This window comes from Polypterus senegalus, chromosome 10, assembly GCF_016835505.1.
Source record: "Polypterus senegalus isolate Bchr_013 chromosome 10, ASM1683550v1, whole genome shotgun sequence".
Taxonomy (NCBI): domain Eukaryota; kingdom Metazoa; phylum Chordata; class Cladistia; order Polypteriformes; family Polypteridae; genus Polypterus; species Polypterus senegalus.
In genome coordinates, this window is record NC_053163.1 from 58,826,785 (window position 1) to 58,898,873 (window position 72,089).

Sequence of the window (72,089 nt, forward strand, 5' to 3'; positions counted from 1 at the left end):
ATCTTGATAACAATGAAAATAATAACCTGGTTAAGTTTGCAGATGACACCAAGATAGGTAGGATATACAATAAAATAATCTATAATCAGTTGAGTCATTACAGTGAGAAGATGACATGGGACAGAATACAGAGTTAGCAGATATGTGGCAGATTAAATTTAATGCAAGTTAATGCAAAGTATTATACATAGAAAACAGAAATGCTAGTTTTGAATACGGCATGGGAAATCAAACTTGAAAGTACCCTTTATGAGAAGCACCCAAAAGTTGTGTCAGACTTGTCACTGTCTACAATCATCCAATGTTCAGAAGCCATTAAGAGGTCTAACAGAATGTTAGGCTATATAGCATGATGTGTAGAGCACAAGTCCAATGAGGTTATGCTCAAGCTTTAAAATGCACTGGTGAGGCCTAATCTGGAGTACGTTGTGCATTTTTGGTTTCTGAAACTACATAAAAGACACAGCAGCACTAGAAAAAGTCCAAAGCTGGACTAGGTTGATTTCAAGACTGTTATGAAGGAGAAAGTAAAAGAAATTAAGTTAAAATTAAATTAAGGAGCTACACATTTTCAGTTTAAGCAAATATAGATTAAGTGGTAACCTGATTTATATTTTTTAAATTATGGAAGTAATTAGTACAGTGAATCCAGGCTGTTACTTTAAAATGTGTTTGACATGAACACAAGGACAAAATTGGAAACCTTAAGGGTAAATTTCTCAAAGTTAAAATGCTTTTCTTCACAAAGAGGACCACAGACACACAAAATAAGTTATCAATTAGTGTGTCTGAGAGCAGGACTTTAGAGACCTTCAAATCTCAACTTGATATTATTTTGGAAAAATGAGGTAGATCGGATTGGCAAGCTTTGTTGAACTGAATGGCCTGTTCTCATCTAAATTTTTATGATGTTCTAATAGGAAATTGATGACCAATAAATTGACATTACGCATATACGCAAGTAGGAGATCACTTTACTCACTGGTTCCATCATGGAAAACAATTTCCAAGTAGTAAAACATGTACGGGTTATAGAAACACCTACATTTTTTGAGAGTTACCGTCAATTTCCTTATCAGGTCATGCTGATGTCTGGGAGGAGTGGGCAGGATTTCTTAATTGTTACGTGTGGCATTTTAGAAATGTATTTTTCTGAAGACACATTTTTTTCCAGCTGCTAAAGGTTATTTGGGGAGTTTTCAGCTATGGACATTTCAATCTTATGTTGTTCATTAATTGTTTTTAATTTTGTTTTGTTGGATATTTCTGGTCACCATTTGGTTTTCTTGTTGGACAGTTTATTCCATTATCAAGACATGCTAAGGGTATAGCTCTGAAATTTACAGTGTTATGTCACATACACAATGATGTAAAACCCATTTTCAAATACTTAATGACATCCGAGTGTCACATAAATTTTGGCATAGTCGGCAGGATTGGGCTTGTGAGTAACATACTTTGAAGTACTAGGCATCTTTTTAAATCATTTTTATTTTGTTATTGATTTTGTGGGGTAGTTTTACTGTGTTTTATTATTATCATCATCATGATGATGCCTATTTTGCCAATGCACCTTGGATTGCCAAGTTTAGTGGGGAAAAAGGTGATTTTAAATATGATGAGTGGAAAGAACAGATGCAGGGTTTATTAGAAGCAGCTGAATATGGGGAATCTCAAAAGGTCAGTATTGTGATGAGAGCATTGCCTGGGGATGCCAAATGGGAAGTCAGTGTGTTGAGTGTGGAAGAAAGAGATAGGGTTACAAAGATTTTTCTTTTTCTAGATGGATTATATGGTGACCAAGTCCCGTTAGCTACTCTGATGTCTCAATTTTACAATTGTACACAAAGAACTAACAAACCTTTCAGGGCTTTTGTTCTTAGATTGAGGGAACTTCATTGCAGGTTACAACGGCGTAGCCCAGCCCAAGCCCCCTCCGATATACAGCTGCAAGATCAGCTGTTGTTGGGCCTCCAAGACAGTGGACTGCGACAAGCACTACGGACATTTGTGCGCCACAATACAGATAAAACATTTGGGGAAGTGCATCAAGAGGTCCTGCTGCTAGAAGGGGAATGTAATCATGTGGGACACAGGAAAGGAATTTGTGGAGCTCTGCTGTGTCAACGTGCTGAGGCACACTGGGAAAATGATGGATTCAGCAAATACGTACAACCAGCCTTCCGCCATAGTGTGAGGGTCCCTGCCAGAGGGGGTACCAGGGAAGAATGGGTGAAGGGACACCAGCAGAATCTAACAAATACAGGTCAAACTGCTAAGGGGAGGATGGATAAGGCAGCACGACATAAAGCTCAGCATAAAGAAGCTCAGGCTATTCCATTGCTTCCTGGAGAAAGGGTATGGCTGAGAAATAGAGGTAGACAAAGGACAAGGGAAGCGGAGAGGTTGGTGGAACCAAGAACCCTATGTGGCGCTGGGCCAGGTAGGGGATTCTGGGTTGGTAGAGAGAAAAATATGCACCGTAATGCTTTAAAGCCTTGTTTGTCTCCACAAAGTGTTTCAGCTACCCCAATGGCAGAAAAATCTCCACATGGCCTTCCCATATATGGATTTCGGACAATGAGAAACCCAGCCCCAAGAGGAAATGGTGATGTCCCAGAGAGGAGCTGTGGAGTTGCGCCGATTGAGGAGGGAAAACTTGGGGAAACCCCCAGCCCATTTCAGAGAATAAGAAGATTAAGCTGATTGCCTGGGACTGACAATGGTTAAGTATGGGGGGATGTCAGAAGGGGACCTTGTTTTTCGATTTCCTGGATAATCCAGTTACTGATTGTGTCAGGGTTGATGCAGGATGTAGGTGTTGCTGTCTGGCAAAGGAGTCACCGCTTTGAAGTCTGGCTGGTCGAGTATACAAACAATGTGATAATAGACCTACTTCTCCCTTGGAGGATGTGTTTATTTACCAGACTTGGATATTACTGTACATGTCTGATGCTATTGGTTTCTAATCAGCGTATCTGCACTTATTCATGATTGGTAACAATACATTTTGTTAACTTGTGTTTTCATTAATTGTTAAACCCAGGAAATGTAGATGTGCCATTGTTTCATCTGATTGTCCAGAACTGATAATTGCAGGGACTGAAGATTTAAGCTTCTGGGCAACAGAAGGCAAGGAGAGGGACGGTCCACTGAGAACACTGCCAAGACACTCGGACCAAGCACAGGGGCTCGTAGGCAGACGAGGGTACCTGGCTGGCACGACGTGAGGCACAAGGACGGCAACACTTACTTCCAAGGAGGAAGAGACAGCTCCACAAGGAGACACCAGTTGTGAGTCCAGCGAGAGAGGGAAGCCGCATGAAAGGACTGAGCAAAGCTGGCAGACGAGAAATAAGGCGTGCCTAGGTCACAGCAACACAAAGAGCCCAGAGTGGAAAAAAGGAACGACGAAGAGATGCTGACAGGGATTCCACAATTTTGACAAAACTTCTGTTGGGAAACGAGTGTCCAGTGAATAGAGTGCATCCGTGGACAGTTGAACAATTAAGTGTTGGGGTAACACAGAGAACAAACTGGACTCTGCATCACAAAAGATTGTACCCTCCAATTCTTGTTTTTAGTGGACTTTTATAGTGTGGACTGTGTGCTTTCCTTTCTAAAAAAGGAATTTTCTTCCTGATACTGTTAGATTTGGTTTATGTTCATTTATCTTTTTAATGCACTTATGATTGTCTGGTGTAATAGAAGTTACTGTTTCTTTTCCTGAAATTACTGTTGTGTCTTTCATTGTGTGTTTACTCACCGCCCAATTTAAAGAAACCTGTGTGCTATTATTGGTAAATTTCAGGAGTTCCCAGTCTCTTAATAAAACTGGGTGGCGTAGTCGGATATTTAAATGGTGTCTAGGTTAGATTACCTGTAAGTGTGACCAGACACCTGTCAGACAAGGTTTTGAATAACCTCTAAAAGTCTAGTATGTTTTGGCTTTCTGGTCATTTCTAAATCTCGTGTCATTGTGGCCTGACACTTTCTCCCACTGTGGCAAGACATTAATGGCTAATTAAAATTATGTAATTTCTAGCAAGAATCAAACATCTATACATTATGAGTGAGTAAAATGAGTTCGGCATTTGACTCACCTGTATATAATTTGAAATATTGCAATAAGTCTTAATATTTTGCATTGGCTTTTTGCAGAACTTTTTCAGCCATTACTTACTCTTATCACCATCTGCATATTCTTTTATTGTTGCATTTGCTTCATTTCAGAAATTAAGACAAGCTAATTAGGTATGTCCAGACCTAGCCAAGTTAGACGGAGTCGGTGACCATAAGAACTTCATTCTAGTTTTTTCCCCCCAAGATATGTGTTGTGATTTGTGAGACTTAAAAATTTATTTATCTTCAAATAAACATCTTCTTCTAGTTTTTGGAACATTGTGAATTAAGAGTTATGATTTTCCCTTGTCTTGATTTAATATTGAAAATATATACATAGTTTTGTTTTGGTGTTTACCCCAAGTCTGGCATTCTGCAGTTGCCTAAGCATGAAAAATGGTTGCAAGGCATGGGCCTTAGAATTTGTATAATGACTTATCATACCGGCAGCAGTATGTAAGCCGCCACTACAGTAACAACATCCAAGTTTATGTTTTTCTTAATAAAAGAAACCTAGAAGGCAACATTTTTGAAATCTTGGTTTACTTACAATGTGCTTCATTTTGACTTTAGTGATTTTGTTTTTGATCCTTTTTAATGATTTTGATTTTCACCAGCACTTTTGGTTCCTTTTTGACCACATTTCGATCCTGCTCCTTTTAATACAAAGGTTCTCATAGCTTGCCATTTATCATTCATAGTAGCCTACCAGTTTTATTATGGGAATTTTTTTTCACCATGTTCTACTCTTTAAATCCTTTTTTACTCATTTACAGTATATTAAGAGCTAATGTGTTGATGTTTATATACTATCTATATGTGTTTCTACAGATAAACACAAATTTCTATATAGAAGTGCTGTAAAAAATATCTGCTCATCCATTTTACAAACCCACTTTATCTATTTACAACGCTAATGTACATAGCTAATCGTCAAACTTAACCAGTTTTAAGATGACACTTGAACAAAATCCATTTACATTGACTGGGAGTAACATCCCATTCAAGGACACTGTTGTACAATTCCCGACTTAGAGCACAACTAGACGAGACAGAACGACCAAGGGATGGAGAAAGGGAGACTGACTGAAAAAAGACTATTTAAAAACAGGATTCCATTTTATTCTACTCATGTCTAAACTACATACAAAACAATTGCCTTGCAAAAGTATCTATAAAGTCCAATGCAAAGACACTTTCAAAACAAAAGAAAATTAGTGCAGGTGCTATTTATAGTATTTATAGCGGCACCAAAGCAAAAGTGAAGTAAAACGACAACAACAAAACAAATTCTTCCTCCCCCTTCATCTAGCTACAAGACAGTTTACAAAGGACAGGTTGAAAATTAAAAAATTGAAAAATTAAGCACAAGGGAAAAAAAAAAAAACATTGAGCACCCTTAAACACAGAATCCTTCCAGCCAAACTAATCTGGGAAGTGAATCTGATCTTAGTAGCAATATGTATCTTTACTACTAAACTAAGCTAATCAGTAGTTCAGGTTTATACTTGAGCCTGAAGTCCTGGGTGGTATTTTTCGTATGTGGATTACTCGTTTAGCTGGATGTAATTGTTGACAATTTGGCATGATCCTGGATCTGTCGGTTTTTTCGAAACTCTTGCTGGATGTGTTGTCATAAAAGCACGTCCAAATCCTCAAACCTGCTCAGAGCAGGTTTATTCTATGTAAACAAGGATTAGCTCACACACTTAATCAGTTTCCGTGCATGGAATTCATTCAGTCATAGCTTCACCGTTCATGAATGAGCAGCCAATTGATATCGGTGCGCAAATTATAAGAAGAGAATTTCATATAGAGAGGGTTTTGCGCGATCGGCAAGATCCTTTATTGCTCCCGGAGGAAATTCTTTTTGAAAGATACCGCTTTAGTAGAGGGGGAATATTGTACCTCAAAGATATATTAGCACCTTATATTCGAAGTCAAACTAGGCGAAGTTTGGCTCTCACAACCATACAGAGAGTATGCATTGCTTTGAGGTTTATTGCAAGCTTTTTTATATACTGTAGACGATGCGGAAAATCTATCTAAAAGTGCAGTTTGCCAGGCAATTTGTAAAGTCTGTTTGGCTCTGAAATATATCCTTTGGGTTTTCATAGTGTTTCATGGACACCTGTGTGTGCATACAATAAAAGGTGTTTTATGCCATTGCAGGTACACAGGCAAAAACACCCACCGTTCCATAAAGAATCTCACAATCAGCCTAACATTCTCATTACTCAGGATTTCCAAATGTGATTGGGGCACATGGGACTGATCAGAGTGGAGTTTGATCAAACATTATTTGCAAAATGTACCTCTCCTCCTGATGAATAATCAGACACAGTGTCTTCATCAAATATTTGACCTTCCTCAATATCTCGTTGGTCAGACAAAAGTTTTAGGGATATAACATTCCCTGCAACTGACCCCAAAAAAAAAAAAAAAAAAAAAAGGGCTATATGGAACATACCTATGGCACACATAGAGGACAAATGTATACAATGACCATCCTTTACCTGAAATGAAGTGACTACTGCATCTTGCCACTGGTTCTGAGGAGGAGCTCAGAAACAGGGTGCTGGGCATTTTGCTGGAGCGCCAACTCTTCTGCAGGGGTTAGGTCTGGACTACGTGTACCTCCACATGTTGTTTTCTTGTCTGCCTTCTTATTAGCTTTAAAATTAATGTTTTTTATATTATATATGATTCTTTATGTCAACAATTCTTTAAATAGTTATATACCAATATTTACCAGTTTGAAGTATATTCTTGTACTTCACTTTAGCCTGTTCCCATGTTCTCCTTGTGCTCACATTTGATCTGGAATTATGGCATATTAAATAATAATTAATCTGACACATAGGAAATGAAACACTGCATTCAGTAAGTACAATGCACACTACTTAGCGTTTAATTTGTCGGCCACTTTTTGCCAGACGTTTTTTCTTGTTTGGGCTGCTTTTGCAGTGTTACCCCTTGTGCATATTAAATCTTGAAATTCTTCATATCCTTCGAATAAAAGGTCCTGCTCTGCTTGTGTGAAAAAAAAATACGCCCGTTCTTTCGTCATTTTCTTACAGTCTATCAAAGACTTGCTGATCATGTTTTCTAGACTCAATATATATGGGTTTTTCAATCAGCGCAGGCGCGCGCATTCATCTCGGATGATTAGATTCAGCTAGACTAATCTACTTCATGGCTGTGTTTGAAAAACCGACTTATCCCGGATGACTTTCACCGGCATTAACTCATCCAAGTTGAGACATCTGATCTCGGATGATTTAAGCGATGTACGGAAAATACTCCCCAGGTCAAATGACGACCCTTGGCAAATAAAACAAATAATGGTTAGAAAAAATGAGATAAAAATCATACCGGTATTGTTTCAATCTAATGAATCTAATGTGTGTGTTATAATGTACAGATTTACTCTTAAAGTGTCTAAAACCATTATTTGTTTATATATTATACATACCACAAACAGAGAACTGTTTGTGCATGACTGTTTTTTTTTCTGTTTTTATACATTTTAGCCTTAGTTTTTTTTAAATATTCTGTTATTGAAATCTGACTGCTTTCATTGAGATATTTTAGTCAGTAATTGTTTTATATAATGCCATTAACCGTAATTATCCTTCTCAATGACCAAACAAAATTTAATTCAACATTGTATACAGATATTCAACATATATACTTAGAAGTGCACTAAATATATCATTATAAATATAAGAAATGCAATATGCGACCTCACAAGAACCTAAAAAATGAAAGAAACAAATATCAACATGAGATATAGAAAGTAATCGCAACAGCAGCATAAAATAGCTAGCATGATACACCCCCATAGTGTTCTACAACATAAAAATACTATAATCCTTAAATAATGGCAGTGCTTTTTAATGTCAGCAAATGAAAGTGGCATGATAAAGACAGTAGTGTTGAAATCCCTAATATATTGACATTAAAATAATCTGTTTATAGAGGGGCAAACTCACATGCCATCCATTAGCATATACCTGTATGCACATTCAAATCAGTAGTGTATTAGCTAAATCCAATTAAAAACATCAACTGCAAAAATTAGACATTTAAGAAACATTTACAGAAATGATAATGAGACTGCAGAGAAAACCAGTGCAAACCAGTTTCGAGTATGATAAACTCAAGAAGACCTATAATGTTGTAGTCACACCGTTACATTAAACATTCATGTATATTCCACAAATTACCTTGTTCAGAAACATTCCTAATAAAATAATAGTTTAATTGTTTAGCACAGCATTAAGAAGACTACAATTTGCTTATTGGTATAAAATGTGAAACCCAATGCTACTAGCTCTGTTCTACATCAATTAAACACCACATAGTAATCAGTGTATATTTTTTGCTGTGATTCTAATTGCTACTTCAAATGGTTAGAAGCGAATAATACATTATTTATGTAATTTTTACATTATCAGGGCTGTACAATGCCCATACTGTCTGTTCAATTCAACCATATACTGTTGCTATGGAAACAAACTACTCTTTTCTATCAGCACTAAATATTACTTGTACTTAGTGTGTATGTTAATGTATTTAATACTTAAAAAGAACATTAATTGAAAATGATTTATGTGAATTGGACAAATGGCAAAGCTAAGAAATACAAAATTAAACAGTCAAAATGAGTGTTATGTCTTATTAAATATTGATTTCTGAAAGTTCTGAATTGACAGTTCATCTTTATAGCATGTTTTTTCACATCAGTATGTACTTCAGCTATTCTTATCTGAAGGTACTTTTTATCTAAACAGCCATCTTTAATTGAGTCTGAAGATTTCCTGTGTTTCCTCTGTTTCTTCTTTCAGCCTGTACCTTGACATTGTATTGTTGACCAAGAATAAATACATTCTGAAAATGTCAACCTTCTCTGAAATATATACTATTTCATTTTAGAATTTTTAATTTTTGCATCACTCTAACTCATCCACCCCTTACTACTAGGCTCACAGTAGCTCAGAAAGATAATTACAAATTAGTAGAGGTCAACCCATAATGTGTATCTGCAGTAGTGACTGACCATTTGATCAATCCAAGCTTTGCTTTCTCTCAAATATTTGCCACATTATCTAATAATAACACTCTTGAAATAATCTTGGTCTCCATTAATTATATAAAAGGTTTGGGTGCAGCTGTTTGATTATTTACCTTTCTATCACACTTCTGTTGCATTATATCTTAGTTTTTACAATGGCTGTAATTATGTACTTAATTGTAAATGATTGCAATAATTCAGAGAATGCATGCCAGTCATGATATATCATGCACAGAAATAAAAAAGCACTTATTGTAGGGAACCCTGCAAGAAACATTGGTAAACATCAGTCAAATTAAAGTAATAAAAATATTATTATGCAACTGGAGGTGCTTACTTTTGAGCATGCAGTATACAAATGACCATGAGTAAAACATTCCTGCATTAGATCAGTTCCTGCTTCTCTAGGCTTGTCTCTTGTTGATGATCATTGCAAAGCATAATTTTGTAGGAAAGTGTATTCTTTAGAATTGAAACGAGTAATTAGGGTTAATGTGAAGTTTGATGTTTACGATTTTTATTTGTTTACGTTGTTCGCTTAAGTATAGTATTTCTTTTCGTGTTTTTCATCAGTTGCATGTGATCCATCTTTAAAGTCTAAATATGGGAGTGTATATGAAAAGCAGTGCTTGAAGTGGATAAACATAAGTGCAGGTACCCCATGCGTTCCACTGATTTCTTAGAGTGCAGAGCACAGAGCAGTATCTTCAGGCATTGTGACACAATTTCTGTGGCTTCCGCATTTGAAATTCAAGGGGCACAATTTAAGACCAGTGCTGAGACTGGACTATTCAAGTACTGCTAATAATGAGCAGTTATCAGAAAGTCCCCATTGAAGTTACAAGTGTCGCAGTGAAAGTTAGGTATTATTGAAAACACTGTCAGAACACATCTAAGAATGCCAGAAATCAAAGGCAAAACATTGAGAAGTATCAGCCTAATTCAAGCACTGATGTGAAGCATTCCCATTCAACGAAAGCAGATGTGCATGCAAATGTGAAAGATTTTGCAGGTCACGGAACAGGGAGCCCTTCAAAGTATGTAGATGGAAATATATATTACAATGGAGTAACTCGTGGGTTACCCATTAAGTTCAAACTGGCACTCTTTGTTCTAGTATTTTCAGGTATCATGGTCTTAGCCCCCTCTGTGATTGTTGTGTGTGGTCTTGAAGAGCTAAGAGAAGTGTGGGTTTCCCTTTGCACTTTTGCTCACGGTCATAATGATATAACATTGATCAGGGGGCTATATTGAATAAGATGGACAAAAGGATCAGGGGGATATTGCTATTGTCATGTATATAATTGAGAAACAGATCATAAACTTCTGAAGCGCCTCCCCTCCACCTCCATTCCAAGGCTACTGCATCACTCATGGTTGGTCATGGGTCCAAGGACACTACTTCTGCCATCTCTTCCTTTTTGATTCTAGTGAAGCAACACCTGCTCACAGCCACAGTGCCTGGCACTGGCAGTCAAGGTTTACAGTTCACTTACTCACCATTGACCCTCACATTTTCCGTGAGCTTTATCATATTTTCTCCTGCAATTTTATACCTGTCTATAGGTGCCAAACTTGATCACACCTTTGTTTTCCTTTCCAGGGCAACAACAACATTTATTTATATACCACATTTTCATACAAATGATGTAGCTCAAAGTTCTTTACAAGATAAACAATGAAAAGTTTATATGACATAAAAATAAGTTTAGGCAATACTAAGTAACAAAGAGTAAAGTACTATACATTTAGAGGGTTGTGCCCAATGGAATTTTAATCAAATATTTTTAATCAACAACATGATAATTTTTATAATTTAATACATACACATATATATATGGTTCCTATAAGATAAGGCAACACTCACATGTTCAAGTTTTAAGCCACATTTAATTAACCCCTTAGTTACCTTCAGTTCTTTTCCATATGCTTTTAATAATCCATTGTTATAACTTCATTTAAGTATATATATTTAATACTAGAATTACCAGAGCTAACAAAAAAACTTGTAAATCCAGCCCACCTTAAATCCCTTTGCACCTCTCCGTCAGCCTCTTTTGTTTTCTAAATGTGTCGATAAGTCCAAGCAGCAAACAGCCTACTGTACCATACAAACCTCGCCTCCTCAGAACGGGCAAGAAGTTCTCCCAGTTCCTGCCTTGATTGATTATCAGGGAGTTAGCTACCCAGAATTTGTTTTCAAATAATATTGGTTTAGTACGATGATATTTTCTGATTGGTACTATTCAGGTCATAAAATGATTTCTTGAAAATGTCACATGTATTTGTTTCTTTTTTGCCCGGTGCTGCATTGACATCGTCCACCATAAGGTGTGAGCTTATTCAGTGCGGCAGGAGAACGCAGGTGGCCGGTTGCTTGTGCTATAACATGCTTGGCTTGGTGGTGATCAACGCACATGTACTGTACAAGGCATGTACGGGGGCCACTGAGAAAAGAAGAGTGTTCATGGCTCATTTTGCAGAGGAGCTTCGTCGTCACTTCTTACAAGAAAAGGCGATGGATAAAACAAAAGCGGATGCAACATTAACTAGTTTCTGTTCCAAGACCGCCGCATCCCAAGCCCCTTCAGTATAGTAGTAGCACAGAGAGAAGTGTGTACATTCCAACATTGCCCTTGGTTGCGTGTGAACTGTTAACATTTGAATCTGATGATTGCCTATAGCACGGAACTGACCTCTCTATACTATTATTTCCTCTGCATGTAATGGAGTACAAAAGAAACAGCACTGAGCACCAAAATGAGGAGACCGCATGAGTAAGATCAAAAAAAAAAAAGTGATTACTGATTATAAGTGCAAGAAACTGTGCAAATGAATGTGAATAATATGAATAATGTTGCATCAGTGCCACAATGTTTTCCGAAATGTACTACTCAGGTCATAAAATGAGTTATTCCAAATATCATATATACCAATGTTTCTTTTCTTTTTTGTCAGTGCGGCTTTGACCTCATGGGCAATAAGGTGCATACTAATTCAGCATGAGCAGGAACACTCAATAAAACTGAATAAAAAAAAAATTCAAGTGACAGTGAGATACGAATAAGGCAGGTTCACCAGCGTTTGTGTGTCAGCTTTTATCCATCCAGATCAGAGAATTTCCAGTTCCATTGTCTCAAAACACCACTCACATCTACAGTTATTCCCAGTTTCAGATAAAAAGTAACTGCGTCAGATCTGCAGGCGCAGAGGGGATGTTGCATCGTGATCATGACTGAGAGAATAAAAGTGAAAAAAGAAAAACGCTAACTTTTACAAGTACTATAAAATTGCACCGGCTTTTACAGACACAAATCAAATGTATGTTTTTATTGTATAATATTAACAATGAGAGCAGTTCACTATTCAAAACAGTAAATTTTCCGGGGAGCCAGTTTCGAACTCATGACCTCTGGATTATAAGTCGGCAATTTTAACCACTGCACCACGGAAGCGGTCGTATCCTACTTACACCTTTTTATGAAAGTGTTTATTTGATATTTGGCCATCAGCCTTCATACATTATACATTTCATGTCTACGTTTTGTTATTTATTACTAAAACATGAAAAACGTTTCTGTTTTAATGATGTGTTTACATAGATTGTTGTAGACACAAAACACACATCAAATTATTTCCCCTTACAATTCTGGGTAGCTCAAACCCAGATAATCAATCAAGGCAGGAACTGGGAGAACTTCTTGCCCATTCTGAGGCGTTGGGGGGCGGGGAAGGGGGGATTATGGTATAGCAGGCTGCTTGGGCTTATCGACACATTTAGAAGACAAAAGAAGAAGCTGACAGAGAGGTGCGAAGGGATTTAAGGTGGGCCGGATTTACAAGTTTTTTCATTGGCTCGGGTAATTCTAGTGTTAAATATATATATTTAAATGAAGTTATAACAATGGATTATTAAAAGCATATGGAAAAGAACTGAAGGTATCTAAAAGGTTAACTAAATGTGGCTTAAAACTTGAGCATGTGAGTGTTTTCTCATCACATAGGAACCACCAAAGTAATTACTTAGGTTAAAATGAAGTAAATGAGTAATGAACACCCCCTTAAAAAGCAGGGACAAACTAGTGAGAAAGCTTAAACACACGTATTGTGAAGCAATGATAAGATCAATGGGAACACCCGTAGGACAATCTAATTAACAAGCGTTGTTTAGAATAATGGAAGAATTGACATGTATACAAAATTACTGGTGGATTTAATTGATTGGCCAAGATGATAGAACTCTGCATATTAAGATTCAGATGATGTGATGTATTAGATAAGGTAATGGTAAAAGAAAAGTGTTAAAGGGAATGAATTGTATTATTGATTGCTCACTCAATGAACATTTGTGCATATATATGTGCAAATAAAGAATTGTTCTGCATTTTCATCTGGTCTCTATGAATGACTTCTTGAAAACAGAGAAAAGTATTTTCCAGAAAAGACCCCTGGGCACCTATGGTGGCCCAGATACCGCTCAGCTTGCTATCATCGATATACAGAAATTCAGGCTGTTCTTGCAGCAAAAGAGTTCTTAAAGTATTAATGGGTAGGGTATGAATACTGTTGCAAACGCTTTTGAGTTTTGCTTCTTTAGTTAAATATCTGCAGAAAATGATTTATTTTGACTTTAGAAATATATTGTTACAATGTAAGAGTTCACATTAAAAATACTCAATAGATAAATGTGTGTGCAAATCTTTTGGCATGCACAAAATTATGACATACTGAATACTTTTGCATGCTACTGTATAATTATACAGTGCCCTACATAATGTATAATGTTTGGGACAAAGACATTTTTCCTTGATTTCCTCTACTTCACAGTTTAAAATTATAAATCAAACAATTCAGACTTGATTATAATGTCCATTGCAGACTATAATTTAAGGGTATTTTCATACATTTTGTTCACACCATGTAAAAATGACAACATATTTTCTACATGATCCCCCCATTTAATGGCACCATAATGTTTGGGCCAATTGTTGTCACAGGTGCTTGATTATTGTGATTTAAAATGTAACAGACAGCCTAATCAATGGATGAAACCTTAAGTTTGTTAATGAGAAAAGCAGAACAAAAGCAATGTATGTTGGAAATGTATATTTAGAAGTAATACTTTCATAAAGCATTTTAGCTGCCTACATTTGTATTTAAAATTTATTTTGCTTTTGTTATTGACTATAGTGACTGCAACAGAGGTACAAATGTGCCATGATACATTTATACTAAATTTTATATCCTGATATTATACTGTAGGTTGTATTTATATTCTGCTGAGTTTACCTGTATAAATAGTAGATACTAGCATTAAACTGCTTTAATTTGTTTTGCAAAATCACAACCTTGGAGTGCAATTGAAAACATTATCTTGTTTTAATATTTTTATTTTAGTTAAACAATTGTTGTTCTATATTTCTTCATTTTGTATTTCGTGTGGCTCCTGTCTCTTTAAAGTTTACCAATCTCCCATTGTTGTCATCTGTTTTGTCTGAGTGCTCCAGGTTTTCAAGACATGTTAGGTTCATTGTCAAGTCATATACCCATTGTGGAGGAATGGGAGTGCACCCTTTGACAGTTTGACATCACATCCAGAATTGACTTCTTCTTTGCACACAATGCTGCTAAGATGGTTTTGGCTCACCATGACACTGTAAACAGAAACGCAGGTTGTGAGGTTTTGTTGTTGAAAGGCTTTTTTTAGTATAGTATATCATTGAGGAAACCTGCAAGTGACCTTCTCCTTGGCATTGCAAAATTAAATTAAATATATCTTTAGATAAGAAAACACAAGTGAGTCTTGTATTGAAGTAAGTGAGCTGCCATTTAATCCGAGGCATAGTGTGTTCTGTGCAACCAAGCTTCTCAAATCAGAAGAGAGTAGATTGGCTGTGATTACTACTGAAAAGACCATTATCCAATCAAAGTTAAACTGCATTTCAGGTTGCCTCCAATACAATGATCTAGGGTTATTAACAATTTAAACATTCTTGGTTGATTTAATAATTGTTAAACCTTGGAAAAATATATTCAATGTGTACATTTAGGGAGAAATAATTAATACTGACATGAATACAGGGTTGTAATTCCCCACAACCTTTAGAGTTGTTGTTGAGCACCAGTTGCAGACCACAGCTTCATTTTAAAGCAGAGGAGATTAACTTTTAATACCTACTATTTAATTTTAGAAAAAAGACAGCTAAACACAATATATACTGCTCAAAAGAATTAAAGGAACACTTTTAACTTATGGGATATTAATCTGGTCAGTTAAGTAGCAGAGGGGTTGTTAATCAGTTTCAGCTGCTGTGGTGTTAATGAAATTAACAACAGATGCACTAGAGGGGCAACAATGAGATGACCCCCAAAACAGGAATGGTTTAACAAGTGGAGGCCACTGACATTTTTCCCTCCTCATCTTTTCTGACTGTTTCTTCACTAGTTTTGCATTTGGCTACAGTCAGTGTCACTACTGGTAGCATGAGGCGATACCTGGACCCTACAGAGGTTGCACAGGTAGTCCAACTTCTCCAGGATGGCACATCAATACGTGTCATTGCCAGAAGGTTTGCTGTGTCTCTCTGCACAGTCTCAAGGGCATGGAGGAGATTCTAGGAGACAAGCAGTTACTCTAGGAGAGCTGGAGAGGGCCATAGAAGGTCCATAACCCATCAGCACGACCAGTATCTGCTCCTTTGGGCAAGGAGGAACAGGATGAGCACTGCCAGAGCCCTACAAAATGACCTCCAGCAGGCCACTGGTGTGAATGTCTCTGACCAAACAACCAGAAAGACTTCATGAGGGTAACCCAAGGGCCCCATGTCCTCTAATGGGCCCTGAGCTCACTGCCCAGCAGCATGCAGCTCGATTGGCATTCGCCATAGAATACCAGAATTGGCAGATGCACCACTGGTGCCCTGTGCTTTTTACAGATGAGAGCAGGTTCACCCTGAGCACGTGACAGAAGTGAAAGGGTCTGGAGAAGCCATGGAGAACATTATGCTGCCTGTAACATCACTCAGCATGAGCAGTTTGGTGGTGGGTTAATGATTGTCTGGGGAGGCATATCCATGGAGGGTCACACAGACTGCTACAGGCTTGACAAAGGCACCTTGGCTGCCATTAGGTATCAGGATGAAATCCTTGGACCCATTGTCAGACCCTATGCTGGTACAGTGGCTCCTGGTGCACGACAATTCCTGGCCTCATGTGGTGAGTGTATGCAGGCAGTTCCTGGAGGATGAAGGAATTGATACCATTGACTGGCCACCACACTTTCCTGACCTAAATCCAATAGAACACCTCTGGGACATTATGTTTTGGTCCATCCAATGCCACCAGGTTGCACCTCAGACTGTCCAGGAGCTCAGTGATGCCCAGGTCCAGATCTGGGAGGAGATCCACCACAACACCATCTGTCATCTCATTAGAAGCATGCACCGATGTTGTCAGGCATGTATACAAGAACACAGGGGCCATACAAAGTGCTGCGTACAATTTTGAGTTGCTACAATTACATTTTGGCAAAATGGACTAGCCTGCCACAATTTTTTCACTCTGATTTTTGGGGCGTCTTTGAATTCAGGGCTCTGTAGGTTGATCATTTTCATTTCCATCAAACGATGTGGCATCCTTTCGTTCCTAACACATTACCCAGTCTATATCAGTATAGATATCCAGGAGGATTTCTTTTTCCCATTGAGATCTGATGTGTTTTCAAAGTGTTCCTTTAATTTTTTTGAGCAGTTTAGTTATATATCATATACGAATTTCATGTGTTTTGTTACTACATATTATAATTATACAGTGTATTTTGGTAGTGCATGCACATAGGGAGCTGCGGAAAGACCCGACGAGCCGCGTATCACATCAGGCCAGGGGATCAAGGTGAGGCACTAACCTTTCTTTCTTTTGTTCCTGCAGAAAGACAGATACAACGCCGCCATAAAAATCCCAGGCACCTGAAAAACACGTGCTTCCATTTCCGCATTCCATCCCTTCCTCTGGTCCCACCGTAATGACGTCATACCTCCCAAACAGCACTTCGGTTCCCTCCCAGCATTCCATTCATCAATTTCCGGTCCCTTATTATTTAAGTTCCCCCCTTCAACTGAGACTGTGTGATGTAATGACTGGTTGTCACAGCATTGACCGTGATAAGAGCATTTGATATTTTTTCTTGTTTTGTACAGTATACGGGGCCAGAAACCCCAAACCTTTATCTGTTTGTGTCTCCTTATTACATATATATATAAATAAATTATTTTCCTGTAGAAAGTCTCTTAAATTCTCACCAGCAGTTACTGAAGTAGTAGGTACTGCTAGCTGCTGAGCCAGGAGGATTTGATTAAACCATGAACCAGTGCAGCACATCAAAAAATATCATCCCTCAAATGCTTGATTATGTACTACATCTTTATAAGTCCTCTTTTCTCTGATTCCTAGATTTACTTTGTTTTGTATGTTTTGTCTTCCAGTGTGATTTCAAGTAGAAAATGAAATTACTCAAATATCCATCCATCCATCCATTTTCCAACCCGCTGAATCCGAATACAGGGTCACGGGGGGTCTGCTGGAGCCAATCCCAGCCAACACAGGGCACACAGCAGGAACCAATCCCGGGCAGGGTGCCAACCCACCGCAGGACACACACACACACGCACCAAGCACACACTAGGGCCAATTTAGAATCTCCAATCCACCTAACCTGCATGTCTTTGGACTGTGGGAGGAAACCGGAGCGCCCGGAGGAAACCCACGCAGACACGGGGAGAACATGCAAACTCCACGCAGGGAGGACCCAGGAAGCAAACCCAGGTCTCCTAACTGCGAGGCAGCAGCGTTACCACTGCACCACCGTGCCACCATTTACTCAAATATTAATTCTTTATGAAAGAATGACAGATGAGTATTTATCAAATAGGTGCTGAGGCTACGGATGTTGATATTTTGATTAATTACATTTTACCTACATTATCCACAGTTAAGGGGAAGCAAATACTGTCAAATATGTGCCCATCCTGCTTACTGTCAAGCAAAGTTTCAGGTTTAAATTTGAGGTGTCACTTAGTCACTTAGACATGTCCCCAATTGCTTAGAGTTTTGCTTAGTGTTAGTCTTGAAATTGATGTAACCAAACCTTAAACCTTTGTAGATCACATATAAAACTTAAGACTTGTGCTAAAATAGTATTACAAATATATAATTTGTTTATTAACAACCTCAAGAATTATAAGATATCAAATGATCCTTAAGATGTCAATGTAAACATGCCATGCCTAAATGGTTATCTTATTCAGCAGCAGCACTATAACTATACAAGCTTAATCTGTAAAATATATTTGCCTAGTAAGCGTACAATAAATTGCTTCCTACAGCCTTTTCAGATTTGCTTTTGGATCACTGCTTGTATCAAAGTTCAAGGTTCATAGTTTAAAACAATCTTATGTGTCCTCTACTAACTGTATTTCTTTTTGTAAGAGAAAGAATTAATTTCCTAAAAAAGATCACCGTTTCTAGGGCTGCACGATTAATCTTTTTTTTGTCATGATAACGATATTTATGACCCACGATCAGTTAATAAATATTGTCGCGATTTTACAGTATAAAGACCAAACTGTTTTTTATGGGCGGAGTTTACGGATTGGACTTTGTCACTAAGAAGTTACTGGGTCTAGATTGCAAGCGCCTTCTGAAGCAGTAGAAGTCAATAGCAGCAATAACAGTCAGTCAGAATAAACATATGATGGCGGAGCAATGTGAGGAAAGTGCAGAAGTGCGATCGTTAGTTCCTAAAAAGGGGTCATACTCAAGTTGTCTGGAACTATTTCGGTTTCGAGGAATGTGATGTTGATCAGGTACGAGTCTTGTGCAAACTTTGCTCCTGTTCCGTCCAAACGTTCCAAGGTAACACAACAAACCTCATCAACCACCTTAAAAGCCACCACAAAGTACACTATTAAGAATTTCAATGACTGAAGGCACAAACAGCAACAACAAAAAATTACCAGCCATCCACAACACAGACAACAATATCAGGGACATTGTTCAACGCAATACCATATCTGCCTAGCTTGCAAAGACACTGGGAAATAACAGAGGCGATCACGTACCATATCGCCAAGGATATATGTGCCCAATAACCACCGTGAGCAGTGAGGGGTTTAAAAAAATTTATCGCAACATTTGATAAAAGATATAGCATTCCCTCACGCAACCATTTTTCCAATGTTGCGCTGCCCTCACTGTATGCGAAATGCCGAAAAGAAATAGAAAGAGAAATTCTCAGGCTCAGCCTTGAATATTTTGCTGCCACGACCGACTTATGGTCAAGCAGAACTGCAGAACCGCATTTGAGCTTGACAGTTCTTTTTATTGACAGTGAGTTTAAGATGAAAAGCAAACTTTTGCAAACTTCATTTTTCCCACAAGACCATACAGCGGAGTTTATTGCAGTGGGCCTCAAAGAAGCGATGTCCGCTTGGGGCTTGGTGGAAGAAAGACTTGTGTGCATCACAACGGACAATGCAACTGATATGATTAGGGCAGCATCTGTGAATAACTGGCCGAGGCTACACTGCTTTGGTCACAGACTTCATTTAGCCATCGGTAAGTTGTATGTTTTTTTCCCCCAGATATATTGAAACAATTTGACAATTTAAAATATTAATTGTTGTTGTTGTTTTAGTGATATAATCAGGGGTGCACATAACTGGTACACAGGTACGCATGCGTGGCAAAAATGATGAATGCGTAACGTCATTTTGTTACTACAGCACTTTCGTGTGCAAAACAGAAGAGCTCTTGACTGTGACCGTTTTTTGACAGCGTGCGATTAAAATTTCACCTACACCATTTGTTTTATGTCTTTCGGTTTAAGTACTGCGTTTATGTTCGAAAAGTGTTTATTCCTCCGACTCAGGACCCTATTCTGCACCGGCGGAAAGCACCATACAAAGTGGTTTCGTTTTGAAATAAAATAATTTTGCGTGTTTTCCGCTTGTGGCAGTGGTAATTTTTAAATGAGGCGCAGCTGTGCGCATTTTCGGCTACTTTAAGACGGCCAAATGACAGTGCGCTCTTCACCAACAGTCTTTAGTCAGTGACGTTATTTATTAAATGATATTTAAGCGCCACGCACTCACATGATATTAGATACGTACTCAAATAGCATTTTATTTTATTTTATTTCGGTTTTATCACAAAAGAACAACTGATTCTTTCATACAATTTTTAATGAAACACAATATATTTGTTTAATGCATATTACGCTCAAGACGCAACCTTGTGTTCCGTCAAGTTGCCGATAAAAACCACAAAACCTTAAGGGAGAGATCTGCACTTATTAAGACCTCGTTGCGGAGTGTGTACCAAACACCAGCTCCTGCTACTCACCTGAGGAACACACTCAAAAAGTTATGTGCACCCCTGATTATAATGACACATTATAATGACAATGAGTCATATGTCTACAGTATAACAATCATCATTTTTATTCTGCTAGTCTATCAAATTAGATACATTTAAAAGTTAAAAAATATTTGTTTAGTCAAATACTATTATGTTAATGTTTGTGAACACAGATGAGTTTAGAATAAGTGTTTATTATTTATTAATAAATGTTTGAAAATTGTCTTATGTAGGTGTATATAATTAGTGAAATAAAAAATATTTTTTTATTTCTGATCAAAAGTTGCATAAACAACAAGAGTCTTCCTGGGTCTTACTGCTTTTTTTCTGATCATGTTTATTTCCTGAAGAGAATGCCATGAAGGATCCAAGAATTGACCGGGCTGTGGGGCTCTGTAAAAAGTTGGTGAGCTCCTTCTCTTACAGCTGGAAGCGTAAGAGAGAGTTTTTAGCTGCACAAAAGGAGATGAAACTCCCAGAGCACTCACTGAAAAGAGTGTCCAACAAGGTGGGGATCACGTCAGGCCATGATAGAGAGAATCATCGAGCAGCAAAAGGCCATTGCATATGTCCTGTCCTCTGACAAGAAGTGTCGTCATCTTATCCCAACATGGCAGGACATGGATGTACTAGAGGCAATCAACAAATCCTTGCACCCTCTAGTTAATTTTACAGATGCACTGTCTGGCGAGAAGTACGTCAGCGTGTCATTTGTTAAGCCAGTTCTTCATCTTTTCAACACATCAATCTTGAAAGTTAAGGATGATGATACTGACCTGAAAAGAGCAATCAAGTCTAAAATTTTGGAGTACCTAAACGAAAAATACAGTGACCCAGACATCCAAGCTCTATTGGACATGGCATCTACGGTGGATCCACAATTTAAGATGAGATAGTCGGCGGAGGACAATAAAACAACAATTCAATCCAGGCTCAAAGCTGAGATGTAGACTTTGGCAATAATAGTAATAAAAATGAGCTGCACTGAGATCTATATTAGTGTTTTGAGTCTCAATTAGTTAAATTTGTTCTAAACAGCACAAGAGACCAGCCAGAAGGATGCTGAAACTGGATGTGCCCCAAAGAAAAAGATGACTTTAGGAAGCTACTTTAAAACTGCTGAACAAGCCTTGCCACCTAACAACCAGCAATCCAGTGTAGCCTGTGAGCTGGAATCTTACTTGCAGTCAAACTACCTGGATAGTGAGGGGAACACATTAAAATGGTGGAAATAACATGAAAAGATCTACACAAGGCTTTCAAAAGTGGCAAAAAAATACTTGTGCATACCAGCCACAAGCTCTCCTTTAGAGAGGGCTTTTAGTTCCGGTGGAAATGTAGTTACTTGCTTGCGGTCTCCCCTAAAGCCCGATCAAGTTGACAGGCTTGTGTTCTTAGCCAAAAATCTGTAACATGATGTAAAAATTTTTTATTCTTATTTGATTTTATTACAAGTTGATGTAAAAGAGGCAGTTTAATTTTATTTATTTACCACAGCTAAGAAAAACTTTCCATTCTAAACATGTTCGGTTTGTTTATTTTTCTTTATGTGTGGCTGTAAAGTGCAATAAGAATACACAAGTGAATAAAAGTTCATTACCAAAGGAATAATCGTCATTATTAATCGTGATAAAAATTTTGAGCAAAATAATCGTGATAATCATTTTTTCTGTTATCGTGCAGCCCTAACCGTTTCCCTATAAAATATCTGGAAAAAAACACTGTTTCAATGAGGCTCCTAAGTGATGGTTTATCTTGCTACAAGGGTGGCTGCAGAATGTTACATTTTAGTTTTTCAAGCCAGGTGGACTTAATAGTAGTTTTGTGACTTTAAAGCGTTAGTAAAAACATTAATTTATTTTTAACCCTTTATGTTCTTTTTTGGATGCTAACTCTGTTTCCCTTTTGTCCTCAGATACTTGAGCTTCAAGGTTCTGTCGAGTTGCAATACTTCCACACATAGATCTGCAAATTCCTCAAGTTCAATACAACTCAGAGTCTTGAAGTTGCTTTCAAAAAAGGGGCCACTAGCCACTCAATTTTTTTGACATTATGATAGATTTTAAAGTATGCAGGAAAGCAATAATGTCAGAAAGAGAAATGGGAATATATAGCGCTGTTCTTTTTTATGGTCTGTTTTCACCAACTAAACCTTAAGGTTCTTTATGTATCAGTCCTAGAGAATCTGATATGTTATTTGCCAAAATGTCAATTTACTTTTGTAGGAAATACACTTTGTTACCTGAGCCTAACTTATATGTAATCATTGGATCAGGTGAATGATAATGATCACAACTGGTGTCAATTATACGGGATGTTGCGTTAGATTTTAGCTAAAAAATTCTTTAGTCTTCTGTTGTGCTTGAAATTCAGGTCAGATACAACCCTTTAGTGCCTAGGGTGCTGGATTACAAACTGTGTGGTTTCAAACTTCAATCGACACTGACACATTATATGACCTTGTGACACGAGCTGCATACTGTACTAACTGTAAAAACAGGGTACTGTTTCATGTGCAGTTTATTAATTCATCATGCAGTACTCCAATTATTATATTTTGTAAACATTTGCTCTGTATGGTGCCTGTAAACCATTTTTAGCCATTGCCCACTGTAAAAATGTTTATTAATGTTTTATTGGTTGGACTGCTTAGGTAGAAAATTGAAAAGAGCCAGAGAGAAAAAAAGTTACAATATGCAGAACAGTTTCAGAACCAACATGGTGAGCAGCTCATGAAGAAGAAATATAATGACAAGAAAATTAATGCAGTTCAGCCATTAAGGAATTTGTTCCTTCCTATGTTGTCAGAAGTCTTTGCAAATATAATGAAAATCTTGGCCATGAAGTATCAGAATGGCAAGAAATTTGGCATATCTCTTTGTGGTAATGCGCGGGGTCGCGTCTTACCAAATTTAAGTGAAGCAGCAGCAGCAGCATTTATATGGCTATAAGAAAGTACACTTACCGTTGGTGTGTTGAGGGTGCTGTCGTTGGAACGCGGGGCCGTCTAGCGGGTGAACACTGTGAGACGCGGTGTGTCAGGACACACGTGGAGCCGGTATAATGGCCAGTATGGGCTCCACCGCATGTGTTCATTTTACACGCCGGTGTCCTCGCAGCCTGTCCAGTGCAGGCGGTTTAAAGTGCGGCGCGCCTAAAAGTGAAAGCCGGCATTTGATTGAGTCAGAGATGGGGATCCCATAACGTTAAAAAATGGTTTACTTACTGGTGAGTCGGAAACAGTTATGCTTGAGCTCAGCATAGCCGTTGGCTGTACCGGAGGGTTTATACGCGCGACCCTCAGGAGGGTTTGGTTTTAAATACATAGTTGCCAGGGGCGTGGCGTGAACGTGCTACCGTCTACCGGGATAGGTGCATGAGGTAGACGTGTTGGCAGGTTGACTGGACAATCTTGCCGGTTATATTTAAAGAGTTACCGCCCAACAGGGGTCGTCAGTGGACCTAAGAGCAACAACAACAACAATAATAACATTTATTTATATAGCACATTTTCATACAACAGTAGCTCAAAGTGCTTTACATAATAAAGAATAGAAAAATAAAAGACACAATAAGAAAACAAAATAAATCAACATTAATTAACATCGAATAAGAGAACGGTTCAATGGCCAGGGGGGACAGAAAAAACAAAAAAACTCCAGACGGCTGGAGAAAAAATAAAATCTGTAGGGATTCCAGACCATGAGACCGCCCAGTCCCGTCTGGGCATTCTACCTAACATAAATGAAACAGTCCTCTTTGGATTTAGGGTTCTCACGGAAGGGCTTGATGATGATGATGGTCACGTAGACTTCTGCCTTTAAATCCATCCATCGTTGTTGGAGCATCATGAAGCTTTGAGTAGGTGGAGGTGGCGCAGGCCACCACCACAAAGAAACCGGAAAAAGAAACAGAAAAGAGAAAGAAAGAGCAAGGAGGGAGTAAGCACTGCTGAGCTATTTGTAGGAGCAGTTGTAATTTTGGTGGCTTTTGCATATATTCCTTTTGTATATAGAGTTATATATCTCCTAGTGATTATTTTTGGTGGAGGTATATATACTTATTTGGTGCTGGGACAGTTTTTGATTTTGGGTTTGGTGCAATTGGTTTTTTGTATATACACACACACTTGTTTTTGTGCATTTTTCTTTCCTGCTGGAGAAACGTCTTGAACCAGGGATAAAAGAAGACAACCTTCATTATTGGAATGAGTGTGTGTAGTTTTTGTAGGAGTGCAGTGTTTTTGTAAATACACCATATTTTTCCTTTTTGTTTGTTTTTATTTTCTTTTTGAAGTGTCAGTGTTAAAGGACTGTGTCTCAAAGCCCACCTGACACTACTGCATTTTTTTTTTTTGTACAGCACTCTTGTAAATAAACTTGCACCATTTACCCTTCAATTTTTGTCTGTGTCTCTTCTCTCCATTGATCCCGTTCGGTTCATGAACTATCAGATGTCCAGAGTGTAGGCTGGGTCTACTTCCCACTACACGGGATATCACACTCTTCAGCAGAAATATTCTACCAGACATACCATGCTACCAGAGTTGGTTTGTAAGGAGAAATATCAGTAAAAAAACATTATTAAGGCTTCTAAAATAAAAAAAATTGCATTGTAATAATAATTACTTAAACTGTATTCAAATTGACTCTGACATATTGATTTGTACATTAGCTTTAACTGTAAGGACTACTTTTGAACAAATTCTGCTTAACATGCACGAGTTCCCATTTTGTCATGATGAAAATTACATAAAACAGAAGGTAGGGAATCCACTAGAGATACTGCAAAGACAGAGAATCTGTCCCATTTGGTGGATTGCAGAAATAAAGGTAAAGCAACAGTATAGAGACCATTAAAGTTTATGATGAAAGACCAAAAATTAATTTTGGAATAGTCATTAAACACTAAACACTACAGCAAAATCAGATTCTGTAATTACAATGCATTTTTAATGAGCCTGAAACTTTTATTAAAGAAAACATAAACCCTAAGTTACTGAAAAAAAGAACTGAGTTCTTAATCCTTTACATAAACTGAATATTTTTATCCATGTTGGATCTGAGCAAATGCTAGCATTTTAAATAAACAGCATTTACTTTGTATAACACCTTTCTAAAATAACTACTTAATATAACTGTAAGTATGGGTTCAGAAAACTTAATTGACTAGTTTAGCATCACAGGTTACCTCAGAAATGGGAACTAAACTAACAGTATTTGTACTTTGAGCTATCCATGTTTTTTCCTCACACAAGTCAATGATAGGACTTCCATTGAGCAAAACTTAAAACATGTAAAAACTAAGGCTCAATTTCCTTACAAGATAAATCAGACTTGAACTTTTCCTAATTCCAGCCACTTCTTTTAAAGATTTTTTATTCTGCATGTGAAGATCTATAACATTTCATTGTCCTTTAACCTCTGCATTACCAGCCCAGAAAAGTTAAAACTTAAGCAACTGGACTGCATTAGACCAAACTGTTGAGCTGGGTGAGCAATTGATCCCCATGGCAGAAAGTTCTAAATGTAAAAGATTACAGAAAATTGTCCAAATGATGAGAGATGATAGCACAGGATATTTCCAGCAGGAGGTTAAAGCAATATTGTAAGACTACATTTTAGAGTGCACAGGCATAAAAGAGGAAGCGTCCAGCAACACTTAGGGGCTCAGCAGGATATGGAGAGAAAGAACTGAGGAGGTTGAATCAGCAGTATAGGGCCAAAGAGATGCCACATGTGGGTTGTATTATAATGTGGATTTATTTTTTTCTGTCTTTTATAGTTTGTTTTTCTGGTTTCTTTTGTCACTGTTGTTCTGGATTTTGAAATACCTAGTTTCTAATTCTCAGATTAGTTTTTTGATTATACAGTAAATGTCTTCTGTTTTTTCTGAAACTGTTTTGTTTTTTCATAAATGCCATTTTATGGAATCATTGGTGTCTATGGCCTATGGTTTCAGATGTCACAACCTGTGACTCCCTAGTGCAACAGTTTAACACTAGAATTACCAGAGCCTACAAAAAAACTCATAGATCCGACCCTCCTTAAATCCCATCGCACCTCTCCATCAGCATCTTTTGTCCTGTAAATGTGCGCTAAAGACAAGCAGCAAGCAGCCTGGTATCCCATCCCCCCACTGCCGCAGAACGTGCACAATGTTCTCCCAGCTCATGCCTTGATTGATTATCTTGGAGTGAAGTGCTGGAGTTTTAGAGTGGAAATAATAGATCATTATTTGGAACACATGCATTTCATGTGTGTTCTGTTTCTACAATAATCTGTGTAAACACATTGTTAAAACAGAAACGTTTTTCATATTTTAGTAGTAAATGACAAAATGTTGGCATCCTCTTTAATAAAACACCTGTGTGCGTCCAGGTGTCCGTGTGTGTGTGTGTCTTCTGGTGAAGTGCGCATGCACGGGGCCACACGGCACGTATTCAGTCTCTTCCTGTGCATTCCCTGTGCAGAGAGAGAGTGACAGAGAGAGAGAGACACACACACACACACACACACACACACGAGACAGAGAGACAGACACACACACACAGGCGTGCGCGAGACAGACACACACACACAGGCGAGAGAGACACACACACACAGAGGCATGCGCTTAAGAGAGACACACACACACACACGCAGGCCCGCGACAATCCTATGGGGGAAATTACATCGGTTCACGACCAAATTGGGTTACAACCAGAGTTTTGGAACGAATTATGGGCGTGAACCGAGGTTCCACTGTATTACTGTTAGACAAAATTACAGGCATTTTATGGAAATACAAACCAGTTTTACTGAGAGAGAAAATTAAAGGCACACAATACAGTGACGCATATTACAGCCACATACAAGGTCCCTTGCCATTTAATATAGACTGTTCCTACTAATGTTTATGCACTACTGTTCTAGCACCCGTTGTAACAGGCTTAATGTCTAGTAAACTATATAATGTGTGAAGCCTAAAGTCCAAAGTTTGGCACAATTCACTTCCTTGTATCCAAGATTACAGTGGTGTGAAAAACTATTTGCCCCCTTCCTGATTTCTTATTCTTTTGCATGTTTGTCACACAAAATGTTTCTGATCATCAAACACATTTAACCATTAGTTAAATATAACACAAGTAAATACAAAATGCAGTTTTTAAATGATGGTTTTTATTATTTAGTGAGAAAAAAAAAATTAAACCTACATGGCCCTGTGTGAAAAAGTAATTGCCCCCTGAACCTAATAACTGGTTGGGCCACCCTTAGCAGCAATAACTGCAATCAAGCGTTTGCGATAACTTGCAATGAGTCTTTTATAGCGCTCTGGAGGAATTTTGGCCCACTCATCTTTGCAGAATTGTTGTAATTCAGCTTTATTTGAGGGTTTTCTAGCATGAACCGCCTTTTTAAGGTCATGCCATAGCATCTCAATTGGATTCAGGTCAGGACTTTGACTAGGCCACTCCAAAGTCTTCATTTTGTTTTTCTTCAGCCATTCAGAGGTGGATTTGCTGGTGTGTTTTGGGTCATTGTCCTGTTGCAGCACCCAAGATCGCTTCAGCTTGAGTTGACGAACAGATGGCCGGACATTCTCCTTCAGGATTTTTTGGTAGACAGTAGAATTCATGGTTCCATCTATCACAGAGAGCCTTCCAGGTTCTGAAGCAGCAAAACAACCCCAGACCATCACACTACCACCACCATATTTTACTGTTGGTATGATGTTCTTTTTCTGAAATGCTGTGTTCCTTTTACGCCAGATGTAACGGGACATTTGCCTTCCAAAACGTTCAACTTTTGTCTCATCAGTCCACAAGGTATTTTCCCAAAAGTCTTGGCAATCATTGAGATGTTTCTTAGCAAAATTGAGACGAGCCCTAATGTTCTTTTGCTTAACAGTGGTTTGCGTCTTGGAAATCTGCCATGCAGGCCGTTTTGCCCAGTCTCTTTCTTATGGTGGAGTCGTGAACACTGACCTTAATTGAGGCAAGTGAGGCCTGCAGTTCTTTAGACGTTGTCCTGGGGTCTTTTGTGACCTCTTGGATGAGTTTTCTTTGCGCTCTTGGGGTAATTTTGGTCGGCCGGCCACTCCTGGGAAGGTTCACCACTGTTCCATGTTTTGCCATTTGTGGATAATGGCTCTCACTGTGGTTCGCTGGAGTCCCAAAGCTTTAGAAATGGCTTTATAACCTTCACCAGACTGATAGATCTCAATTACTTCTGTTCTCATTTGTTCCTGAATTTCTTTGGATCTTGGCATGATGTCTAGCTTTTGAGGTGCTTTTGGTCTACTTCTTTGTGTCAGGCAGCTCCTATTGAAGTGATTTCTTGATTGAAACAGGTGTGGCAGTAATCAGGCCTGGGGGGGCTACAGAAATTGAACTCAGGTGTGATACACCACAGTTAAGTTATCTTTTAACAAGGGGGCAATTACTTTTTCACACAGGGCCATGTAAGTTTGGATTTGTTTTCTCCCTAAATAATAAAAACCATCATTTAAAAACTGCATTTTGTGTTTACTTGTGTTATATTTGACTAATGGTTAAATGTGTTTGATGATCAGAAACATTTTGTGTGACAAACATGCAAAAGAATAAGAAATCAGGAAGGGGGCAAATAGTTTTTCACACCACTGTATTTTTAGTTAGTTTATTTAGTATTTCCTGGTACAAGAACTTTGGCTTCGTCTTTTGACTTTGAAATAGGATTTTTGTTTGGCCTTAACCATTGTGTGTTTTGATTTTTTGGTTTTGACCTCTGCCTGTTTATATTGACTACATTTCATGTTGTAGTTCCCATTGACAAACCCTGCCATGTCCATCTATGGCAGTATAGGCAGTCAAAGGACATGAAGGTTACAAGAATGTTGAGGGAGCAAAGATGTAATATCAAACTTTGCTATATTTTGGATGTTCATTTAGCTAGAGACTACTGATCAAATTTGTTTGTCTATTAGGTGAATACATAATGCTAAGTTAAATGATAACTGCATTAATTAAAGCCATAATTTAAAGAGTGGATTTACTCAGTTTTTAAAACACTGTGTGTGTGTTCTTCTGCACATATATCAGCCTGAATGTTCTATAGTTGCATGTTACTCATATACTACTTATTATATTACATTTGATCTACTATAATTATCTTGTGAAACTTTAGTGTATTTGAAGCTACATCTGTTGGCACACTGAGAAACAAAGGAATGAACTGCTTGCCTTTATTGTCTTTTTTTGTATAAAGTAGCTGGTGTGAGAAAATGCACATCTGACCACTTTTTAAATCAAATGATCCAAGGTACGGGTGGTATAATGGCTTAGACACCTACCTTATTTCAGTAACAAGAGTTTTGAAGCTCATCAGAAAGTCTGAAAATGTTATAGATAATGTAAAGAATATACAAAATAAGCAAGCAATTTTAAAAGTAATTCTTTTAAAAAAATTTACGGCTAGAAAAAAGTATGTGTAAATGCAGTATTTTATGCAAATGCCAAATCATCAATGAGTCCTTTATTTTAATTAAAAAATGAAAATGTCTAAAAATGATGAAATATTTAATTACTGACAACAGTTAAGCATATAAATTAAAATATGGTTTAATAGATTGTAATTTTTTTTGTTCAGTAATTAAAAAGCTTAAAAGGCTTTGTTCTTGCTGAAGGGTTAGAAAAATACAGTAGTCATCTAAAATTTAACAGCCCGTAATGACTTTGCTTTCAGATGGCAGGAAAAATATCAGTAAATTTTCATCATAGTTAAACTTCATTTTTTCCTTAAAAATAGAAGTGTACAAAATTTGTTGTTTGCCACTGCAGTTACTAAATTAACTTTTTGTCAACTTTTACATCTGTTTATCTATACTAATAAAAGGCAAAGCCCTCACTCACTCACTCACTCACTGACTCACTCATCACTAATTCTCCAACTTCCCGTGTAGGTAGAAGACTGAAATTCGGCAGGCTCATTCCTTACAGCTTACTTACAAAAGTTGGGTAGGTTTCATTTCAAAATTCTACGCATAATGGTCATAACTGGAATATATTTTCGTCCATATACACTGTAATAGAATGCAGCTCGATCGCCGTGGGAGGCGGAGTTTCGTATTAAAATATTTAACCAATCACATTTCAGCAATCATTTGTTGCCAGGCAGAGAGTCTTTCACAATCTGTTGTGGAGGCACTCTAACACAGAATAAATGTCGATTAACCTGTTGCTTCAACCAATCAGATTTTGAGTTGTTGTCAGTAGGGACCTTTAGCAGGCGTACGGCAACGTCACCGTATTCAGACCCATTGATTGGACAGAAGCCGATATGAGGAACTGTACAATGCCAATGAACGCACCACAACCGCTCCGAGCGAAAGATCGTACAACTCCATGGCAGGATTCTGGACAATAGTATTTGCCAGACACAGACCAGATTTCAAGACCATGAAAACCTGATGTTTGTCACGCTCCTCGAGCCCCAAAAGTTTCGGGAATACAAGAAAAATTTCACGCATGCAACCTTCTCCATTATAACACAAGAGCCACAGAGCGTTTTTGATCTGTCTCGGCTAAAAACAGAACTGCCTATAATGTATGCCATGGATGATTTTGTAGGAGAATCTCCCACTGATCTACTTGACTTCCTTCATCAGAAAAATCTGAATGAGAGCATGGGGCAGGGGGAAGAAGAAAAGGGACACCCGGAGAGCTTCCGGGAGAACAGCCGGCATTTCCGCCACACTGGGGTGTGTCCAGGAAGGAATGCCGGGACACACCTGGAGCTCGTCCGGGATGATATAAAAGGGGCCGTCTCCCTTCATTTCAAGCTGGAGTCGGGTGGAAGCAGGACGAGGCAGGAGAAGAGAGAGTGGAGGCGGCCCGAAGAGGAAGGCATTCCAAAGAGGAAGGCATTGTGTGGTCAGGACTGTGTTTGGGGTTTGTGTGTGCACTTTGACTTGTAAATATTTGTGTAAATAAACGTGTGGTGGTGATTTACAACATGTCCGCCTGTCTGTGTCCGGGCCGCGTCCACATCTGGCGTAGCCGATAGGATGCTCCGCCTGTTTCAAGGGGGGGACCTGCACAACAAAATCTTGTTGTGGACGGCTTGGCGCAGCATTGGACCCCACCCACGTGCCATGGGGCTGTGTGCTGGGGCTGGGGTAAAGGTACCCCACGGACCGCTAGGGGTCTGCAGGAGAGCTGTTTTTCCCATCGACGGATCGACGGTGTGTGGAGCTGGACTGCAGCAGGCTCCTGTGGGTGCGCCATTGCTAGAGGCATCTCGTCTACGGAAGTCACACCGAGGACATTTCCTTGGTTGGACGGGACCCGGGAGGTGAGTTTCCTGCTGGTAGGCAGCCGGTCCTGGGGGGCCGGGTGTATGCTTTATCTTGTAGGCAGGGACAACCTGGATCCGCATCAGTGGCAGATGCATGCTGGTCGCCGGGGCTTCGATGGCACGGTGGCGCCTGTGGGAGCTGGTGAGAAGGAGCCACTGCAGCCTCAGCAACAGCAAGGTTGCCGGCAAGCACGTCGCCGCCGCAGCAGGGGAGGCAAAATGACCGTGGACCGGAAGTCCCTCCCCCGACAGGCACGCGGTTGGATGGTGTGTCTTGCGTGCCGGCCGATGACTGGAGAGAGGCGGGATGAAGGAATGTCAATCACGTGTCGGGGGGAGACCCGATTGGGCCGGAGGAAGAGGCCCACAGGAAGTTGCCGGCGTTTGGGGCTGACAGACAGGTAGGCTCTGCGTTGGTTAACTTCCTGTCTTTGCTGGCTGCTCTGTCGGAGCTGGAGGCATGCCTTCAGCCCGCAGAGCAGTGTGTGACGCAGGTGCTACGTGCCCTCCGGGCAGAATTGCGGGTACTGGAGATGAAGGCAGTCGCGTCTATGGAGGAGCTGCTAACGGCGATCAGACGGCGCAACGCTGGATTCTTCAGCCGGAGGTGTACGGCGGGGAAGGTGAGTTCAGCCGTCCCCGCACACCATGAAGGAGGGTCTGCCGAAAACGGCTGTGAAGCTAACAATCAGTTCCAAGTAAGCAGTCCTCCAACAGTGGATGCGGCGCAGGGGGCTGCACGCGCGGTGAGGGGAGAGACAGTGAGGGGGCTGGCAGGACACGGCCTGTTGAGTGCCCCAGGTCCTAGCGCCCTCCACCAGAAGTCGGCGGCAGTCTTGCGCCGCTCTACAGGAACGCAGACGGGAAGGAGTCTCTTTCGTTTTCATAAGGAGACTCAGACCGTCAGGGCGTCCCAGAGCGACAGGAGTAATTGGAGGCTGAGTGCCGGTTCCTCCGATAGGATGGGACGTGGTGCTGGGTGCACACGTCCGGGTGCTGGCCGCCCTCTGCAGGGGCAGAGGGAATCCTTGAGGTCAGCGGAGAGGAAAGGAGTGCAGGCGGTTCCGTCAATTCCGACTACAGGAGGGACACGGAACCCGTGGAAGGGGTGCCAAACAGGCAAGTGCCGGGGTGCCAGATGGAGGGGGGAACGCTGCCAGTGCGTGGCACAGAGTGACGCCAGGGAAGGTTGTCCAGACAGTGGTTCTGCCCCTTTCTTTCTATCTGTTTCAGGGCCGGAACCCCAGACAAGCAGTAGGACCCACTTCGTTGGGGACCTGCTCTCAGGAGACGGGCCGTCTGCGGGAAGGACTCTCCGCTGGCGAGGGGGTGCCGCCACGGCTGGCGGAGCCTGCGATGGAGCAAGTGGCGCCAACCAAAGGGGCGCAAAAACCTCGGAGGGGGTTGGGCACCGGGGTGCTGGTAAGAGGGGGCAGCGCAGCCTGTACGAGGCACAGTAGAGCACCAACTGGAGGTGTCCAGGTGGCGTCTCTGCCCCTATCCCTGTTTGGTGAACAGGGCTGGACCTCGGTGGCCTGTCTGTGTCCGGGCCGTGTCCACAATATATATAAACAAACAAACAAAAAGTGACAACACAATTACATTGATAATCATGTTACGTTATTTTCAAAATATTTCCTTTTCTTTTTCATTACTTCTTTAACACACTACTTCTCCGCTGTAAAGCTGGTATTTTATATATATATATATATATATATATATATATATATATATATATATATATATATATATATATATATATATATATATATATATATACAGTGGTGTGAAAAACTATTTGCCCCCTTCCTGATTTCTTATTCTTTTGCATGTTTGTCACACAAAATGTTTCTGATCATCAAATACATTTAACCATTAGTCAAATATAACACAAGTAAACACAAAATGCAGTTTTTAAATGATGGTTTTTATTATTTAGGGAGAAAAAATCCAAACCTACATGGCCCTGTGTGAAAAAGTAATTGCCCCCTGAACCTAATAACTGGTTGGGCCACCCTTAGCAGCAATAACTGCAATCAAGCGTTTGCTATAACTTGCAATGAGTCTTTACAGCGCTCTGGAGGAATTTTGGCCCACTCATCTTTGCAGAATTGTTGTAATTCAGCTTTATTTGAGGGTTTTCTATCATGAACCGCCTTTTTAAGGTCATGCCATAGCATCTCAATTGGATTCAGGTCAGGACTTTGACTAGGCCACTCCAAAGTCTTCATTTTGTTTTCTTCAGCCATTCAGAGGTAGATTTGCTGGTGTGTTTTGGGTCATTGTCCTGTTGCAGCACCCAAGATCACTTCAGCTTGAGTTGACGAACAGATGGCGGACATTCTCCTTCAGGATTTTTTGGTAGACAGTAGAATTCATGGTTCCATCTATCACAGCAAGCCTTCCAGGTCCTGAAGCAGAAAAACAACGCCAGACCATCACACTACCACCACCATATTTTACTGTTGGTATGATGTTCTTTTTCTGAAATGCTGTGTTCCTTTTACGCCAGATGTAACGGACATTTGCCTTCCAAAAAGTTCAACTTTTGTCTCATCAGTCCACAAGGTATTTTCCCAAAAGTCTTGGCAATCATTGAGATTTTTCTTAGCAAAATTGAGACGAGCCCTAATGTTCTTTTTGCTTAACAGTGGTTTGCGTCTTGGAAATCTGCCATGCAGGCCGTTTTGCCCAGTCTCTTTCTTATGGTGGAGTCGTGAACACTGACCTTAATTGAGGCAAGTGAGGCCTACAGTTCTTTAGACGTTTTCCTGGGGTCTTTTGTGACCTCTCGGATGAGTCGTCTCTGCGCTCCTGGGGTAATTTTGGTCGGCCAGCCACTCCTGGGAAGGTTCACCACTGTTCCATGTTTTTGCCATTTGTGGATAATGGCTCTCACTGTGGTTCGCTGGAGTCCCAAAGCTTTAGAAATGGCTTTATAACCTTTACCAGACTGATAGATCTCAATTACTTCTGTTCTCATTTGTTCCTGAATTTCTTCGGATCTTGGCATGATGTCTAGTTTTTGAAGTGCTTTTGGTCTACTTCTCTGTGTCAGGCAGCTCCTATTTAAGTGATTTCTTGATTGAAACAGGTGTGGCAGTAATCAGGCCTGGGGGTGGCTACGGAAATTGAACTCAGGTGTGATACACCACAATTAGGTTATTTTTAGCAAGGGGCAATTACTTTTCACACAGGGCCATGTAGGTTTGGATTTTTTCTCCTAAATAATAAAAACCATCAATTAAAAACTGCATTTTGTGTTTACTTGTGTTATATTTGACTAATGGTTAAATGTGTTTGATGATCAGAAACATTTTGTGTGACAAACATGCAAAAGAATAAGAAATCAGGAAGGGAGCAAATAGTTTTTCACACCACTGTATATATATATATATATATATATATATATATATGTATATATGTGTGTGTGTATGTATGTATGTATATATATGTATGTGTATGTGTGTATATATATGTATATTTATCTGTATGTATGTATTTGTGTGTGTCTGTATGTATGTATATGTATGTGTATATATATGTTGATATGTGTATATATATGTATATATATGTTGGTGTATATGTATGTGTATATAGATAGATAGATAGATAGATAGATAGATAGATAGATAGATAGATAGATATGTGTATGTGTATATGTAGATATAAACATATATACATATACATATATACATATAAACATATGTATATATGTTGTCACACACGTGCGCATGGGAGGCAGCTAAAGGGCTTAAATGAAGGCAGTTCTGAGGCTTGCCGGGATGTGGCAGAGTGCATTGACTCTTTTTCTCACTTCCCTGCAGACCATTCCTGGGAGACTCCATCTGGCTCTCTTGACATCACTTCCAGGACCGAACCAATGCAAACAGACCTTACCAGCTCCGGCCCCCCGATGTCACGTCCGGGCCTGATCCAATGAGCGATGAACACATGCCCAATCCTTATGACCTCACTTCCTGTCTTCCCCTTTAAAAGCCTGCTTTTTTTCCCTTTTCCCTCGGTCTTGTCTTGGACTCGTTGTATGCACTTCAGTGCTGTATCTCTGTCACTGTGGGTCTTAGTGACCATATATTTTGTAAATATTGTAAATTAACGTGTTTCTGGGTGACATGAACGTGTCTGCCTGTCTGTGTCCGGGTCAACTTCCACAATATATATGACAGCAACACTCATAACAGTGACAAAACAATTACATTGACAATCATGTTACGTTATTTTTAAAATGTTTCCTTTTCTTTTTCATAATTTCTTTAACACACTACTTCTCCACTGCGAAGCGCGGGTATTTTGCTAGTGAAAAGATAAATGATGACCTGGCTTAATGTACACAATGATCAAATATGGATTGTTTTTGGGCAATTTGTTAATTACACTACTTTATCATATTTTTGCATGGGTGATAATTCCAAAAAGGAAAATTACTTTCGCTTGAGTACTCGAGCTAGCCCTTTCAATGTCACTTACAAGTCATTTTTGACTTTTTAAACGCATTTGAAAAAAAACTGTGACCTTAAAAAAGTTTACAAAGCTGTGACTTTTCAAAAAATAAATTTTCCAATACTTCAGACTCACTACTTTATTATAGATACTATTATTATGCCTGCCACTGCAGCGCTTCATATCATATATACTGTACAGTATGTCTACTTGCCTTTTCATTAAATTATAATTGTAGCAATTATCATGACATCCTGTGATTAACTCTTGCTTATTTTCTGATATTGTTTGGGTTAGGGTTAGTCTACAAACACTGTGTGTAGCAAAGCATCTGAATGGACAATAGAAAATTGTATCCTGTTCAAGTTTAAAGCAATCCCAGATTGGGTTCTCAAAAACAAATATGTCACTGGCAATAAAGTGTTCACCCACAGGTACACATTCAAAAATAAAATAATTATAGTTATCATATCATGCCATTCCTCAGAATGTAGAGCACTGAGAATCTCATGGTATTTTTTCATATTGTGTACTACTCTTCTCTGTATCATATTTTCTTGCCTTTAGGTGGCTATTCCCATTTGATTCTTCAGTTAGAGTGGAAGTAACATATACCAAAATAAGAAGAGTGAAGAAGCAGAAAGTTGGCGGTGAATACAGAGTATTAATCAATGAATGGTCTGCAAAATACTTTTTCAAAGGTTGAAACAAAAGTATATAAAAATTGTCGATATATTCAAAGAATGCAAACTCTGTTGACAGCTATCTAACAAGCATGTTAATTATGCTAGCAATTTGTCATGCAAGGAGTGGGCTAGTAGAGAATCCAAACTAGCTGCTACTTTTTAGGATCATCAAAATGCATTTTTTGCCCTTCTCCTCTTCAAGAGGCCAGCACAAAGGCAAGCTGCATACTTGTATATACAATTCTTAAACAAAAGCAAGCTGTTCTCTAAAAAGAGAGCTCTTTTAAGGACTATATGAGAGAAACCACATACATTTTCGTCCTGAAACCCAAAAACAAATTTGAAAAAAGAAAATTTATGACACTGAAAATCAAGGTATTTGGTACAGATTTGGCTTGTGGACATGAACAAGAAAATGAAGAATTTCAGGCTTTACTCCTTTGCATAGGGTGAAAGTACTGATAAAAGAACAGTGCACAGCTTCTAATTTTTGTCATGGGAATTAATGAAATTTTCAGAATTAAGGAGAAACTTTAATTATTGTAGTCTATTAAAGGAATATAAAGCAGTTAAACTTGTATGGAAAGTTGCCTGCTTGCATTGAGTAAATGAAGCAATCGCAGATCAAATTAATAAATGTTACAACAGACAATTCTTGAAATATAAATGAAAAGAATGCTAGAAAACTGGAGAAAATACGTAGTGAATTGGAAGAAAATAATTCTGACATAGACATAATATTTAATCTGCACAAAAATATATTGGACCTTGAAAGCTGCTGTAAAATTCATAAACTATGTGTTAGTGGGATTAATCATTGTTACTTCATTTAGATTCTTAATAATTCTTGGTTGGCATTGTGGGCATTTGGGTTCTGTTATATGTTCTGTACGGTTTTGTTTAATTTGATTTGTTTGATTAGATTGGAATTGTTTAGATTAGGTTAGATGTAGTTTATTTGTCCTCAAGATTTTTATAAAATCTTCTACAGCTGACTGTCATATATGAACAGCATTAGCTGTCCCTCCAATTTTAAAATGTGTCCCTCTATATTTACTACATTTTATTACATACTAGCTCCAGTATCTGTCATAAAGAAGTAATAGAATTACTAAAAAAATATTTATCTCTTGCCATATATCTACCATCAGTTCGTTTCCTTCGTATTCACATGTGTATAATCGCCTTTTCTCTTTCATTATTGGCAAAGCACCTTTCTCACAACTTGACTCCTCTTTGTGCGCCTCACAATAGCACTTCCTCTTTTGTCACATCACCAAAGACAAGCTGACAAATCAGATTTCTTAGAGAGACTGGACACACATACTTTAGCATTTTATTATATAGTAGATGATGTTTGACTTTATTTTAATAAGTAAATCCTGTATCCTGTACCAATCTATGGAAAATATTCAATGACATCTCTATTATTACTGACTCAGGTTGCGCTGCACTCTTTGTCGTCCTGGATTTGTCCACTGCCTTTGACACTATTGACCATGAGATATTGCTATTGCGGCTTGAACATCTTGTTGGGCTTAAAGTGGCTGCCCTTAACTGGTTCAAGTCATATCTAACTGGAAGACACTTTTCAGTGACTTTAAATTCATCTTTTGTGTCTACTGCTCCTCTTAAATGGTGGTGTTCCTCAGAAATCCATTTTGGGTCCTATATTATTCTCTATATACCTTCACTCTATTGGAGCTATTTTTAGGAAATTAAACATTTCTTTTCACTGCTGTGCTGATGATACACAGGTTTATATTCCCGTCTGCAATTCTGCAATAAATCAACTGCACAACTGTCTTCCTGAACTAAGATCCTGCACAGCTAATAATTTTCTTGATCTGAATCAAAATAAAATGGAAGTGCTTATAGTGGGTCAGTCAGTTAAAGCTCAAACTGGTCTTGGACTTCTCGACTCTTTCTCTGTCTTTTGCAAACCTCTTTATCTTTGACAGTAACCTCTCTTTTGAGAAACAAGTTAATTCTGTAGTCAAGAGTTGATTTTTCCAGCTTTGTCTATTAGGTAAGATCAAGCCTTTTTTATGTTCTAGGGATCTTGAGAAAGCTACTCATGCTTTTAAATTTTCTCGCCTTGATTACTGCAACTCGCTGTATTCTGGGATTCTGTTGGTATTTCTTTTGAACTCCAGGAGATGCAGAGGACAGAATAGTATAGAGAGTTAAGTTCTGCACTATGCACAATCATCAGATTCAAATGTTAACAGTTCCCACATACACCCAAGGACGGTATTTACGACATGTGTATAAGGTGTGAAGCCTGAAGTCCAAATATCAAATAAACACTTTCACAAAAAGTACAAGTATAACAAAAAAATTGCACTTTTATTCAAGAATATTACCGAAGAAAAAACAAAGCAGGTTACCGTAGGTGGTTGATGCGACAGCTTACATGGTGCAATGCTAAGAACTTCTGACTCCCAATCAAGAGCTTCTGGGTTCGATGCTGGCAGCTTCTCAAGTTTACCATTTTGAGTTTAGAGCTGCTATTATTGTTAATATTATACAATAAAAACATACATTTGATTTGCGCCTGTAACAACCGCTGTAAATTTATAGTGCTTGTCAAAGTTAGCGTTTTCTTTATTCAGTTTTATTCAATCAGTGGTGTTCACGCTCACCCCGATCTGACACTGCTGTTTTCAAATAAAGACACGCTATAACAAAGGTGAACTCAGATTGGAGAAAGAGAACAGAAGCCCTCCCTGCAAGAAACGTCCACTCACATATAACAACAACGCAGCTGCACCAGGCATAAAGGGGAAAGTCCAGTGTCATCCTGCCAATCACCTGTCCTTCAAAGAAACAGCACGGCTTACAGAGCTTGCCAACGCTACACCATCCACATCTAAACACTAGCATTGTGTATGTGCCCAAAAAAAATCTAACTGCATTCTCGTGCCATTGTTCGCGTACTAAAGTGTCAGCAGGTATTTTTCATGGCATTACACGTGTAATTTATAAGCATGCCCTTTTCGATCAAACAGAGGAAGCTCTGCAGTCTACTTGTGACTTTATGCTGTAGGAGGATAAGTAAATAAATCAAGATAAGTAACATTCGATCTGGCTTTTATATGAGTAACATATAAATGCTTCTTACGTAAAGGCCATCACAAAACATAATCACAAACATGAGTTTGCACGATACGTTGGCGAGCTCTGTAAGCCGTGCTTTTTCTTTGAAGGACAGGTGATTGGCAGGATGACGCCGGACTTTGTCCTGTATCCAAACAGTGCCATCTTTCGCCTTTATGCCGTGTGCAGCTGCGTTGTTCTTATATGTGAGTGAACATTTCTTGTGGGGAGGACTTCTGTTCTCTTTCTCCGATCTGAGTTCACCACTGTTATAGCGCATCTTTATTTGAAAACAGCAGTGTCAGATTGGGGCGAGCGTGAACGCGACTGAGAGAATAAAACTTAATAAAAAAGCTGCTAACCTTTACAAGTACCATACATTTACACTGTCTGTTACAGACTCAAATCAAATGTATGCTTTTATTGTATAATAGTAATAATAAGAACAGCTCACTACTGAAAATGTTTATTTTGAGAGACGTTAAGACTCGAACCCAGAACGTTCTGAATTAGAGTCAGCAGCTCTAACCAGTATACTACCCAAGAAGTCAGGACAACAAGCAACACTAACATGATTTATTTTTCTTTGGTTATAGTCTTGGAAAAAAAAAGCGTATTTGTTCTGTTATACTTGTATCTTTTGTGAAAGTGCTTATTTGATATTTGGACTTCAGTCTTCACACATTATACAATTCATGTCTACATTTTGTCATTAGTACTAAAACATGGAAAAAGTTTGTCTTTCATGTATGTGTACAACATTTCTGTCATCCTACACTTACACAGATCATTGTGGACACGGAACACACGTGAAATGCATGTATTCCGAATAACAATAGATTTTTTTTGCCTAGGTACCTGACTCACTGATAAACAAGGCTTCATTTGGGAGAGGTTTTTGCAGCTTTTCGGCGGTGGGGGGGGGAGGATTGATATAGCAGGCTGCTTGGGATTATCGACACATTTACAAGACAAAAGACGCTGAATGGAGATGTGCAAGTGGATTTAAGGTGGGCCGAATTTACGAGTTTTCTCATAAACTTTGGTAATTCTAGTGTTAAATCACTTCTGTTTTTATTTGCCTTATAAAAATGATAATGTATATGATGAGTTTTAGGCCCCAAACACATTGATTACAGAATCAGTATTTTGTACTGAGCATCACTATAGTTTTATATGTAGCCCTTCAAAGGCAGGATTTCAAATTTTTGAAATATTGTAGTATTGCATTATCATGAAATATCTTTGCTGCATTTAACTTTTTCAATAAGCAACATTAGTCTGTATTGTTTAAAATATCTTGACTTGTTAGTGTCATTACCAGTTAACACATAAAAGCATATTTATAGACATGTTACTGAGTCACGCACCTATTGACAGGGATCTAGAGAAAGAAAGGAGGAGTAACATATTGTGCCAATCCTAAAGCCCCCATTGCAAGCCTGAAAAACAGGAGGCTAAAGGCGTTAGTACATAGAGGTTGCAAGAACTTGCTTCGCTCCAGACTATAATGCACTGAGTGCAGGCACCTATCTGCTCAATGATCTCTTAAATTAGTATTAGTACACCACATTGATAAACAAACCTTAGAAAGGTAATATGCTTAAAGAAACAAAGATGACTGAAAGACTAAACAGCAGAGAACAAACAAAAATAATAAGCACAAGCACATATGAAATAGTGTTTTGCAATATTTAAATAATTATATCAAAGTCTAGCTTCAGTAGGTTAGTTACAGTGTACCTGAGATATTACCATACCAGCAGAAGATGAAGACCAGACTACATAGTCCTGTACCAAGAGGAGATGATCCTCAGTTCTACATGATGTTGCAGTGAAGTGCAGAACTAGATCAATATTGAGTTTAACTGATCTGCTGGTAGTCTTGTTTTGGCCTCATGTTTCTCTATGTCTTGCTCACCAAGCAATCTGATTGCCTGTTAATAGCAGTGTGCTGCCAATTAATGTCTCAGATACTCTCAATTAACACTTTTCTCTCGATTTGAAGGGACAGAGCACAGGGAAAAAGCACACCTTCAAATAAAATTAATAAAAAATTTCAGTTGTTAAACTGCATTAGATCAAAATGAGTGCCACTGCTGTTATTGTAAATGTTACTCACTTCAAGCATATGAAAAGGCCCTGAAATCTTTGGAAAATTTATACAAATTGTAATGATGACAAAGAGGTTCATGTTTGAAATATAATTGTCTCTGTGTAATTCATTTTCTAATTATGTAGATAAACCATAACAAAAGAGTTGACTTGTGTCATTAATTACGTGTCCAACTTTTACTTATAACTGAATTAATCCAACAGTCATGGAAGCAAATGAAATGCCTTGTCAGATGCGGAATAATATTTGTAAAGAATTTCTAATCACAATACAAACTTCATAATAGAGCATATTTGTATGCAATACAAATTGTTAAAGATCTCATATCAAACCTGGAGAACACCTATACAACCAGAAGTTTTAATATGTGTTTGGTGGGGGTTATTGTTTTTTTATGATATTTATATTTTTCTTGAGCTTCTATAACTAATCATTTCACTACAACTTGCAATATTTGGCACAAGAATCTCAGGATGCTATCATAGTATATGTGACAATAATGATATCCAATCTAATTTGTATAATTGTATGCAACAAGCAAAATTTAATTTGATTTGAAAGCTCCATGTCACTCCAAAGGAATAAAGCATGGAAGAAACGCAGCATATTTCAATACACACTTTCCAAACTAGCAATCGAGCAATTTCTTTACTTAAGACATAGTCTTTTTCCTGAACATTAACTGTTAAATGTCGATTCATGTTTTTCTTTAATTTGTTTTCTGCGATGTAAATATTTCATTGCATCACTTGTCTTTTTGTGTGACACCCAATTAAATTTCTTTGATTTAGTAGCATGCTATATTTCATTCCAAATACAAAACAAGGTTTCCATATTTTTTTATGGCATTTAAGTGTTTTTCATGTCCATAATAGTCTGATGTGTGTGGAATTCATTTTGCAACATTAGCTATTGTACTAAAGTCCATTAAACCTGCTCATGATGTGATCTAAGTTAATATGCAACTTTTTTCCCTATTCTGACTCCAAGAAGCACAATGCAACTGCAATTAGCCTTCATCTTGATCAGCTTTTAGTCTGCAGCTCTGGGGGACACTGCAATACTTACTAAACCCAAAGGTTAGTCTTGTTACAGTAAATACATACTAAGGCCAGACCAGCACAGGATCATCCTGAGTTGATAGCACACTGCAACTGACCATAACTGTCCATCTTCAAGGTCAGCCATATAACAACAACAATTTATTTCTTGTATAGCCCAAAATCACACAAGGAATGACCCTAATGGGCATTAACAGGCCCTGTATGACAGCTCCCCCCAGCCTTGACTCTCTAAGATGACAAGAAAAACTCCCAAAAAACCTTGTAGGAAGAAATCTTGGGAAGGGCAACTCAGAGAAGGATGTCATTCCAGGTAGGTTGGGTATATAATGGGTGTCAAAAAACGGGGTAACTACAACACATACAGTAAAACAGAAGACAAAGTATCCTCTTCACAAAGCTAGATGGTCAATCTATCATTGCCACCTCAGAAATACAATACAATACAATAGTACAAAATACTTTGTTCTTGCACAGAGCTCTCCTCACTGAGTGCAGATGCTGACAGCCGTGACAATTCTCAAGATATAATGCAATAACAGATTACACCACTCACTAAACACAGAACTATCACATATGTGGATGCAGATTTGTTCATATACATTAAAAACAAGGTGGAAACTAATTAACAAAACAGACAATCAGCAATATCTGACCATCAGCTAATTGAATAACCCCACTTCCAAACTGTAGAAAAGGAGTCAGAGACAGACACAGTCAGAGTCCTGGAAACCCCGACAAACTAGCCGCTTACCCTCTACTGGCCATTCTGCAGCTGAGTCAGTGCTGGGCTGGCCAACCTGATGAAAGGACCCAATCTACCCATTGATTCCAGTGCTCCATTATCTGAGATGACTTTTCCATGGCAGGTAAACAACTTGGCAGTAGAGCAGTTATCATCAAATGCCACATGAGGATACCGAGAAGAGAAACAGAAAATTTTAGAAACTGTTTATAAATATTGTATTGTTAATATAGCGTCTGATAATGGCTACCAAGACCAGCACTAGGCAAAATCAGTCCTGGCCCTGCCTACACAGGTCATTCATAAGGAGAGGACTAGACAACTATCATCTTCTACAGACTGGCTGACTAGTAAGAAAAGACAGCCAATATTTTTGCAGGTTTGCTGGAGGACCACAGTGGCATCAGGTTTTTCTTCCAACCCAGTTACATAATGAGAAGTCAGTTATTGCTGTTGAGGCACTCACTAGTTATGCAACATTTTATGCATTATTTTGGTTGTATCGCTTGTTAAGATTTCTCACCCACAATATCTTATTTAGTCCTAAACTGTTCTTAATTGCTTCTTTTTAGCAATAAGATACAAACGACAAACAGACAGTTTGTCATCTAACTTTTTTCCATTTACACTTGTGTGTATTCATCATGATATCCTTGTTATCCTTGTAAATAACAAAATCTACAATATAAGAATGACCTGACAATATAGAAAGAAAAGACTAAAAAGTTTAAGTAAGAGCTATAACTGGAAATGTTTCATTTCTAATTAAGCAGTAAGGCTGGAACAAATATCTACAACCACTATGACCTTCAAGGACCGATTTTGACTAACCTTAGCCAAGTCGATGTAATCCTGCCTCAATAATGTAATTGTGGTGGCACTCTAAGGTTCCTTGAAATACAAGGTGATTTCCAGAAAGAAAAGTTTAAAAAGACACAAACCAAGGCAAAAACTCTGTTAGACTCCAGTAGTATCCGACAGGCTACTGCTTATAATATCTGTTTTCTAAAAAACATTTATTTAAATTTTTATTACAAAGGTCTTGTTTTCATTATTCTTTTGGAGTTTCATGGTTTTTTTTCCCTCATTTTCAAACATTTTGTAAAAGGAAATATAAATAATTATACACAAAACATCTACAGAAAATGTTGCTAACTTTCACAATTCAGCTATGACAAAAATAAAAATATATTCTGGATTTTGCCAGTTTGCAAATCACAATCAGAAATCATATATTAAAAGGACAATGTGAGAAATCAAAATGAATGCCTAGGAAAAGTTTAGGAACAAACAAAAAAATCTCCTTTGCTGCAGGATCCTTTCTGAGTCAAGCCGCTGGCAACAAAAATCTGGATTATCCTGCTCCTAATAAAAAAACAGCAGCCAATTTGCCAGTCCCTGTCTGCCAGCAGGGTAAATGAAGAAACCTGCAGAACAACAAAACAGGCACTGCCTACACAGGTCATTCATAAGGAGAGAGCTAGACAACTTCCATCTTCTACAGATTGGCTGACTAGTGAGAAAAGACAGCCGATACATTTGCAGGTTTGCTGGCTGAATAACAAGGACGGCCACTGCCTTCATTTGAAAAGCAACCAATCAAAGCCCTAAACTAAGCTTCAGTAAACCCAATTTGTGGTTCTCCATCCTAAATCAGTCTTACAACTGAGAGGAATCTGTCTATAAGGACAATAACGTTTTCAAAATGCAAAAAATCTCTCTCTTTGACGTTGCTAAGCAAAATTAATTTTTATTTTAAGGTAGGCATTTCCAAAGTGGCTACTTTATTAAGAGTAATGCATATACTTTATGATTTAATCATGGACAATTTCATTCTTTCAATAAAGAAAACTGGGGATCCAGATTATAAAATATCACAAAATAATGGAATCGAGAGGATAATGCACTTGTGAATAGCTAGCTTTGCCAAAGAAATGATCTAAGGATTATTGTCCTAGCCGGTGCATGAGGTTGGCAGTTAGAGCACAGTAAATACAAGGCAGGAAGGCAGGATGTGGAGAGCAAGGAGAGTTATAAAATAAAGAAAAAAAGAAAAGAGTTGGAGTACAGATAAAAACAGGCAAAGTTCTCCCAATAGTAGTAAGGGATCCTGGCACATGTCTTGACGTGGTTGAAAGATGTTTAATTGTTCTGTGCAGTGTGTTGTGTTTATTCAGAATGTCCAGCTTTCAACAGTTTTTTAATGTCTGTATTTCCAGGTGCTGTTCAAGTAGCAGAATTGGGACACAGCACATCACAATGTATATTACTTACTATTCAGAAAGCTCTCTGCCTGCCAGCAAGGACAACTCAAAGGAAAATAACATGTTTCAAACTGTTTTACTTTCTGGAAATAGCCAAAGTCAAGCAAAACACATTCAGAGACTTGCCAAGTCTTACCTCGCTAAATCAATTAGCAAGACGATCACCAATCTATGCATCAGTCTTCAAAGGTGCCCTTTCCTGACATTTTACCCTAATTGCTAGTGCACTGGTTTACAGACAATTTAAAAGTGCACCCTTGTTATTGCTTATTGTCTGCTCCATCTTCCCAATCTGATCCATTTCTATGAGAATGAAACTGGCTTACTGATGCCACACTACTTACATGTCATTGACATATGGGACACTCAACCAATTAATAATAAATATGCATATTGTTAAAGGGAGCCCAACTTAGCACGGATTTATGGGAGGTATATATGTGAAGCAACAGACATTATTTAAAAACTGATATTTCATACACAAACTTAAATTTTATTTTTTTAAAAAGTGAATTATTTTATTTTAAAGTAATCCTATTGTAAATTCTAATCTATCTTTTGGGAAAGCTTAGCTATTAGTTGAACAAATGGACTTGATGGACTGAATGTTTTTCAGATATTTTTTGTCTTATGTTTTATAGATGCAGCAAAAGTGAGATTTCCCCATTGCATACCATAACAATAATTTTGACTTCTTAGCTTTCTCCTGTTGTAAAAAAATACAGAATAAATAAAATACAGAATTTAAACAATGTTGATGGGCCTATGCACTTACAATAATTATTTATTTTTTACTACTCCTACAGTCCAAGACATTCAGGTTAGTAGATTGACATTCAAGTAGATTGGCAATGCTAAATATGCTTCCTGGGATAGGCTTCAGCCCCCAATAACCCTGCTGAGAATTAAGCAGGCTTAGAAAATGGTATGGTACTGCAAGCCAACTGCTACTCATCGAGTGGTTGCTTTGTTTGATTCTTGGAAACTGTCTTTGAATTATATCATTTCATACTAAATGTTGACTTTCCAGCCCAACTAAGTTGTCCATGTTACAAAAAAATGTCATTTGTTTAGTCCAGTTGAGCGGTCATCCAGCAAAGAGGTGGCTGTTTTATGACTGTCTAGCCTTACAGGTTCTAGGCAGCTGTTTTTTCTTTATTTTATTTTTTGTTATTTTCTACTCAGTTACTTGTCTGGAGAGGTAGTGGTAGTTTTAGTTTATCAAGCCAACCAACTCCTAGATGACTCTGCATCTGTCAGGTCTTTGAAGTCTGAAGGAGCTCAAGCCAAACCAAACAGTGGCTGAATCTCTCTGACTTTTCTACATAGTTAGCCAAAAGCTTTAATAGGTTTGATCACAGTAACCCACTCTCACCTCGGAGTACTGCATCCTCCAACCATCCTTCTGCTGATACCAGCATAGGTGAGACATCCCCACCCACAATTACAGCAGCCCAGGTGAGCAGAGAGCTGAAAAGACTTTGTGCCAGCAAAGCAGCGGGTCCAGATGGTGTATCGCCACGATTGCTGAAGGCCTGTGCGTTGGAACTGGGGAGTCCTCTACAGCGCATCTTCAACCTGAGCCTGGAACAGGGGAGAGTCCCGAGGCTTTGGAAAACATCTTGTATCACTCCTGTCCCAAAGGTATCACGTCCTAGTGAGCTGAATGACTTCCGGCCTGTTGCTCTGACATCACATCTGATGAAGACCATGGAGCGGCTGGTGCTTCACCACCCGAGGCCACAGGTCCGTCACGCTCTTGACCCTCTGCAGTTCGCATACCAGGAGAAGGTGGGAGCAGAGGATGCCATCATCTATATGCTTCATCGATCCCTCTCCCACCTGGACAGAGGCAGTGGTGCTGTAAGAATTATGTTTTTGGACTTCTCTAGCGCCTTCAACACCATCCAACCTCTGCTCCTTAGGGATAAGCTGACAGAGATGGGAGTAGATTCACACCTTGTGGCATGGATTGTGGACTATCTTACAGACAGACCTCAATATGTGCGTCTTGGGAACTGCAGGTCTGACATTGTGTGCAGCAATACAGGGGCACCGCGAGGACTGTACTTTCTCGGTCCTGTTCAGTCTATATACATCAGACTTCCAATATGACTCGGAGTCCTGCCACATGCAAAAGTTAAGCTGATGACACTGCTATTGTGGGCTGCATCAGGAGTGGGCAGGATGAGGAGTACAGAAAGTTAATCAAAGACTTTGTTAAATGGTGCGACTCAAACCACTTACACCTTAACACCAGCAAGACCAAGGAGCTGGTGGTGGATTTTAGGAGGCCCAGGCCCCTCATGGACCCTGTGATCATCAGAGGTGACTGTGTGCAGAGGGTGCAGACCTATAAATATCTGGGAGTGCAGCTGGATGACAAATTGGACTGGACTGCCAATACTGATGCTCTATGTAAGAAAGCTCAGAGCAGACTATACTTTCTGAGAAGGTTGGCATCCTTCAACATCTGCAGTAAGATGCTGCAGATGTTCTACCAGACGGTTGTGGCGAGTGCCCTCTTCTACGCGGTGGTGTGCTGGGGTGGCAGCATAAAGATGAAAGACGCCTCACGCCTGGACAAACTTGTTAAGAAGGCAGGCTCCATTGTAGGATTAAAGTTGGACAGTTTAACATCTGTGGCAGAGCGACGGGCACTAAGCAAACTCCTGTCAATCATGAAGAATCCACTGCATCCACTTAACAGGATCATCTCCAGGCAGAGGAGTAGCTTCAGTGACAGACTTTTGTCACTGTCCTGTTCCACTGACAGACTGAGGAGATCGTTCCTCCCCCACACTATGCGACTCTTCAATTCCACCCGGGGGAGTAAATGCGAACATTAATTTTATTTTAATTCTTTTCATTTTTATTACTATTTAATTTAATATTGTTTCTTTGTATCAGTATACTGCTGCTGGAATATGTGAATTTCCCCTTGGGATTAATAAAGTATCTATCTATCTATCTATCTATCTATCTATCTATCTATCTATCTATCTATCTATCTATCTATCTAAAACACAATATTTCATACACCTACCTGTTGTTCTTGTGCACAGGCCTCTGCCAGGGGCGCGGGTATGCGTGGTGGCATGTTGGAGCTGCTATAGAGGTTGATGTGGTGATCTGTCAATAGTACATTCCTGTGTTGAAACTTGCATTGATTGCCTCATTAGTGGTCCAGTTACTGTAAGTGATGCTTGTGTATATGCATCCCTCGTATGAGAAAAGTGTAGCCTGAGCAGAGAAGAGAACAAGAGAGACATATGAGTACAGAGTTGGAGGTGAAATCTGAAAGTGAAGGAAGAAGTGTCAGATATGTGGAGGAGCTGGTGCAGCTGAAGAGAGAAGGCACTTAGGGATGTCCCCAAAAGTTGTTTATAGCAAATGCTTGAGGGGTGGAGGTCACTCCTCCTGAGTACTTTAAGGAGTAAAACGACCAATGCGCGCAGAGTTAGCTTCCGCAGACACCGGAGAATGGTGGTGGGAGTAGGAGCAGGCCTTGTGGGGTCCCTGAGAAGCCAAGAAATGGCAGCAAAGGACATGTGCCAAGTGTATGAAGTTTGACCGCACCTGTTGTTTGACTGGTTAAGCAGAGGAGACATTGTTTTGAGAAGGAAGCATATGACTCTTTGACATTATGTGAGAGGATGTTACCTCATTTAAAACGGCTCATCCTTGGTTATGTTATAGACAGATCCAGGTTGAAGTTGCCAGAGACCGTGAAGCCAACTAGGATCATCACACCCCACAAATAATACACCGTTTGATTCATCTTAATGTTCAGCTATGCACGATGTTGAGATTTCTTGGGTTACTCTTATTTTTACAACACTTTGATAAAAAGAGGATCGGTAATGTAGACATGTGGAATGTTTTACACTCACCTAAAGGATTATTAGGAACACCATACTAATATGGTGTTTGACCCCCTTTCGCCTTCAAAACTGCCTAAATTCTATGTGGCATTGATTCAACAAGATGCTGAAAGCATTCTTTAGAAATGTTGGCCCATATTGATAGGATAGCATCTTGCAGTTGATGGAGATTTGTGGGATGCATATCCAGGGTACGAAGCTCCCGTTCCACCACATCCCAAAGATGCTCTATTGGGTTGAGATCTGGTGACTGTGGGGGCCATTTTAGTACAGTGAACTCATTGTCATGTTCAAGAAACCAATTTGAAATGATTCGAGCTTTGTGACATGGTGCATTATCCTGCTGGAAGTACATGGTGGTCATGAAGGGATGGACATGGTCAGAAACAATGCTCAGGTAGCCCGTAGCATTTAAATGATGCCCAATTGGCACTAAGGGGCCTAAAGTGTGCCAAGAAAATATCCCCCACACCATTACACCACCACCACCAGCCTGCAGAGTTGTAACAAGGCATGATGGATCCATGTTCTCATTCTGTTTACGCCAAATTCTGACTCTACCATTTGAATGTCTCAACAGAAATTGAGACTCGTCAGACCAGGCAACATTTTTCCAGTCTTCAACTCTCCAATTTTGGTGATCTTGTGCAAATTGTAGCCTCTTTTTCCTATTTGTAGTGGAGATGAGTTGTACCCGGTGGGGTCTTCTGCTGTTGTAGCCCATCCGCCTCAAGGTTGTGCATGTTGTGGCTTCACAAATGCTTTGCTGCATACCTCGGTTGTAACAAGTGGTTATTTCAGTCAAATACTCTTCTATCAGCTTGAATCAGTCGGCCCATTCTCCTCTGACCTCTAGCATCAACAATGCATTTTCGCCCACAGGACGGCCGCATACTGGATTTTTTTCCCTTTTCACACCATTCTTTGTAAACCCCAGAAATGGTTGTGCGTGAAAATCCCAGTAACTGAGCAGATTGTGAAATACTCAGACCTGCCCTTCTGGCAACAACAGCCATGCCAAGCTCAAAATTGCTTAAATCACCTTTCTTTCCAATTCTGACATTCAGTTTGGAGTTCAGAAGATTGTCTTGACCAGGACCACACCCCTAAATGCATTGAAGCAACTGTCATGTGATTGGTTGATTAGATAATTGCATTAATGAGAAATTGAACAGGTGTTCCTAATAATCCTTTAGGTGAGTGTATACTGTTTCTAGGTTGCTGGTTACAAATATGACAATATATTTTTGATATTTGATTTTTTTACTAGCGATTCAAGCCCTCTAAGAGCCTCTCTTAGCAGGTTAAAATTAACAAATTTCAAACTTAAGCATGTGGGGTATCATTTTATACTATTTAAGAGTCAATGCTTATGAATATGATTGCTATTTTTTGTTTTTTGATCCTTTCCTAGAGATCCAGTCTTACACAGGGTAAGAAATGACATAATTCTATTAAAATTGAGAATACTTAGTCTTCAAATTGAAGCACACATGTTAATATTTCAGTTGTCTGATGCAATTATTTTTGTTTATTACAAAGTACTTACTTTTACCTCATGAAGTACATCATTCCATTCCTCATGAACACCCTGAATTAGGGCAGCTTATGCTACTTCAGACTGCTTTTTGGCTTTGTTTTATCATGGAAGGAGGTTAGACCCTCGATATAACAGGTATTACAGGGTTCTTTTCTAAGAGGTTGCAACTATTGCAATCAGACATGCTATGTCGTGTTTCTGCTTACCAGACTCAGGGATGATTTAAATAGTGTTCTCACAAAGCAGCAGGGGCTATGGCTTCAGATAGTATATATTGTACTCAGAAAGTCACACTCCTGTTGCTCATTGCTGAGACCTTTCCCAGAATAGCACATTACTGTATAAGTAATGTGTTGTCCCAATTCTTTTTGGTCAGATTTCTACGAAAATACAATCAATAGTTCTTGGTATCAAAATAGGTATATTTATGGATTGATTTCAGGTGACCATTTGTAAGTGATGCATTGTCCCAATTCTTTTTGGTCAGATTTCTCCAGCATGCACTGAAGAATGTTCAGCTGGCTATTTCTCTCATCGAGAATATCCTCTTCTTCCATCTTTTGGTTGCAGCTGCATGCAGTACTTTTTTTTCTCCAGTGTTTCAAAACATACAGCGGTCCTCATTTCCTAGCATAAAATGAAAGTCTGCTAGGTAGTTGGTGATTAGCTGACTCTTTACTTCAGCAAGTCAAACATTTTACTTTATGTACAGTCTGTCTTGCTTATGCATTTTACTTTCCTTTAGCAAGGTTTGTACTCATTGCTTTTTTATCTAGCTTGATTACAGATGGTCTTCTACTTTTTGAGTCCAGCACTAGGTTACCTTTAGAGTGTAAAAGATAGCTCCAGCTTTTGTAATGGCCACACCCTAGGCAATAGGTGTCCTGATGTGAAGCAAAAGTTCTGGCCAGAGCATAGAGAGTATATTGAGAGCATAGATACAATGTTTGCAATGGGATATTAATGGAAAAACATCCACTCCTTCCTTTGTTTCTTGGGTGCTCATTAACGTAACCCTTTTGTTCACAACTGGTGCAATGTTTTGCAGATTAAGGTTGCCAGTTGTTGAATTATGGCTCTTTGTTCACTGACCAAGCAAGGTACATTTTGGTGACATCTTTGGAGTGTCATTTGTCTGTAATGGATTAATCTTATAAGATGAGACCCGGAAACTGCATCCCAAAAAGAAACCCTGTGAGAATTGACACTTCTCTGGCAGATGCCTCTTAAGCAAAAGAGTTGTGTGCCAACTTAATTAATATTAATACCTGTTTGTTCTAGGTCATCCCCTGGGCTCATTCATTTGCTTCATTTATCAATATTAAAGGAAGAGGGAGCTATTAACCTGGCCTATATGACCAGGCTTATAAGACTAACTAGGGGCACAATATTTATGCTTGCCCAAAAGTTTGAAGCACTCAGCCTTATTGAATCTAATCTGTTTGCTTTGTGAGATTTGTGCTTGTGACATCATGACCAAGGTGTAGGAGGCAAACAGGCCAGATTTGTAATGTGTCTCTTGCATATATCCATACACACAGAGCTAGTTAACTTTGAGACAAGTTGACAATGATTAATAAGGCAGACTGATATAGCATCCACTACAGATGCCAGACATGCACAGTATGCTACTTAAACCTCTGACAGCAGAACAATACACATACGTATCTCACAAAAGTGATTACACCCCTCACATTTTTGTAAATATTTTATTATATCCATTCATGGGACAACACTGAAGATATGACACTTTAATACAAAGTAGTCAGTGTACAACTTGTATAACAGTGTAAAATTTGCTGTCCCCTCAAAATAACTCAACACACAGCCATTAATATCTAAACTGCTGGAAACAAAAGGGAGTACACCCATAAGTGAAAAATGTCCAAATTGTGCCCAATTAGCCATTTTCCCTCCCCGGGGTCATGTGACTCGTTAGTGTTACAAGGTCTCAGGTGTGAATGGGGAGCAGGTGTGTTAAATTTGGTGTTATCGCTCTCACACTCTCTCATACTGGTCACTGGATGTTCAACATGGCATCTCATGGCAAAGAACTCTCTGAGGATCTGAAAAAAAGAATTGTTGCTCTACATAAAGATGGCCTAGGCTTTAAGAAGATTGCCAACACCCTGAAACTGAGCTGCAGCTTGTTGGAAAAGACCATACTGAGGTTTAACAGGACAGGTTCCACTCAGAACAGTCCTCACCATGGTCGACCAAAGAAGTTGAGTGCACGTGCTCAGCATCATATCCAGAGGTTGTCTTTTGAAAATAGACGTATGAGTGCTGCCATCATTGGATGTGGATGGTGTGGGTCAGCCTGTCAATGCTCAGACCATGCACCGCACACTGCATCAAATTGGTCTGCATGGCTGTCGTCCTAGAAGGAAGCCTCTTTTAAAGAAAGCCCGCAAACAGTTTGCTGAAGACAAGCAGAGTAAGGACATGGATTACTGGAACCATGTGCTGTGGTCTGATGAGACCAAGATAAACTTATTTGGTTCAGGTGGTGTCAAGTGTGTGTGGCGACTACCAGGTGAGGAGTACAAAGACAAGTGTGTCTGGCCTACAGTCAAGCATGGTGGTGAGAGTGTCATGGTTTAGGGCTGCATGAGTGCTGCCGGTACTGGTGAGCTACAGTTCATTGAGGGAACCATGAATGCCAACATGTACTGTGACATACTGAAGCAGAGCATGGTTCCCTCCCTTCGGAAACTGGGCCGCAGGGCAGTATTCCAACATAATAACATCCCCAAACACACCTCCACGACGACAACTGCCTTGCTAAAGAAGCTGAGGGTAAAGGTGCTGGATTGGCCAAGCATGTCTCCAGACCTAAACCCTATTGAGAATCTGTGGGGCATCTTCAAATGGAAGGTGGAGGAGCGCAAGGTCTCTAACATCCACCAGCTCTGTGATGTCGTCATGGAGGAGTGGAAGAGACAACATGTGAAGCTCTAGTGAACTCCATGCCCAAGAGAGTTAAGGCAGTGCTGGAAAATAATGGTGGCCACACAAAATGTTGACACTTTGGGCACAATTTGGACATTGTTCACTTAGGGGTGTACTCACTTTTGTTTCCAGTGGTTTATAGATTAATGGCTGTGTGTTGAGTTATTTTGAGGGGAAAGCAAATTTACACTGTTATACAAGCTGTACACTGACTACTTTACATTGTATCAAAGTGTCATATCTTCAGTGTTGTCTCATGAAAAGATATAATAAAATATTTACAAAAATGTGAGGGGTGTACTTACTTTTGTGAGATACGGTACATCACTCAATAGTAAGTTGATAAGCACTTGCTCCATCAGTCAAATCCACCTGTAGCTGATGTTTCCTTAAAGTATACAAAGTTCATTTTATCTGTAAACATTTTATCCACAAAGTTTGAATTTTTGTACTTGATACTATGGTCTCCTAGGACTGCTGTCCTCTACTTAAGCAGCCATTTTTACTGTCTCTTTTTTGTTAGTCTAGCCAACCAAACTAACTTAAATGGAAACTGTCTTGAATATGTCTACTCTGTCATCCAGCTAGGGTAATTCTCTAGCCTGGCCTGCTGGCCATACTAATAGGCAGGTGTTCAGGTCTTGTATTTGTACGTCAGACACTAGTGTATTTCCAGAATTAAAGATGTCCTGATATTAAGAGTGAAATTCTAATTTTGAGCATTTATTAAAACAATCTTATTTTGTACAAATGATTGATTTCTTTCTGATCATGATTTTATCTAGCATTTGAAAATATCATCATCCAACTAGAAGGCATAAAAGAATTAATCAGGATTATGATAAATGTCCTTCAAAAAAAGTTATTGTGGTTTTTTAAGTGTTTTATAGAGCTGGGAATCGATTAAAAAAATGTATAGTATAAATGTATTAATTAATCACGATTAATCGCATCTAACATTAAAGCATGTAATCATAAAATTAAGACATAAATCATTAGATAAATATACACTGAATCACAAAATTAATGTAGAGTCAAAACAAAGGAATTTAAAAAATGGCATTATTTAAACTTAAAGAATGAACTTAAACCTGAACTTTTAACAACATACTACTTAAGCTAGTACAACCTGAATTTCAATGCCTTTTTAAAAGGCAAGTTGAAGGGAAGGCAATAGAAAACAAGGCCAATGTATTAATCCTCAGATTGGCACAACTCATGAGAAACAGACATAAAAATAAATTTAGAAGTGACTGTTGGCTTTTAATGAACTGCTAAAGACTGGTTTAACTGAAAGAATACACATCTCTTACATGGGAATACATTAAAACTTTTGTTAAAACTCTGCAAATACTATCCTCAGTTATTCTCACCATCAAAGACTTGATAATTATTCTCTACACAAGTGTTTTTCCATTGGTGTGCCACGGAAATAACAATGTAGTGCCCTTGGGTCCAGACTTGAGAGAGACATGCTCCTCAGGTGGTCAAGACCTGTCAGAGGAGGATGGGACTACCTGGAGAAGCCAACATAAAAGCATCTCCGTGGTCACTATTTTGTAGAGACAGCACTTAGAGAGCACTTTAGCAGCCAGGAGATGTGTCGGGGATCCATGTGCCTGGGTGTGTGTTTACCAGTGACTCTTGCAGAGCCAAGGGACAGTGGGCATACTAGTTGCCTTTGACCTCAGGTCAGTAGAGTGAGGCAGAGAGAGGACCACCTGTATGAGTGGACAAAGGGATGAAGCAGCTGGAAAATGAATCCAAAGTGCTCACTAAGTGCTGTGTCTACAAATCTCTCAAGTTGTTTTTATTCTGCCCCCTGTCCCACACCTTTGTACAGTTTACCAAGTATGTAGATTAAATGTTTTTGTGGTTGGTAAAATCATGGTGTGCCTTGGGAATTTTTAGGTTACAAAAAGTGTGCCCCCATAGAAAAAGTTAGGAAAACACTGCGTTACCTACACTTTGCTCTCATCATGCTAAAAAATATCAGTGAAGCTGCTATGTCCCTTAAAAACTAACACGGTGCATTCCTTGGGTGATTATGTTGCGTTCTTTACATTAATTAGCAAAGATACTGCAAACTGGAATAATGGGTAGAGATAATCATTACACTTCTATTTCGTAGAACTTTGTAAGTATATTAGGGCAATTAGCATTGTAAGATGCCTGGCAAATCATCAAGTTAAATACAGAGGTACTAGAGATTTACTATGGTTTTACTACCACTCAAAGATAACTTATTTAGCACTTATGTGATACTAGCAAAATACCCGCGCTTTGCAGCGGAGAAGTAGTGTGTTAAAGAAGTAATGAAAAAGAAAAGGAAACATTTTGAAAATAACGTAACATGATTGCCAACGTAATTGTTTTGTCACTGTTGTGGGTGATGAGTGTTGCTGTCATATATATATATATATATATATATATATATATATATATACACACACACATATAAACATATATATATACATATCCATACATATATACATATACACATATATATATATATACATACACACACACATATATATAAACATATATATACATATACAGTACATACTTTGTACATATATACATATATACATATACACACACACACACACACACACACACACACACACACACACATATATATATATATATACACTTTTTGGGGTGCGAGCAACTGTTGCTGGGGGTGGCAGAATCCATCAAGGAAGAAAAATGAAGAACATTATTTGTACAAAATCTTCATTTATTTATCCATTCCTAAATAATTAAATGGGCGGGCTATTTTGTATCAGTGCAATACGCTGCTTGTTAAAACGGATGACTCCCGCTCTTACGTGCAAGTCTGCGTGGATATTATGAACTATCATATCTGTTCAAGTTCTATTTAAATTTTAAATAGAAGGAATTTTTATTTAGTCGACAGAAATATCTTTGGTAGGAATGGAAGTTAAATGTAGGCATCATTGCATAAATTTTTCTTCACCATACAAATGTAAAGAGTAAATTCGCCTTACATTCCAACCAAAGATATTTGTGTTGACTAAATCAGGGGTGTCAAACTCAATTGCACAGGGGGCCAAAATCCAAAACACACTTTAGGTCGCGGGCTAAACAGGATAAACATTTATTGAACACACTAAAACTAAACTTTTAAAACTTTAAAACTTTTAAAAGTTAACTTTTTTGAACATAAATATGAATAAAAACAGACAGGACTATTATTCCGGAATAAATCAACGCAAACCTTAAATAACTTATAATATTTTGCTCTCCATAAAAATATATCCTGTCTAAATTATACAAGTTAGAAATAAAGTAAACGTTAAAAGAACAAACATTCAAATTTCTTTACTCTTATGTAATTTTATATAAAAATAAACTTAAATTTTAAATATCCCAAAAGATTTTGCTCTCCATAAAAATATATCCTGTCAAAATTATACAAATTCAAATATGAACATGCTGCATAACAAAACCTGGAAATATAAATAAAATTTGTTCTTTTCAGCAATAACAAATCAAATCATTCAGTTGTCTTTGCTCATATGTCATTTTATCAGAGCTGGACGCCTGGCATCTTTTTTTGGCAACAAGTTCGTTTATGTTTGGTGTGAGGTTCTGTGTTGTGGAGATTCTCAGGATGGACTGCAGGTGCTCATCAGTGAGGCGACTCCTGTGTGCTGTTTTGTTAGTCTTCATCACTGAGAAGAGCTTCTCACACAGATATGTGCTACCAAACATGCACAAGGTTCGAGGCGCATGTAGACGGAGCTGGAGCATTTCTGCGGGAATGGAGTGAATAAACTGTGCGGGCCCTGCAGTATCGTACTTTGCCTTCAGTGTGCCATTACACTGCAGCTCAATCACCTCCATCTGAATCTGCACAGGTGCAGTTTCCACATCGACGGCAAATGGGTTACGAAACAACTCAAAATTCTTTTTTTGTTCTTCAAAGTCACCAAAGCGCCGTGCGAACTCAGTGCGCAGTGCGCTCAGTTTATCAGCAAAGTGCGTATTTGGGAACACCGTTGTGCCGACTTGGTTCAACATTACTTGGCAACAGGGAAAGTGGGGCAAGTTGCACTGGTGCATTTGTGTCTCCCATAAAAGCAGCTTCACTTGAAATCACTTTGTGATTTTGCACGGTAAAAACGTCTGCTGAAGTGTCAGATTCTTCTTTAACTCTTCTGCTTTCTGTATCTTCTGCATTGCATTCAGGTCTTTCAGGTTATCCTGATGTTTTGTCTCATAGTGCCGTCTTAGATTAAATTCTGTAATTACAGCCACATTAGCTCCACAAATGAGACACATGGGTTTACCGGCAATGTCAGTAAACATATACTCAGCCTCCCATCGGTTTTTAAAGGCTCTATTTTCAGAATCAACTTTTCTCTTTGGCATCGTGTGGGCTAGCTTTGCAATAACTTGCAGCATCATAAGCTAGACTTGATTAACGCGGTAAGTGTTCGGCAAGGCAGCTGAAGCGCTGCATTATGGGATCTGTAGTTTATTGTGTTACCAGTGCTTCATAATAACAATAATATATAAAATGATCTCGCAGGCCGGATATAATTACACGCCGAGCCGGATATGGCCCGAGGGCCTTGAGTTTGACACATATGGACTAAATAGAACTTGAAAAAATATTTTTTTTTTTCGAATGTGATATCGCAATTCAGATCGAGTTGATACGCACTACATCGAGCCCACGTGCTATTGTGGTTTTGCCTGCGTGCCTCAATAAGTCACCCTCCCTCGCTCTTACTTTTTTACCGTTCATCTAATGAATACACTGAGTATGGCTTTACCAAAACAATTATTGATGGCGAATCGATTATTCATAAAGCTTCAATTGGTGATCTGTTTTTCTGTGTTAACCTCATATTTTTTCATACTTCTTCTCAAACCAAGGGTGTGCAAGGGTAAAATGAATCAGGAAGCGCTGATCAATGTAATCGGTGTAACATGAAATCATGCATTGACAGAAGTTCCCCTTTGCTTGTATTGCAAAGTGTGATTAAATGCGCAATTTTTTAACGCGTTATGGAGCATATGCATCGAAGCTTCTCAGCTGTGCTTGTGCTAAGAAAAGGAAAGATTTTAAAAATAACATGACACGATTGTCAGTGTAACCTTTTGTAAGTAGTGCCTGGAGGATTCAGTGTGGAGAAACTGTAGAGACAGCGTGTGTATTAACTTGTGGATTTTTCTGTGAGTACAGTATTTGGTGGCAGCATCACAAAGTCGCTTCCGTAACACTGTGTACGTTAGCTGTGGAGCTCAGCTCAGAGTGAAATGAGGTGAATGGGAGGGGAGATGATGACGTGACTCCCCACCGCCTTAACTGTCAATCCCCCACAAACACAGTCTCTTGGAATTTGCATAAGCACAGCCCTTCACGTGCAATTTTAACTTAGTTACAAAGTGATCAAAACTCTTGTTTATATCCTGCGTCCTCTCATTAAACTTGTATCCCGCATTACCATGACAAACGCCAGCGGCAGCCTGTCCATGAACTTAATTTAAACTTTAGGTTTACACCTTGCTTTGTTTCCAAAGTAGCGGCACTAATGAATATGGTTGTATATGTCACTCGCTCGCTCGCTTTTTATTGTTTCGCTGCCTTATCAATTATATAATGCATGTTTTCTTCAGCGCTTTTTGGAGCTCATCCTGGTTTTCTACGCACTGCGTTGACAGTCAGTTCACGTGATTACGTGGGAGGCGTGATGATGTCACACGAAACTCCGCTCCACGGCTTTCGAGCTCAACTCCATTACAATAAATGGAGAAAAATAGCTTCCAGTTATGACCATTACGCGTAGAATTTCCAAATGAAACCTGCCCAACTTTTGTAAGGAATGAGCCTGCCAAATTTCAGCCTTCTACCTACACGGGAACTTGGAGAATTAGTGATGAGTCAGTGAGTGAGTGAGTCAGTCAGTGAGGGCTTTGCCTTTTATTAGTATAGATGACATTGATTAAATCTTCTTACAGAAACATGAAATGAAACAAAAAAAGAGTATAATTTTTACTACTATAACTTTTCTCTATTGCACCAGGACTGCCATAAACTCCTCCTCCTCACTGCCTCCCTCCCACTCCCCTGCACCTATGTCAGTATGTATAAATCAAACATTTTTAAAGGTAGTATATAAACATGGTACTGGATGTGTGTATAATTCTTTAGGTACACATTTCACGTTTTTGAATTGTAACACCCAGTCACGGAGGAACAATACCAGTACAGTAATCCCTCCTCGATCGCGGGGGTTGCATTCCAGAACCCCCACGATAGGTGAAAATTCGTGAAGTAGAAACCATATGTTTGTATGGTTATTTTTATATATTTTAAGCCCTTAGAAACTCTCCCACACTGTTTATAAATATTCTCCGCACAGTTATACAGTAAACCCTCGTTTATCACGGTTAATCCACTCCAGACAGATAAATGAATTTCCACAAAGTAGGATTCTTTATTTACAAATCTAATATTTTCACAGTTAGAGCATAGAACACCTGTTTACGACCTTCTAAATATGTTTTTTAACATTATTAGAGCCCTCTAGACATGAAATAATACCCTTTAGTCAAAAGTTTAAACTGTGCTCCATGACAAGACAGAGATGACAGTTCATTCTCACAATTAAAAGAATGCAAACATACCTTCCTCTTCAAAGGAGTGTGCGACAGGAGCAGAGAATGTCAGAGAGGGAGAGAAGAGTAAACAATCAAAAATCAATAGGGCTGTTGGGCTTTTAAGTATGCGAAGCACCTCGATAGAGTGGCTGCAATGAAGGGATCAATGTGAAGGTAGTCTTTCAGCATTTTTTAGAGGAGCGTCCATATCTTCTAAGCAAACAGCCACTGTGCAAACAGCCCCTCTGCTCACACCCCCTCCGTCAGGAGCAGAGAATGTCAGAGAGAGTGAGAGAGACAAGGAAAAGCAAACAATCAAAAATCAATACGGGCTGTTAGAGTTTTGAAGTGTGCGAAGCACTGCGCGGGAAGCATATCGTATATCATTGAGGAGTTTTATTTAATAAGTAATACGTGCTCTGATTGGGTAGCTTCTCAGCCATTCGCCAATAGCTACCCTTGTATGAAATCAAATGGGAAAACAAATTTAGGAAGCATGTACCATAAACTAAAAGGCCCATTGTCCACAGAAATCTGCGAAACAGCGAAAAATCCATGATATATATTTAGATATGCTTACATTTAAAATCCGCGATGAAGTGTAGCCTCGAAAGTCGATGCGCGATATAGCAAGGGATCACTGTACTCGTTTCAGGAGTTTGAAACTGATAAGCTTTTATTGATTGTTTCCCAGCTAAAATGCCACTGTTCTAGCAGTGGAAGACATCTTAACATTTCTACTCTCAGTCGAACTCATTCGACTCTTTTACACCGCTTGCCTTCCACATCAGTATTACAGCCCCGACGCATACTGTTTTTTGACTCTCGTTTCACTCTAGTAGATTGTTCACTCTGCACTGTTCCTGCACACTATACTGCTCCTTCTCATCCCCACATGTGATGCTACAGCTCCAACAAAACAAGCACACTTTCCAGCACCTTCCATCCTTTCTTCCAGGACCTCCTCCTCCCACTGAGGTGTTTCATTAGTATATTGCACTACACCTTCTGCAAGCACAGTGCTCAGTAGCTGTCTCCATCCAGACTATTACAGTATTATTGCCTCATAATTTTTTTTTTTTAAGAAAATGACATAAAAATGTCACCCTGACCAAAGCACTGCCTGGCCTTGGATGCAACAATATTTTTTAATGTGTTAAACAGGCCACATTAATCACAAAAATTAATGTGTTAACTTTCTCAAGCCTTATCTTTTGTTTGTTGGCTTTTCTGTATTGACCAGACCAGCTGCATGAATATTTCTTATAAAAAAGAGGTGTATATATATATATAGTGGTAATTAGGGGGCACTCTCGCTCCCTTGAACCCCTGTCCACAACTCCAGACACCAGGTAAAAGTTCAAATTCTGACTTTATTAAATCTCCACAGTGTACAAAACACCCTCTCCTCCACTATACTCATATAATAATCACAAATCACTAACAATACACAATAAATCAATCCTCCAGCTCCCAGACGCGTTGCCACCCTTCCACCCAGTTCAGCTCGCCGTCTGGGAGCTCTCACAGTCCTTTTATATTCCCTGACCCGGAAGTGTTCTCCATCCCCAGTCCATGTGACTCTCAATCACTTCCGGGTCAGGTACAAGTTCTTTTCTTCATCCCGGAAGCCCGTCGCTCTTCCTATGACGAACTTTCAGGTCATAGGGCACAAAGACGTCTTTGGTCCTCCCTGCAGCTTCCCCTAGTGGCCCCCACGGCATCCAGCAGGGCTGCACATAAAAACTACATTGTCCATGATGCCCTGCTGGTCTATTGGGGGGTATACAGTATATACTAGCAAAATACCCGCGCTTCACAGCAGAGAAGTAGTGTGTTAAAGGACTTATGAAAAAGAAAAGGAAACATTTTAAAAATAACATAACCTGATTGTCAATTTAATTGTTTTGTCACTGTTATGAGTGTTGCTATCATCAAGGATTTGATTATCATTATTTCTTTCAATCAGGTTCGTATTTGGAGTGACATGTTGTTGTGAAGTTACATTCTGTGTTTATGAACCGTTGTAAAGATAACAGGTTTCATTCATTGAAGTGTTCACTACCCAAATTGCTACTTGTGAATGTAAGATGTTTAACAGGCATTCCCGGTATTAACTTGTGCTAAATGTACCATGGTGTGACTTTTGGGGAGCTGATTGTAAAAAGGCAAGGAGGCGCATATTTTGAACGAAAAGAGAGAAGACAGCAAAGGAGCGTAAAAATGAGAAGGAAAACTGTTTAAATAAAGAGCTAGGAAGGTGAATGGAAAGAAGCAGCCAGCGGTAAAGCAAGGAAGACTCTGTAATAAGGACGGTTGGGTGCACGTAGAAGGTGTAACAATAAGGTTGTTAAGCCTTATGATAATGTTTCCGCATGGAGGGTTTAGAGAGGCACACTGGGAAAAGTATAGAATAGGGAAGCCCGTCTGACTGTTCTGCTGTTCTCCTTTGACAGTTCTGTGGCTCTGCATATTTGTATGCACCTCTCTAAAGTCAGTTTGTCTTCTCTCCATAATCTTTGTTGCAAACTTGCATCACTGGTTCCGCACACAATTCCTTTACATATAAGGGAACTTTTAACCTCTCTGAAATTGCATGTGCCTGCTAATACTCTCAGATCTGTGATATAGTTGTCTATATTTTCTCCCCTTGCGTGATTTTTTGAAAAAAGATCTAAACCACTCTTCATTTATTTTCGTGTTGTAATGTTCATCAAATTTACGTATCATCAAGCTCAGTGGCAGACCGTGCATTTCACACCTAGGCCTTCAGTAGTGCTCCGTCTGAATCAACCCGCCACTCAAAAACTAATTTATGGTTATAAAAACCATCTTAATATGCAGAAATACAGTATAAAGAGCCGTTGCATCGCAAATAGATAACTCCTGTAGCCAAAATAAATGCCTTTATTGCAGGGCCAGATTTAGACTTGATAAGGCCCTAAGCTATTTGAGACATGGGGCCCTTTATAAGTCCAGATATTCTATGTAAGTGCCAAATATGATTTGTTTTGGGGGCCCCAAAGAAGGCGGGGGCCCTAAGCTATAGCTTGTGTAGCTTATACGTAAATCCTGCACTGCTTTATTGAATAGACAAACCAGGGGTGAACAAGTCCCTTTCTACTGCAGCTACAGCCACGACACACATAAAAAACATCAATAATCTATACTAATAAAAGGCAAAGCCCTCACTGACTCACTCACTCACTCACTCGTCACTACTTTTCCAACTTCCCGTGTAGGTAGAAGGCTGAAATTTGGCAGGCTTATTCCTTACAGCTTACTTACAAAAGTTAAGCAGGTTTCATTTCGAAATTCTACACGTAACGGTCATAACGGTTGACAACATCCGCCATGTTGAACTTTCTTATTTATGGCCCCATCTTCACAAAATTTGGTAGGTGGCTTCCCTGCGCTAAACCAAAATCGATGTACGTACTTATTTCGGTGGTATGACGCCACTGTCGGCCGCCATATTGAACTTTCCAAAGTCACTAATTCTCCAACTTCCCGTGTAGGTAGAAGGCTGTAATTTGGCAGGCTCATTCCTTGCAGATTACTTACAAAAGTTAAGCAGGTTTCATTACGAAATTCTACGTGTGAGGGTCATAACGGTCGACAACGTCCGCCATGTTGAACTTTCTTATTTATGGCCCCATCTTCACGAAATTTGGTAGGCTTCCCTGCGCTAACCGAAACCACTGTACGTACTTATTTCGGTTGTATGATGCCACTGTCGGCTGCCGTATTGAACTTTTCAACAGTCTTTGTTACTTATGGGCCCAAGAAATTTGGTACGCGGGTTCCCAACACTAACTGAATCCTACTTATGTACATATATACATCCATAACCTGCAGCTCGGTCACCATGTGAGGTGGCGTTGGGTCCCCCCCCCCAACGCCTCCCACGTTGTTGGCTGCCTGCCTATATAAGGCCGTCCGTCGCTACAGTCTCAACATTCCCTTCCTTGCTTCGCCACAGGATTCACGTCTCCCTACTGATAACTACAGACTTTTTATTTAATCCACGGCTTCTCCTCTGTTTTATTGTTCATTTATTACGATTATAGTTATTGTGTAGGTATTTTAGACTTACTTTACATTGTTCAGGTACCCATTTCCTTTATCATCCAAACCATACCCGCATTAACATGTCTATCGAGGTGATCACCATCGATCAAAGAACTGTCACTGAGTGGTTTCCGTGCCCGGAGATGGCACCTACCTTTTCCATTCTCTTTGTTACATATCAGGCTCACTCTTGATATCCAGAGGAACATTGTGTCTTATGTATTGAATGACTGGGACAGGTTCAAGGTGTGGACTGATGACGGTACAGGAGATATAATGCTCCTGTGTAGTCTAATTAAGAGTGAAATGCTTAAGCCCTTCACCTATGCATCTGCATGTGAGTTGATGGCTGCCACTGAATTGTTCGGTTGTCGCGTTCAAGTGTACCGAAATGGCCAAATATTTTACACCTTTCCACAACCGCCAATGCCTCTTAAATATCTTAGATTCACAGGTGATGATTTCAGTAGTGGACACTTTGATGTTTATGAATGTTTAAACTCTCAAAAGCTGAATGTGAAGTTATCGATGAAACCGGTTGTATACTTACAACGTTTGACAGATGCCGAATGTCTCTTCAACACAAGTCCTACAAATACAGTCGTAATTGAAACAAACCATGAAACTCAAACCGATTATGACAGCAGCAATCCAACCTGTGAGATTTGAAACAAGATTACTGTTCACATGTCCAACTGTACATAGCATGCTCAAGAGTAATCTCAGCGCACAGCTTGGTCATATTACAACGGGAGGGCCGAACTCACAATGTAGTATACATAGAGATCCTTAACAAATAATTACTGGTATATTTTCCCTCACTTTAAAAAGGTTTTCTTCTTAATAAAAATTTTAAGGCAGTACTTCACCGCTGCAAAGCGCGAGTATTTTGCTAGTAACTCATAAACGCAATATTATTTAGTAAAATCGCATCATTTTACTCACCAAAAATTTGGATTATTTGTAAACAAAATCCATCCTCCTCTCTTTCCTCAAAAACAGTTCAATTACTCTGTTGTACAGATTATTTGTGCGCTTTAGTTCCATCAAAAAGTCCTTTTCTATCGCCATTGAAGCTAATGCTGAAAGTTGAACCTCCCTGTCGTACTTCTGGCATAAGTTTTAATTCACTTTAGGGCTGAAAATGTCTGCTTGACAGAAGCAGTGGACACGGGAATGGTCATTGCCAAATATACCAAAGTGTACAGCTGCCCTATGCTCTCATTCAGATTTTTCTGATGAAGGAAGTCAAGGAGATCAGTGGGAGATTTTCCTGTAAAATCATCCATGGCATACATTACAGTCAGTTCTGTTTTTAACCAAGACAGATCAAAAAGTGCTCCTTGGCTCTGTGTTAAACTGGAGAAGGCTGCATGCGGGAAATTTTTCTTGTATTCCCAAAACTTCTGGGGGTCGAGGAGCGTGACAAACATCAGTTTTGAAATCTGGCCTTTGTCTGGCAAATAATTTTGTCCAGAATCCTGCCATGGAGATGGCGGTAGTGCGCGCAAGGATCTTGCGCTTGATCTCTTTGTGCGCTTGGAGCACCTGCAGTGCGTTCAGTGGCCTCGTAGAGTTCCTCATATCGGCTTCTATCCAATCAAAGGGTGAATATGGTGACGTTGCCATACGCCTGCTAGAGGGCCGTACTGACACTAACTCAAAATCTGATTGGTTGAAGCAACAGTTTAATTGACATTTATTTTGTGTTAGAGGGCCTGCAGAACGGATTGTGAAGGCCTCTTTGACTGACTCTGCCTGGCAACAAATGATGGCTGAAATGTGATTGGTTAAATGCTTTAATATGAAAATAAATGTCTGGAAGCAGCACAACCATCAGAAAAGCTATGAAAGGAAGCAGACAGACTATTTGGAATTATTTAATAAGTATTCATGGACAAAATATAATTAGCATCAGTTTGTGATTCAGATATTTTTTTAGGCCAGCAGAGAAGGCCTTGCAGGCCCTGACAGCCTACCACTGATGAAGCTCATGGTTAACTCATCGGGTCTTACATTACCGGTCAGCGCCTGACACAATTCTCTGCCGCTCTCTCCAATAGGATAATGGAATAATCTGACCTTAGTGTTTTCCTCTGCCTCCGGCATTGCAAGTTCTGTGTATAATGTGAACTCGTCCTTCCATGTTCTCCATGACTTCGCCAGGTCTTTAGTATCAAGGCTTTATACCCTGCGTCTTCTCATTAAACTTGTATCTCATGAATATCTTGTACAATCTTGCGATGTCCACGGCTTTATTTAATTTTAGCTCAGACCCGGCACTTAAAAGTTTCTTTTGCTCTTTCGCTGAGTTTGTGCCAAACACTATTCTATCCCTGATCATCTCATCTTCCTTTGCATAAGCACAGCCCTTCACCAGCAATTTTAACTCCATTAGAAAGTGATCAAAATCGTTTATACCCTGCGTCCTCTCAGTAAACTTGTATCTCACGAATATCGTATTCGTCTTAGGCATGACAAACGCCAGCGGCAGCGTGTCTATGAACTTAATTTAAACTTAAGCTTTATACCTTGCTTTACTATTCGTTTGTATAAGCACAGTCCATCACCAGCAATTTTAACTCCATCACAGCAATTTTAACTACCCTTACAAATTGATCAAAAGTCTCGTTTATACCCTGCGTCTTCTCATTAAACTTGTATCTTGCAAATATCGTATTCGTCGTAGGCATGACAAATGCCAGCGGCAGCGTGTCTAAGAACTTAATTTAAACTTAAGGCTTACACCGTGCTTTGTTTCCGCAGTAGCTGCACTTATGAATATGCTTGTAGGCGTCACTCGCTTCATATTGTTTTGCTGCCTTCTCAATTGTGTAATGCGTTTTTTGAACAGGTTTCATTCATCGAAGTGATCACTACCCAAATTGGTACTCGTGAATCTAAGATGTTTAATAGGCATTCCCGGTATTAAGTTGTGGATTTGCATGTGAATATTTAGCGGCAGCGTGTCTATGAACGTAATTTAAAATTAAGCTTTACACCTTGCTTTCCTATTAATATGTGTGCAAAGGCTTGTTCAGCATCAGAGGGTTTTCGCAGTAGCTGCACTTATGAATATGCTAAGCACAGTCCTTCACCCGTGAATATTTACCTTATATGGGCAGGCACTCAATTACGTGGGAGGCGTGATGATGCAGGACGCAACTCCGCCTCACACGGCGACCGAGCTGCAGGCTATGGCCATTTATATGGACGAAAGTAGGTTCCAGTTATGACCGTTACACGTAGAACTTTTGTAAGTAAACTGTAAGGAATGAGCCTGCCAAATTTCAGCCTTCCACCTACACGGGAAGTTGGAGAATTAGTGATGAGTGAGTGAGTGAGTGAGTGAGTGAGGCAGTCAGTGAGGGCTTTGCCTTTTATTAGTATATATATATATATATATATATATATATATATATATATATATATATATATATATATATACTTTTTGTAAATCTTGATTAATCTTTGGCCCCCTGTAGCATACGTTAGCCCATATAGAAGTCCAGCTGTGTTCACAGGACATACTATATGCTGAAAAATATAACAATTGATTTTCTGGTGTGTCTTTCAATGGGTCAGTCACAGCATTTTTTTGAACACTATACATGTATTATTCTTATGTTTTAACTTTTTTGTATCGCAGTGCTCATACCATGTATGACAATCATGGTTTAGAGATGAAAGAGAAAACTTAATCCATTTTAAGAGCTGCTGTAATTTAAAATGCAGTCATGAGCAAAGGTTCTTTATGTATGCATTTAAAGTAATGAAAAACGCATTTCCAGATTGTAACTAATATGAGATTGCCCAGTAAACTGAAGCACAATAGCAGAGGTAGTGTTTAGGATGCCAAATATACAAAATATGTGCAATCAGGGCAAATTGTAAATAAATAATGAGAAATTAAAACATAATTATAAATGCTTGCTATAGTTTAAAACCAATATTAAACTATACATTTGTTATTCACATGTGTGACTTATGGGGGTTTGTGCAAATTTGATCTGATTAGCAGGAAAGTTATAGCTAAGAAATCCTGCTTTCAGATCTATGGTTTGGAACAAGTATACACCAGCACACTACTTCTATATACATTTTAATGTAAGTGCACTAAGAATCTGGAGGGAGAAATAAACAGATTGTAATCATTACAATTAACGCAATACTTTGTTATAAGTGCTTACTTAATCAATATTCATCCATTAATTTTCTTACTCCTCTTGTTACAATAAAAGGTTTCAGAAGGCAAGCTTTTCATCAACGTTCAGACCGTAATTGTAAAGCTTTGATTGGTATGTTTGATAGACAGCTGCACTAAAGGGACAAACTTTCAGAAGGCGGAACCAAATATGAAATTAATTTTATTCTGATCTTAAATTTAATGGATACAAAAAAGAAGTAAACACTGGGCAAGATGCAAGTGGATTACAAGTCACACTCACATACAGAACACACACACACACCAAAGGGTGATTAAATCAAACTTACCTTCACTTCTTAAAGATGTGGGAAACAATCAAACAAACTTGGACAATGAGAAAATATTCAAGGTACTCACAGACAGTAATCTAGCCAGGATATGAATTTTAAATTATCATTTTGATATGAGATCATATCACCCAGCCCTAGTCATAAACATTTTACAGGCTAGCACCAATTGTATTTAAAAGATCAAAATAAACACAAGAAAGGTACAAACACATGTACATATGTGTGTGGTTCTTCAACAAGTATCAGTTTAAACAATTTTAGTTAACTCTGTTATGGTTATAAGTACACTGTCTCTTATTTCCTTTCATAAATTTTATCTGAATTTTAGAGATACTGCCAAACACAATTATTTCCAATCCTTCATTGGCATTGTTTGGATTAACACCACGGTGTATTTTTCGTACATGGATTACTCATTTAGCCGGATGTAATTGTTGACAATTTGGCATGATCCATCTGTCGGTTTTTTGAAACTCTTGCTGGATTTGTTGTCATAGTAGCACATCCAAATCCTCAAATCTGCTTGGAGCAGGTTTGTTCTATGTAAACCCTTGTTTAGCTCACACACTTACTCAGTGTCCATGCATGGAAATCATTTAGTCATAGCTTCGCCATACATGAATGAGTGACCAATTGCTATCGGTGTGCAAATTATAAGAAGAGAATTTCATATAGAGAGGGTTTTGCGTGATCGACGAGATGCTTTATTGCTCCCGGAGGAAATTCTTTTCGAAAGATACCGCTTTAGCCGGAGGGGAGAGGGGATATTGTACCTCAAAGATTTATTAGAACCTTATATTCGAAGTCAAACTAGGCAAAGTCGGGCTCTCACAACCACAAAGATTTGCTTTGAGGTTTTTAGCAAGCGGTACTTTTTTTATATACTGTAGGCGATGCAGAAAATCTATCTAAAAGTGAAGTTTGCCAGGCAATTCGTAAAGTCTGTCTGGGTTTTCATAGTGTTTCCTGGACACTTGCATGTGCAGACAAAAGAGGCGTTTCATTCCATTGCAGGTAGGTAATGCACAATGTGAGACATGCCCGAACACCATCAGACAGACACCGCATCTTTATACAAAAAAGCACGTTTATTTTCTCCAATTTACACAATCCCGTACAGTACACTGGGCTCCTTGCCCTTATCAACTTTCCTCCGGGCTTCTCTCTTTAATGTCCGTGAACCGCCTTTCCTCACTCCACGGGAGCCTCGTCCTGCTCCCACTCCCGACTTTAGCTCCCAGACAGTAGGAAGGCGGGCCCTTTTATTCTCACCCGGATGTGCTCCATGTGCTGCCTCTGATGACACTTCCTGGTGTGGCGGAAGTATCGGAGAGTACTCAGAAGCACTCCAGGCGTCCTTGGAGGGATCCTCCTCCATTTTTCCAGGTGGGGTGGAAGTAGACAATTCTTGGGCCCTCTGAGACTCGGGGCCCCCCCTGCCGGTGGCCACGAGCACCAATGGGCTTGAGCATCCTTGCTCTACTCCCGTGGTCCTTCTCTGATCCAGGGCGGTTGCCCCCTCATGGCCCGGAGGATGTACACACCACCACCCGGTCCTCCCAGATGTCCCGGCTGGGTCGCAGCCCCAGCCACTCGCCACAACAGGCAAAAACACCCACAGTTCCATAAAGAATCTCACAATCATCCTACTATTCTCATTACTCAGGATTTCCAAATGTGATTGGGACACATGGGACTGATCAGAGTGGAGTTTGATCAAACATTATTTGGAAAATTTACCTCTGCTCCTGATGAATAATCAGACACAGTGTCTTCATCAAATATTTGACCTTCATCAATATCTCGTTGGTCAGACACAGATTCTATGGATATGAAATTCCCTGCAACTGACCCAACAAAAAAAGAGGGCTATAAGGAACATACCTATGGCACACATTGAGGACAAATATATGCAATGACCATCCTTTACCTGAAATGAAGTGACCATCCTGCCACTGGTTCTGAGAAGGAGCTTCCCCCGGGAATGCCCTCAGAAACAGGGCGATGGGCATTTTGCTGGAGAGCCAACTCTTGTCTGGACCGCGTGGACCTCCACCTGTTTTTTGCTTGTCTGTCTTCTTATTAGCTTTAAAATTAATGTTTTTTATATTATATATGATTCTTTATGTCAACAATTCTTTAAATAGTTAT